Source organism: Prorops nasuta, unplaced genomic scaffold (assembly GCF_024137725.1).
Source record: "Prorops nasuta isolate Cenicafe-Biocafe unplaced genomic scaffold, Cenicafe_Pnas_1.2 PNAS00007, whole genome shotgun sequence".
In the NCBI taxonomy this organism is placed as follows: Eukaryota; Metazoa; Arthropoda; class Insecta; order Hymenoptera; family Bethylidae; genus Prorops; species Prorops nasuta.
This window is the reverse complement of record NW_027116804.1, coordinates 1,864,133-1,936,221: the sequence shown is the minus strand read 5'-3', so window position 1 is coordinate 1,936,221 and position 72,089 is coordinate 1,864,133. Positions and strand designations below refer to the sequence as shown.

The 72,089-nt window shown below is 34.9% G+C and overlaps 1 protein-coding gene, 4 long non-coding RNA genes and 1 pseudogene across 11 annotated transcripts; 2 read left to right on the top strand and 4 right to left on the bottom strand.

Moving 5' to 3' along the window:
• Positions 1 to 18,294: 18,294 nt before the first annotated feature.
• LOC136774831 (uncharacterized) lies at positions 18,295 to 18,678 on the bottom strand. Its single transcript, XM_066729315.1, has 2 exons — positions 18,586 to 18,678; positions 18,295 to 18,528 (listed from the first exon to the last, which is right to left on the bottom strand). The coding sequence occupies exons 1-2, from the start codon at positions 18,676 to 18,678 to the stop codon at positions 18,295 to 18,297; spliced, it is 327 nt and encodes a 108-aa protein (XP_066585412.1).
• Positions 18,679 to 21,288: 2,610 nt separating this feature from the next.
• LOC136774819 (uncharacterized) lies at positions 21,289 to 22,657 on the top strand. Of its 4 annotated transcripts, none has more exons than XR_010822866.1 (4): positions 21,289 to 21,447; positions 21,551 to 21,708; positions 21,775 to 22,204; positions 22,274 to 22,657. It is a non-coding gene; the product is annotated as an uncharacterized lncRNA (long non-coding RNA). The 4 variants fall into 4 exon arrangements; XR_010822869.1 differs by having other exon boundaries at positions 21,303 to 21,410; XR_010822868.1 differs by having other exon boundaries at positions 21,349 to 21,474.
• A 3,961-nt stretch (positions 22,658 to 26,618) lies between these two features.
• LOC136774817 (uncharacterized) lies at positions 26,619 to 27,987 on the bottom strand. 4 transcript variants are annotated; one of them, XR_010822862.1, is made up of 4 exons: positions 27,829 to 27,987; positions 27,568 to 27,725; positions 27,072 to 27,501; positions 26,619 to 27,002 (listed from the first exon to the last, which is right to left on the bottom strand). It is a non-coding gene; the product is annotated as an uncharacterized lncRNA (long non-coding RNA). The 4 variants fall into 4 exon arrangements; XR_010822865.1 differs by having other exon boundaries at positions 27,866 to 27,973; XR_010822864.1 differs by having other exon boundaries at positions 27,802 to 27,927.
• A 225-nt stretch (positions 27,988 to 28,212) lies between these two features.
• Positions 28,213 to 29,225, top strand: LOC136775161 (uncharacterized). The gene is made up of 4 exons (XR_010822908.1): positions 28,213 to 28,272; positions 28,344 to 28,595; positions 28,774 to 28,931; positions 29,044 to 29,225. It is a non-coding gene; the product is annotated as an uncharacterized lncRNA (long non-coding RNA).
• A 4,469-nt stretch (positions 29,226 to 33,694) lies between these two features.
• Positions 33,695 to 34,664, bottom strand: LOC136775174 (uncharacterized). Its single transcript, XR_010822910.1, has 4 exons — positions 34,605 to 34,664; positions 34,281 to 34,532; positions 33,945 to 34,102; positions 33,695 to 33,833 (listed from the first exon to the last, which is right to left on the bottom strand). It is a non-coding gene; the product is annotated as an uncharacterized lncRNA (long non-coding RNA).
• Positions 34,665 to 44,727: 10,063 nt separating this feature from the next.
• Positions 44,728 to 47,203, bottom strand: LOC136774830 (uncharacterized; annotated as a pseudogene).
• Between the last annotated feature and the right edge of the window lie 24,886 nt (positions 47,204 to 72,089).

Genomic DNA, 72,089 nt, shown 5'->3' with positions numbered 1-72,089 from the left:
AAAATTTTTTCCGAGTTTTCGTAGACAGAACGTTTTTTTACCAATAGGTTTTCAAAACATCGGCCGAAACGAATTTTTATTTTTTCAACTTTATCAATTTTTTTCTCGAAATCTATGGACTTTAGAAAAAAATTCATAAGAACAAAAATGTCTTAGAAGCACTCGAGAAACATCCTAAAATTTTTTCAGAATTTTTGGAGACATTTTTGAAAATTCCATTTCACTAGTTTCCCGGAAAATCAAAAATTGTCCCAAAAAATTCTGAAAAAATTTGAGAATGTTCTTCGAGCGATTCTAAGGCATTTTTGTTTTTATGAATTTTTTTCTAAAGACCATAGATTTCGAGAAAAAAGTTGATGAAGATTGAAAAAAAAAAATTCGTTTTTTCCGCCATTTTGTAAAGAAGCGATGGTTCAAGGTCAACAAAAAAATTCCCTGTTAAACTTCAACTCCCATAATCACCTTTGATCATGGTCGCAAGGTGATATCTTCATCGTAACACTTCGAAAAAAAATCCTAAAAATTTTTTTTTTCGAAAATTTAGGTGTTTTTTATGTTTCAATCGAGCATATCTCTTTTCCTGTGAGTTTTATCATGATTGTGGCAACGGATTCTGAAAGAGCATGCAATTTTACATCAGAATATGTGGTTCAAGAATTTTTTCAACGCCAATTACATAGGAAAAAATCACTTTGAAAACGTGCAAGAAATTTTGACATTTTGGACGTTAATAGGTTAATTGCATAAGCGTGTTGCAGACTTTTCTTAAGTGAAAAGTGAAACAGGAAAATTCACGAGCACATTCCTCTCGATAGCTAGATATATAAACAAATGAGAGAATATGAAAAAATCGGGGCTCTAAAGGGGTCATAAATCAAGTAACATTAGTCTAGACTTTTGTTTTGAACAAGTAATGGCACGATCTCAGACGTCCGGTGCTCGAGCATATCCGTTCTAGAAGATATCTGTACATTCTACAATCAGTTCTCCAATCGCTAGAATGGTGCCAATACAGTTTCTTAAAGTCTAGGTAAAAGTTATGTTTTTTTTGCTTTACCTACCCTCCAAAAAAATGAAGTGCACTGACAACTCTTTCCCTTTCTAATACCTAGCCTGCTTGTTAGATGGATCGTATGATATGCTTACCTGAAAAGCTAAAAATGACTAAAAGATAAGTCAGGGAAGCCTATACAAATTCTTAAAACTGTTTTTTATTCAAAGACTAAAGTTTTACTATCAGTTACTCATCCAGTCTCCATGTCTCATCCTCCTCCTCCTCCACCTCTTTTTTCATCCACATCCTCCTCTTGAAGGCTAGCTTCTCTATAGCCGTATCCCGTGGTACCGCGAATGTATAATATTAGTCAAACATCTTTTTTAAATTGAACTAGTTCACCCGTGTGTGTAATTACGTAATATTAAAATACCATTAGCGCGATAGAAGATTAAGGAAGGCAGTCACCTAGCGGTGACTACTGGAACTAGCAATTAACTCAACCTAGTTTATCTGTGTAGCAGAGTCGGAAATAGTTAGGCTACGTAAGGTAACTAACCATCGACTTCGAAGGGTGAAAAAACCTTCCCTCAACTAGGGCCCCGTCGGATAACTTAGGTCCCCGTAGGATAACTAAGCAACGGTACCATAGGGTGAAAAATACCCTCTCCCTAACCAAACTCGATCCCACTATAAGACCTTCCAACTGTTACATAGGGTGAAAAATACCCCCTACCTAACCAAACTCGGTCCCACTATAAGACCTTCCAACTGTGCATAGGGTGAAAAATACCCCCACCCTCCCTAACCAAACTCGATCCCACTATAAGACCCTTTCCTTCCTCAATCCCACCACTACCATACTAAGAGAGTCTTATCCTCACCCATCCCCCTTCCACACCACAAAATAGCTTCCCCCACTCCCTATCATCGGAACCGCATTGCTACTCTACTGAAATATACTCCTTTTAAAATGTTTTATAGGACCTAGGGTCGGGTACCCGATTTAATTTGTCACCTGTATTACAACCATATTTACACGGATACCATCAAAACTTTTTAGTATAGATTCAACCACATTATATTATATCGCACTGTTGCCAACTGCGCAACATAAAAATTCCAAACCTGTCAGGTAAATTGTCGCCGGTCCCTTTTTGAAGTTCGAAACACTTGCTTTATAAACGTTTGGCTGGTACCCGGAATCCCTAATGAGATACTGTTTGCTTTCTACTAGCGGCCGTATTAATCCCAAAGACACTCAACGCTATGCGAAAATTATAATGCTTTATTTATTCTGATTAACAGCATATAAATGAATACAACTCTTTTATTTTAGAATTCTCTTATCTTAATGAACACACGAACTTAACCTCTATTTTCTAATGACTAATCAGTCTCCTTTCTTACTTATAATATACTAAACTGGAAAAAGATTATTATACACTTTGCTAATGTTTTCTTTGGATGGATTTGATATATCTTTGTAATAATGTTTTCTAGAAGTCTCCACTCGTTTCCTATTTCCACGACTTAGTATTTCCTCGATAGGAAGATCATCCAGCCAACTTCGTGATGCTACTGCTTCGCGAATATTCCTTGAAGATACATTAATCTTTGCGTCCTTAAATACTAATCAAATCCAGTTTCTCAGAATTATTGTTGACGCTGGTTTGGTGGTTCAGTTAATGAAATAAACAGTGCTTCCATTTCATTATCTTTTCTCTTTATCTCTGACCTCTTCAGCATTGCTCTTATCATTTTTACTGAATATATGTGGGATTTGAAAGGAGTCTTAAAAATATAATCGTTGTATTATTTTACATATTGGTACTAAGTTCTTTCTGCGTGTTAGTTGACTGTTTTGTTTATTTTCCGTGAATCCGTCGACCGTTGTAATTCTACGAATTATATTGAGCGACGATCCCGCGAGAGCGCATAAGCAAGGCAGTTAGTCCTGGACTATAGAACGACGAATATCTAACCATTTCTAATTTGTATCTTACCTTTAATAATAAAATAACTTTATTATTCGATCCTTGTTTGTTCACCTCCACATTGGGGGCTCGGCCGGGATGAATCAAGACAAAAATTGTGAGTTATATAATTGATCAGTAAAAGTTGTCGTTGGTTGTAAGGTGCTTGCCGTTGTATGTGCAAGAAGAAGAGTATAATTGAATATCTTATCAAGCTAAGCAGTGAGACAAAGTACAAGTTGGTACGAGTCTAAAAGTTGAAAAGAGGTGAGATATTAAAATATTCTCATAATTAAGAAGAATAGAAACAAGAGGAAACAAGCAGGGACAAGTTGAAACTCGGCAGAATTCTTCGGAATCTGAGGCAAAAAGTGGTTCGAGCAAAAGATTAAAAATGGAGGACATAAAAGAGATGAAGATAAAGGAATTGAAAGAAAAATTAAAAATGGCTCGATTGGCAACAACGGGCAAAAAGAGTGAATTACAGGAGAGGTTAATACAACGAATGGAAACAACAGAAGATGAAGTTGATCTGTTCCATTCAATCGTAGAGTCAGATCATGGAGGTAGCAACGAAGGCTTATGCAACCCAGAAAATCAAGAAGATACGTCAGAAGAAGAAGCTGAGGAAACGGAGAACGAAGAACAGCCGGATGAAGAAGACGACGAATCGGATGAGCTAGCGGAGAGAGAAGATCGCGGCGATCGAAGGAAAACACCTGGTCAACAGAGGAAACGCATGAGCAAGTTTACCATACGAGATGTTGAAGAAAGCCTACCGCAATTTTCGGGAGATGATAAATACCCGATCAAGATATAGATTAGAGAATTTGAAGAAATGAGTACGTTATTAGAGTGGGACGACCTACAGAAATTAATTTATGCTAAAAAATTATTAAAGGGATCTGCGAAACAGTTTGCAAAACTTCGAACGAGGAATAACTTCGTGGTATGTATTGAAGAAACGATTGATTAGCGAATTCAAAATCGATGTAAGTAGTGCTACTATTCATGCTCAATTATACAAATGAAAACGGCAAAATAACGAAAGCGCTAGAAGCTATATGTATGCAATGCAAGAAATCGCGGCTCAGGGAGATATAGAGATAGACTCGCTATTAGAATATATTATTAATGGCGTACAAGACGAAGCGAATAAAGTAATTTTGTATAATCCGCGTTCGTTGAAAGAGTTGAAAAAAGCTTTTGATGTAAATGATAAAATGCGAGAAAAAAGTAATAGAAAGAAATCTAAAAATAATAATACGAAAAACAGTTAACTAAATGTAAAAAAAGGAAAAACGGTAAATAAGCCAATACATTGTTTTAACTGCGGTTCTGCGGATCACGAGGTAGTAAACTGTGTACACAAAAACAAAGGACCTAAATGTTTTAGGTATAACGAATTCGGGCATCGAGCAGCGAATTGTAAACAAAGCGTAGAGTCTAAGACCGAACCGAAAAAAATTAACTGTATCAATAGTATAGGTAATAGTATGATCCACTTAGATGTAGATAACATAAAATTATGTGCACTCATAGATACGGGAAGCAATGTAAATCTAATACGAGAAAGTACTTATATGAAAATCGGTCGACTTCAACTTAACGATGCACATCGTATTTTCACAGGGCTAGGTAACGCCGTAACAAAACCTATAAGAATCTGCTCAGTAGATTTTAAAATTAAAAGTCAAATAAGTAGCGCTAGATTCTTTGTTGTACCGAATGACTCGTTGAGCTATGAGATAATTTTGGAGCTGAATTTTTGTGTAAAACAGAAATATGTATAAAGCGAGGTAAAACTACAATATCTCTACTTACGGAAGATGTAGGATTAAGTGATATTGATGAATCAGCTAAAGAAAAGATAGGGAATGATATAAATATAAGTCAGGAGACGGCACATTCAAATTAAATTGCTTAGATAGGAGAATTAATGTTAATTGAGTCTACGACGCCCAAAGTCGACGTATTGAGTAAATACAAAGAAAGAGTCGAGACATTAATCATGAAGTATAAACCGAAGAAGAAAGAAGAAACTAATATTAAAACGAAAATTGTATTGAACAATACGGAACCGGTAGTACAACGGTTGCGAAGACTAGCTCCGAAAGAAAAAGAGATTTTGAAAAAACAAATAGAAGAATGGTTACAGGAAAAGATAATACAGCCAAGTAAAAGCGAATATGTTAGTCCGGTAGTTATAGTTCCGAAAAAGAATGGGACTTATCGTGTCTGTGTTGATTATCGACCGTTGAATAGAAAAGTCGCTAAAGATAGATTCCCAATGCCTATTATCGATAATTGTTTGGACGCCTTGGTTGATACACGAATATTTTCAGTATTAGACTTTAAAAACGGATTTTTTTACGTGCCAATGGAAGAAAAATCAAGGGAATACACAGCATTCATAACACTTTTTGGACAGTATGAATTCCTGAAAAAAACTCCATTTGGTTTATGCAATAGTCTAGCGAGTTTTGTAACATTTATTAACGATGTATTTGGCGAATTAATTCAGAACGGCGTTGTGCTGACGTACATAAATGATCTTATTATTCCTGCGAGAGATGAGGAAGAAGCTTATGTAAAATTGCAAAAAACTCTAGAAGTGGCCGCCAGTAATAATCTAAATATCAATTGGGAAAAATGTTAATTTCTCAAAAGTAAAATAGCATTTTTAGGTCATCAAATAGCAGAAGGGTGCATTTATCCGTCACCAGAGAAAGTTAAGTCTGTATAGTGTTTTCCGGAACCAAGATCAAAGAAAGAAATACAAAGTTTCCTGGGACTGACCGGATACTTTAGAAAATTTATCATGGATTATGCGAAAATAGCACGACCCTTATCTGATGTACTAAAGGCGAATTAAAATTTTATATTCGACAGAAATCAAATGATCGCGTTTAATATGTTAAACGACAAGCTGACATGCGAACCTGTACTACGAATTTATGATCCGACATCAATCACAGAACTGCATACGGATGCGTGCAAAGAAGGGTTTAGAGCTGTTCTACTCCAAAAAAGAACGCACGCGAGAAAGATCTACATGTGGTGCATTACATGAGTAGGAAGACCTCGGATGCAGAGAGTAAATTGCATTCTTATGAATTGGAAGCACTTGTTATCATAAATGCAGTTAAGAAGTTTCGTACTTATCTGTTGGGAATATCCTTCAAGATTATTACCGATTGTGAGGCTTTCCAAAAAAATTACTAAAGAAGGATTTGTCAGTTAAAGTTTCCCGTTGGGCATTGACGCTAGAAGAATTTATACATACGATAGAACACCGTAGAGGTAGTCAATTGAAGCACGCAGACGCATTAAGTAGACGACCAATCATGATTGTTGATACAAAACTAACTGAATTGATTAAAAAGGAACAAGAAAAAGAAGAGCGAATAAGAGTGATTAAGCAACTTCTGGAAAAGGAACCTGACGATAATTATTATCTGAAAAATGGTATTTTGTTCAAGCAGCTGGGAGGATCTGACGCAGTTGTTATTCCAACGAGTATGCAAATAGAATTAATCAAACAAATACATGAAAATGGACACTTCGGAAAGAGAAAAATGTTAGAAGAAATAAGAAAGGATTACTATATTCCCAAGTTGGAAGAAAAGATTACTAATGTCATTGAGTGTTGTATACCATGCATTATGGCTGAAAGAAAGAAAGGTAAAAAAGAAGGCGAATTGAATCCAATACCGAAGAGCGAAACACATTTAACGACATACCATGTGGATCATTTAGGACCCATGGCAGCGACTTGTAAACTGTATAAGTATTTGCTGGTAATAATCGATGATTTTTCGAAATTCGTTTGGATGTATCCAACCAAAACCACTAGTGCTAAGGAGACTATAAATAAGTTGAATGTGCACAGCAAGTTTTTGGAAATCCTGCACGAATGGTAACAGATAGAGGGAGTGCATTTACTGCACATGAATTTAGTGAATGTTGTTCGCAAGAAAATATTGAGCATATCACCATAGTAACTGGAGTTCCACGCGGCAACGGACAAGTTGAACGCATCCATCGAACAATTATACCTATGTTGACTAAGTTAGCAGAAGCCGATGTCACTAAATGGTATAAATTTACATCCAGGGTGCAACGAGCGATTAATAGTACTGTTATGTACATAGAATAAACATACATAACTCATTGCTACAATAAGCATTATATAATTAATATAATTAATATTATTTTCATTTGAAGACATAATAAATAAATCTAAATTTATCATAGTTATACTAAAATACCAATAGCCTCATTGTAAAGGAGAAATACTCCTAATAGCGACAAATTCCTGAGTATAATACGAAGCGCCAGACGCAGCTCGTTCACACTGTCGCCAAGGCTAAGTCCCGACACGTGGCAAATGCACTTCGACGGCAGTCGAATGTTCTAGAACAATGACGCATTTGACCATTGGGACCCGCAAATGTTACCATATAAGGTAATGTTTGACGCTGCACTTTGAGGGTAAGAGCCCCAAACGTGCAGCCCCAAAGATCAGTTCGAGTCAAAAGCTAGAAGGAACAAGTCGAGTCTCCTAGAACCTTCAGTCCTCTTATCTCTTAATTTTATCCAGACAATCCTTTGTCTCTTAAAACTATAATTATCTAGCTCATAGCTCTGGTTATCAACTTGTATAAAGAAGAAACATTGTAAATCAAAAATCAATAAACCTTATTATACAAAAGAATTTCAAGTTTGTCGTGAATCAGCGATTGAACCACAACAAACTGGTGGCAGCGGTGGGATCCGTTGACTGGTGAAGATCAAACCTACATAAATCTTCATCCCAAGGAAAATCAAGAAAATTATATTTCTTCGATCGACCAACCTCTACAAGGACGAACCGACGTGGACAATCATCGATACTCAACGAGACATCCGCCAACTTCGCCTTTCTCAGCAACGGAGCGACAAACCCATAACTTCGAGGTTCACCCCGCATACTACCTCACGACTACAAGAAATCAACGACTGGAAACCAGCAGAACTTGCAGCCAGCCAACCAGTGAAAATGAGCTTTTGGTGAGTACGGTACCAATCATATCAGTAGCAATTTTATTTGTGAATATTGTAACCGCGAGCCCATAGCGTTCGTTGTACTAAATTTCTTCCATGTACCGTAATCCCGATAATTTAGACCGAACTCAATCTGAACCCAGTTTAACTCCCGCGACACATAGTGTACCTCGACCAAATCGTGTTTCAATCTCCCGAGAGATAGACAGTTGCATCTCTCAATTAGGGGATAGAACTTTGCGTACTCTTAGGGAAACCGACGAAGGAACCCCATTTCGAAACGTAAATACGCGAAGACGGAATAGACTAACTATGGCTCACCGTGGCAACGCGAACAACGACGCCCCAGAATTAGATCATAGTTACACCGCGGAACGTCCGCCTATCAGAATAGAAGACGCACCAACAAACACGATTCCTCTTGACGAAAGCGTACCTCCTAGCGCCATAGATGCTGAAATTAGAAGATTACACAACAGCATAAGGCCCCGCGAAATTAGCGCAATTGAAGAAGAAAACGCGAGACTGAGAGACGAACTCTCCAGGCTATGCCAAAATTTTAATAGGTTCCCCGCGAGGACCTCCACGGCAAGAGCGGCACAAAGAACATCGTATGTGACTCCCTGCGAAAGACCTCGATACGTGCCAGATCTAGACGATGAGGAAGAAGAAGAACCTCACCACGGATATGCTTCCCTACATGTAACTCTCGAAAGAATCCCAAAATACAAAGGAGACCCAGACGAGCTAGAACCGTTTGTGAATTCTATAGTTATGGCAAACCAAAATCTACACCTGTTAGATAGAGACGAATTTCTACGGCAGGTTAGATTCACAATACTAAGAGGCAAAGCTTATACTGAAACTAAGCACAAAGTAATCGAAAATATCGAGCAACTAATACGAGAATTAGAAGAAGCATTCAAACCCCGACGGTCTATCGCGACCCTTCAAAATAGTTTAAATCGATGCCGACAAGGAAAAGACGAATCGGTACGATCCTATGCTTCTCGACTAGAAGACATATTATCAGGTTTGAAAGAAAGATGCATCACGCCAGCAAATGACCCGGCTAAAAACGAAGCCATAGAAGAATTGTTAACGCAACAAGCGAAACATCAATTCATAAAAGGATTGAATTTTAAACTCCAAGTTATGGTAGCATCTTGCGAACGTGCAACTCTAAGAGAATCAATTGCTATCGCAATAGATCGTGAATCCTTGACTCGCTCCGACGAAGAGTACAGAACTCAACAGGGCTCGACCCATGGCAGACGCGATAACCAAGGACAACAACGACCCTCCGGACAACGGAATAATTCGCACCTCCATTGCAAACGCTGCGATAGGATAGGACATGTAGCCGAAAAATGCTACGTGCGACTTAGCAACGCAAAACGGACTCAGAGTCACTCATCTTCCGTTAACAAAGTATCCACCTCTTGCAATTATTGCAAAAAACCAGGACACACCGTCCAAGAATGCCACACCTTAAAAGCAAAGCGAGAAAGAGAAGCTCAACAGAATGCAAATAACTCAGAACAGCCAATTAACGAAAATATAAATCGACCAACACCTGTAGGAAATCTAACCGCTAATATGGTATTATATACTCCTATAAAAAATTTGATCGAAGTACAAGCCGCTGAATTCATTCGACCGGCAACCTTACTCTTCGACACTGGAGGCGATGTCTCCATAATTAAAATAAGAGTCCTGCGGAAAGAAACAATAGCTGACAAAACTCCGATTACGCTAATAGGAATAAGTGGAACACCCGTGAAGATACTAGGGTCAGTTTACCTACACATAAAAGTCGGAAAATACACTATAACCCATAAATTTCAAATAGTACCAGACACCTTTTCGCTAATAGCCGACGGACTAATCGGCATGGATTTCTGGAAAAGAAACAGCTTACATTATGAAAAGGATGTGTCCTTGACGATGCTGGGACACACCTGGCCAATGAAACAAGTAGTATCACGTACGGTGTCACTAAAACCGAGATCACAAACATTAGTAGCCGCGTTAACTGATAGTAAACAAGACGGTATTGTATACGGACACCAAATACTACCTGGAGTGTATATAGGTAACTGTGCCACTAGGCCAACCAACTCTACCTGCTGCGTCAGCATTTTGAACATCACGGAGAAAGAACTCGAGATACCCTTGCCTACAGTTGTGTTAGAAGATATTCCGAGTCCACCGACTCAGGGCGACGACCCTTCTGTACCCATAACCGTATACGCTGTAAATAATTGCGCCAGCGATCGACTCGCCCGGCTAAAGTCTCAAATAGAACTAAATCATTTAAATCAGGAAGAATTGCGCACTCTAACAGAACTCTGTGAGGAATACAATGATATATTTCACTTAGAAGGTGACAAACTCCTCACCACTGAAGCGGTAAAACATACCATTACTTTGGTAGAAAATACCAAACCTATCTTTAAAAAACCCTATAGGTTACCTGAAAAGCATAAACAAGAAATTGATAAACAAATTTCTCAGCTAAAAGCTGACGGAATAGTACGGCCGAGCCGAAGCCAGTGGAACGTGCCACTGCTCGTGGTACCCAAGAAACCCGATGCACAAGGGAATATAAAGATGCGCATCGTCGTAGATTTTCGCAAGCTAAATGAAGCTACTATAGGCGATGCCTATCCATTGCCAAACATCACCGAAATATTGGACCAACTAGGCCATTCAAAATATTTCACCACCCTTGACCTAGCCTCTGGATTTCACCAGATAGGCATGGCCGAAGAAGACAAGGAAAAAACAGCCTTCTCCACACCCCTAGGGCACTACGAATACAACCGCATGCCCTTTGGATTGAAAAACGCGCCAGCTACGTTTCAACGCTTAATGAACACCGTATTATCCGGACTCCAAGGGATCCAATGTTTCGTTTACCTTGACGACATAGTAATTCACGCCCCTACTCTAATAGAACACAATAAAAGACTGAAACAAGTGTTCATTCGACTGCGTGAAAATTCTCTAAAGCTGCAACCGGAAAAATGCCGTTTCCTTCGCAAGGAAACTTGCTACCTGGGTCATATAATTACAGACAAAGGCATCTCTCCAGATCCAATTAAAATAGAAGCTGTAAAAAATTTTCCAGCACCCAAGAGCGTAAAGGACGTACAATCTTTTTTAGGCCTAGCAGGCTATTACCGAAGGTTCATTGACCATTTTGCTGACCTGTCGAAACCCATGACGAACCTATTAAAGAAAGGAGTGAAGTTCAACTGGACCTCCCTAGAACAATCATCATTTGAAAATCTAAAGGAAAGATTGACTACTGCACCACTTTTACAGTATCCAGACTTTCATCTTCCTTTCATTCTGACCACGGACGCCTCCAATAAAGCAATAGGAGCCGTGTTATCGCAAGGCGAGGTAGGCAAAGACCTCCCCGTTGCTTACGCCAGCAGAACGCTTAACAAGGCCGAAGTAAATTACAGCACCACGGAAAAAGAATTAGCAGCTATAGTTTGGGCTGTACAAAATTTTCGACCTTGCTTATATGGTACTAGATTTACCATCATCACCGATCATCAACCACTCACTTGGCTTTTCAATGTAGAAAACCCAGGCTCCAGATTGATGCGTTGGAGATTAAAGTTAGCCGAGTACGATTACGAAATTAGATACAAACCAGGTACTCAGAATACAAACGCAGATACGCTAAGTCGTATATACGTGACCACGCGCTCAAGAGCACGGCAAGCCGCCCCAAGGCCAACCGACTCAAACGAAGATGCAACCTCAGCTAACTCCGACGCCGAGGAAGAAACAGCTGATGAGAAATCATCGACCTATACTCCCACAATGATAAATCAAATCCTTTACGAGTATCACGATACTCCCTTCGGAGGACATGAAGGCGTAAATAGAACTCTGCAAAGAATTAAAATTAAACACGTTTGGCCAAATATGAAAAAGGACATTGAAGAATACATAAAAAAATGTGACTAGTGCCAGCGCAATAAAACAGGCAACGTGAAACGTGCACCAAAGCAGATAACAGACACGCCAGTAGAACCCTTCGAAAAGGTCGCCCTAGATATAATAGGACCATACCCTGCGACCAAACAAGGAAACAAGTATGCCTTAACCTTCCAAGACCTTTTTACAAGATACAGCATAGCCTTACCAATTCAAGACCAGTCAGCCTCTACTGTGGCACGACTATTCGTTGAAAGGATCATTTTTTCTTACGGGTTACCCCAAAAGGTTTTAACTGACCAGGGTACTAACTTTCTAAGTAACCTCTTTAAGGACGTCTGTAAGCTATTAAAAATTGACAAAATACAGACCACGGCATACCACCCACAGTCGAATGGTGCGCTAGAAAGGTCGCACCGAACATTGGCGTCGTACTTAAAAAACTTTGTCAACGAAGATTTAGATAACTGGGACGAATGGTTACCCTACGCCATGTTCACCTATAACACTACGCCACACACAGCTACAGGCCGAACGCCTTTTTCATTGCTATTTGGACGTGAGGTTGAATTACCGACCACGCTCAAATATCCGCTGCAACCTACGTATACATTCGAAGATTACTATAACGAGTTTCGCGAAAGAATTCGCTCAACAGGTAACATAATGAAAGACCAATTAATATGGGAAAAGGAAAAATCGAAGATCTATTACGATCACAATACACAAGAATCAAATTACGAAGTAGGAGACCAAGTATTGTTAAAGCGAGAAATGATTCGCGCTGGAAGACCGAAGAAATTGGAACCCCTATACGACGGTCCCTATACCATAACCGCAAAACTAAGCGAGTTAAATTATGAGTTACCAGTGGGTAAAAAGAAAATCGTAACCCACGTCAATAGGCTAAAGCCGTATCACGTGTAGTTACCGACTCAACCACCCACACATACCATCCTCTCTCACCTCCTTTTCCCATCACCCTAATCAATTTCCTACTACAATTTACTCTTATAATTACTATTAAAATTAAATCAATTCTATATGCTACTACCACTAGAATTATCTAACCATAATAATAATTTTTATGAATAATCAACCCTAAAATACTTTTTATTATAATTACAAATCTAAACTTAATTCCTTCAAGCAAAAAAAAAAAATTTTTGTTTTTCCATTTCATATTATTATTATTATTTTTTTTTTCTTCACTTCCCTCTCACCTCCGTTCTTATTTTTAATCTACTTATGTTTAAATTATGCCAATAAGGGAAGGTACTAAAACTAGAAATAAAAATAAATACATTTAAAATGAACTTAAAGTTTATTCAAAAGAACATTTTTTTTCTCCTCTCTCCTCCTCTCACAATTAGGAATACAAATTTAAAAAAGAAAAAAATTAAGATACAAAAATATGAAATTAAATTAATCCATGATATTGGAGGACGTCCCTCTCCTCCAACGGCGGACCCCTCCATCCTTCCACCTGCTGGTTGGGGTACCCCCAACCACGGTAGGGCTCCACCCCGGTGTATTGGAGCCACCTTATCCCGTACAAGTCAAAAACGATCCAGAAGCAGTCCTCCAGGCTGTCATAATCCCACTCCTGATGCATCTGGATGCGGTCCGATTTCCGGCACATCCTCCGGAACTGCACCGCACCCACGTTGAAAATTATGACTAAATAAAAAAAAAAGAGAAAAGGAATAGAAACAACGAACTCAAAATTATATAGAAACAAAAACTAAAACAAAAAAAAAAGGGGTAGAGAATTATATAAAGACACTCACCGTTGTTCAGCCTTAGGAAAAGGCGACGCCCCTGGCCGTCAATCTCCCCTCGGTCATACATATCCTTCCGCTTATAAACTTGTACAGCCATTGTCACTATGGGTTTCCAGAACTTTGAAAATCGAAATGAAATTCCCCGTACGGAAACCACTAATATATAGTCCATTCCCCACTACGCGCAAATTCACGGAAAAACGCTGACCCAATGTCTACGAACTAAACGCACCTTCGCGACCGACTAAAATAACTCCCAGTAAAAATAAAACTTGTTAAAAATGTTCACATTAAAACTCCACAATTAACCAAACTTACCCTTTATTATAGGTGCATGCTGACCCTTATGGTCATAACGATCCACAGAAGCTCCCAGCAAGTCCAAAACATTCCCATCAAAGGTCAACCGGGACTATTCTATGAAAAATTCGGCACGGTCAATTTTTATAAAGAAAAATGGAAATTAGTGATAATCACCGACATAGTAGAATATCGCCAAAGACTCGCGCAACTAGACAAATTCCTATATAATCAAACCCTTTGCTACAAACAAGAAGGAAGAAAAATCTGTAAACACCCCGTCCTTGATACCGTCTACAAGCTAGAGACAGCCGAAAAGAACCTAGATGAAATAGATGAAATAACATTACACCAAGAGAGAAACAAACGAGGACTAGCAAACGGAGTAGGATCAATCGGAAAAATTTTATTCGGAATAATGGACAGTAACGACGAAGAAGAAATAAATAAACATCTACAAAGCATAGATCAAACAGTAGAGACCAACAAAATAGCACTCCTGAAACAAATACAAATTATCGACCAAACTATAGAAACTTATAATAACACGATACAAAAAATAGATGCGAACGAAAAAATGCTGATGAAAACAGTACGTGATCTAGAAGCCCAAGCGGACGAGCGGGAAGCTCTATATAACATTAATCTTACATCCGAAGAATTAATGATAGACACGGAACACTTACTAAATTTCGTAATACAGGCGAGCCAAGGAGTAATAAATCCGAAAATTATACGATATACAAAAATTCTCGAATACCTTAAGGATGCGATCCCTCACATCCCTCCTGGCACGCAATTCCCTTTTCCATTAGAAACACTAAATATACATTTAATTTCAAAACTAATGAAACCCACAATTTATTCCAAAACCAACAAACTAATTGTAGTATTTCATATACCTCTAATAACGCCCAAAGAATTCGATCTTTTGCAAATATATCCAATTCCAATCCCTATTCAGAATTCTACAACACTACATTCCATAATAGATTTAAAACAGGAATACATAGCAATAGACAGCATTGCTGAACATTATACAGAGTATACCGAAGACGAACTACAAAAATGTTATACGATAAAAGATAATTATTTCTGTCCGACGGATAAACCATCCAACAAAATAAAAGCAGTTAATCCATGCGAAATTGCATTATACTTAAAATACATAGATATAAATACGTGCGAGCATAAACTTATACATTTAGTGCAACCGATGCTAATTCCCATGAAAAACCAAGCCTCATGGATATACTCCACACCGCGATTAGAAATTGTAGAAGTAATCTGCAAACAAAAACCTACCTATAATATAGAATTAATGGGCTCCGGAGTAATTAATTTATATAAAAATTGTATCCTAACAACTACTGATTTTGTTGTGGAACCCGTACAAACCTCCAAGCCCAACAAACATAAACACTATATCCCGCACTATAATTTCTCTTTGAGAGCCATAGATCCTGAAAACTACGTAGCAGCAATCAACACAACCAAAATTCCCAGGCTGCATAACATCCTGAACAAGGTCAACGACCTCAACACGCTCAGCATCCAGCTAAAACAGCTGAAAAAGGATGTACAAAACGAAGACCTAGGACAACACCACACCTGTCAACATATGGCCATCTCATATTCTACTACAACGTTAATCATCATAGGATTAACCATCTACATAATCTGGCGATATCTTCACAGAAGACCAAAACCTAAGCCAAGACTCAGGTCAATACAGGCATTGCCATCCAATGCCATCGTAAGAGACGACGCCGCCGCCCCAGCAACGGACGACGCTGCCCCGACGCACATGATTATCGTCACACCTGAGCAAGCAGCAAAACTTCAATACGACCCCGATTATTAGCCACCCACCCTCTTTTTCCAGGGGGGGGGAGGGGTGTTATGTACATAGAATAAACATACATAACTCATTGCTACAATAAGCATTATATAATTAATATAATTAATATTATTTTCATTTGAAGACATAATTAATAAATCTAAATTTATCATAGTTATACTAAAATACCAATAGCCTCATTATAAAGGAGAAATACTCCTAATAGCGACAAATTCCTGAGTGTAATACGAAGCGCCAGACGCAGCTCGTTCACACTGTCGCCAAGGCTAAGTCCCGACACGTGGCAAATGCACTTCGACGGCAGTCGAATGTTCTAGAACAATGACGCATTTGACCATTGGGACCCGCAAATGTTACCATATAAGGTAATTTTTGACGCTGCACTTTGAGGGTAAGAGCCCCAAACGTGCAGCCCCAACGATCAGTTCGAGTCAAAAGCTAGAAGGAACAAGTCGAGTCTCCTAGGACCTTCAGTCCTCTTATCTCTTAATTTTATCCAGACAATCCTTTGTCTCTTAAAACTATAATTATCTAGCTCATAGCTCTGGTTATCAACTTGTATAAAGAAGAAACATTGTAAATCAAAAATCAATAAACCTTATTATACAAAAGAATTTCAAGTTTGTCGTGAATCAGCGATTGAACCACAACAGTACGTTCCAAAGAAGTATTGGAATGAGTCCTTTTGAAGTTTTGACAGGTACCAAGTTGAAGCAACGAGAAGACCTGAAAATTAAGGAGATATTGGAACAAGAGAACTTGGAAGTATATTGTACCGATCGAGACGAATTAAGACGGTAGGCTAATGGAAATATTATAAAAATTCAAGAAGAAAATAGGCGTACATATAATAAAAGTTGCAAACCAGCTACAATTTATCAGGAAGGCAATTTAGTCTTTATAAAACGTACTCAGTTCGGGCCAGGATTAAAAATCAAGAATAAGTTTTTAGGCCCTTATAAAGTTACTCAGTCAAGCGAAATAATCGCTATGAAGTTTTAAAAATTGACGATAACACTGAAGGAACGAGGATGACTTCTACTGCTGCTGATTACATGAAACCCTATAGAATTTCTTTAGGGACCGAAGAATGAGCAGAAATGTCCGAATGTGGGATTTGAAAGGTGTCTTAATAATATAATCGTTGTATTACTTTACATTTTGGTACTAAGTACTTTCTGCGCGTTAGTTGACTGTTTTGTTTATTTTCCGTGAATCCGTCGACCGTTGTAATTCTACGAATTATATTGAGCGACGATCCCGCGAGAGCGCATAAGCGAGGCAGTTAGTCCTGGATTATAGAACGACGAACATCTAACCATTTCTAATTTGTCTCTTACCTTTAATAATAAAATAATTTTATTATTTGATCCTTGTTTGTTCACCTCTACATATATACATAAGTACTTATTTTTTGTTAACCTCCACCCAGACTGTCTGAATGTAGTCGGTCAGTTTTCAACCCAAATTCTGGCCAAAGAATAATTTCTTCTCCTGAATATAAGAGAAATCTTTTGGATATCTTTAAAAGGGTTAAATCATGTACTGTTCTTCCTGAGATAAGGAGCAAAAGAGCCGCTGTTCTCCTTGACAACTCGAAAAGTGAGAGGTTATCTGTTCCTTTCTTCAACCATTCTAAAAATATTTTAGTGTCCCAAATTTCTGGTTTAGAACTCCTTGGTTTCACCATTCCTATTGCTTTTAAGAGTCATGCTGTTATAAAACATATGGATTTGAAAACACCTTCTTTGTCTGAAACATATGTTAATATTGCTGATTTATGTAATAAAATCATATTGAACGCTAGTTTTTCATTCAAAAAAAGGAAGGCTAAAAATATGGCTAACTGGTGGTCTTCCGGTTCCTTCGGATTAATTGCATTTTCGCTGCACCACTTGGTCCATCTTTCAATTGGAGCCTTATAAGTTGTTAGTATTGATTCACTCCAGCTGCTTAGCAGTTGTTTCTCTTCTATCGACCAATTCCTCGTTATCTCCTCCCATGTCCAATTTTCCATACTTAGAGAACTAGCCTCTGCATCTGTTGGGGTGGACTGCTTGTCAACAGGCCTATCAATGCTTCCTTTAGGTTGGGAACCACCTATGGGGGTTCCTTCGTTTTGCTCGCTAGGTCCAACTTCCAAAATGTTTGTTCCCACTTTGACGCTACTATTAGAAACTCTCCCTTGCAATAATTCAAGTGTTCCAGTATTCTTGGAAATAAGTTGGGTGGGGGAAATACCCACGCTAGTCTGACGCTCCATAATTGACTGAACGCATCTGTAAATTCGCTGTATTGATCGTTGTAGTCCAGAGATACATACCTTTCTACTACGGCTGATCTTGTTGCAAAAAGGTCTATCTCGGGAGTTCTTCATTTTTGGACAATTTGTTCTGTCGCTTTTGGCAAAAGATGCCATTCGGGAGAAGCTTTTCTTCTGGGCAAGCTGTCCGCGATGCCGTTGTAACTCCCTGGTAGATAAACAGCTGACAGCTCTATTCCCAAATCGTCTAATAGCTTTAGCAGTTTGTAGGTTAGGTTTACTAGTTCCAAGGATTTCGTTCCCCTTTTTTTCTGGACATATGCGATTAATGTTCTGTTGTCCGTCTGTAATGGGATATGTGAGTTTTTAACTAGTTTTGCTGTCTTCTGTAGTGTTACTACCACTACAGACATCTCTTTTTTGTTTAAATACCATTGTAACTGCTCTTTGAACGATTTTCCTGCAATTTCCTTTCCATCCAATTGTGCTCCCATCCGTAATCTCAGGCGTCCGTCGTCAGAAAATGTTTTACTGGAGCCTTGCGTAGAAGAGATGCTAGTAGCTGGTCTCTCTCAACGAAATCAATTCTTGTCGTGCTTCCCTGGTTAACTCTAGTTTCTGCCTGACTCTCCTCTCTCGAAAAAGTGTTAGAAGCCTCTGCAACTGAAGACAAAGAAGTCTCCCTTTCGGCAAAACCAAACTCGCAAAGTTTAATTGGCCCAGTAGCTTCTGTATCTCTTGTAGTGAAACTTTATTTCTCTGTAGTAATCGTAAGGTCAAATTTCTTATTTTCTTTACTTTTAGTCCCGGAAGACCCATCCAATTGTATTTGGTGTTCCAGGTCAGCCCTAGAAACTCGGTACGGCGACAATTTGCAGAACGGTCTAGTAATTTTTGTGCCAAGAGGTTGGCAACAAAAATAATATCACGAAAAATTCATAGATTGGAAACTAGAAGCTGAAGGAGCCATATTGTTTTAAGTATGTGTTAGTAATATGTGTAAATGAAGTGGGTTATGAGAGTGAACATAAATTTTTGGAGTAAAATGATTAATTGCAAATCACAACAATTATAGATAAACAAAAATGGATCAGATAAGTTATTTTATTTTACAGTTTATGTATCTATTATTATATAAAATGTAAGATTTAGGGTAAATTTCTTTGTTAAAAGATTTATCAATTTTATAGGTACTCTAGTTGAGGATCACATAAAATAATTTTTCAGCTTAAAGGAACGATATATAAGCCTATAAAATTAAATTCTGTATTAATTTTTTAGGTAGGTAGACAGATATTATCCTTTTAGTGCTCCTTCTGAATGTATATCATTATTGCATGATAATTTGCTTTTTTTTTCTTATTTTCAGATAATTGGGCATTGCAAAAAAGAATTTGATGCTTGATGAAACAATATAGTGTCCTGAATAGAAAGAACAAGAATAAAATAATTAAATATATGAAAGTATTAAGAGGTCTAGTTGAAAAAAATTAGGACATTTTTTATATAAAAGTCCTAATTTTATATTAAAAAGGTTATTTTAAACAACACATTCTGTCTACTATGAAGCGGTGCACTCAGTACTTACAAAGAGTATGGATATTTTTTATGACGAGTAATCAATTGAACATCCTAAGTATTTATAGGTATTGTTTTTGTGTATAAAGTTTACGCCTTTACAATTTTTGTGTTTAACACATACTATATTTTGCAATACTTTTATTATAATTTCTTTATCAAAATAGACATGTGTTTCGTCAATCTTCTCTGAATTATATATGGGCCATGCAAGTTTTCAATTGATGAAAGGACATTACTTCATATATATGAAATTAAAGCCAGTCTACGAAAAGGAGTAAATAAAACAGTGTTAAAAGGTAAAGCTTACGCATGCCCCATTTTTCAAACCAAAAGTTATATAACATTCAAACTATATTAATAGGTATACAGATTCTAAAAAGCAACTGTACAGTGTGCTTCAACAGATTTATGGATTTGTAAGTATATACTAAAAATACCAAACCAATTTCTTTATTTCATTATTTTTGATTTGTTTTTACTATTTTCAGCTCAGTGATGTGCCAGAATATGAAAGCAAAACATGAAATATAGAAAGGCGATGGGATAAAAAGAAGTAATTTAGTTGCTAGAGGAATAATGAGTTTTTATTATAAATGATAATGACATATCAAAGCAAAAACACGTTTTTGGAAGCAAATATGATTCACTGCAAATCAATGGCAACTATCTTTATAAGTGATAGTACCAAAAACACATTAGATAAGTTATTTTCTATTACTCTATTAATGTGTCAATTATTAGTAAGATTGTTAAAATGCAGAACGAATGTCTTTGTTCAAAATACTCCTATATTTCACAGATTATCTGAAGAAGTTGAATTTATGCAATTTCAGAAGTTTAAAATAAATCATAACATACACTTTACAAAAGTGAAGCAACGAATCGAATAGAAATAGAAGGCATGAAATAAAATGGAGAATAATTTATGCTTAACATAAAATTAAAATAATTATTATCCTTAGTGAAACTAGATTTTGGAGAAATACTGAGGGGTAATAAGTAGTAATAAGTATTTTAAAGTGTTTGAAGAAATACTGTTTATTCATTTGAAATGTTAATTTATAGGTATTGCTATTCATTTTGGATAAAGTGGTTCATAAATAAAACTGAATAACAGGAATGTATGAGTATAAACAATATAAAATAAATGCAACTGATGTGGCTTCAAAAGTTGCATGTAGAAGGAAAACAGAATATTGAAAATACAATTAGTTATAAAATTATGTGAGATAGCAAAATATACGGTAAAAGAATACTAAAATATGCTTCCACAGTAATATATATTTTTTATATTGTATCACTTTAGAAACTTATTTATTTATTTTTCTTCTATTGTTTTTTTACGAAATGGCAAGAAGTTTCTGAATGAGGTAATTAAAGTTTATAAAACTAATTTTTTTATTTTTAGAACTCTCTTTCATTTGCTCTTGGTTTATTATATTATATACAGGGTTTTATCCTAACAGAGAAGCATAGGAGATTCGTGTTAGTTGACTATAGAGCCGTGGAGCATGGAATCCGAGAGCCCTCATTGGTCAATTCCGTGTAGTGCCAACATAAAATAGGTCGTTGCCAACAGATTTTGTCTCTAATGCTTCTCGTAAGTGGAAATAGCAGAAATGTCAAAAAAGTGAGGTTACTAAAGGTAAAAGTAAATATTAATGAAGGGATAATAATAAAGGGTATGTGACAGTAAAAATAAATATGATGTAAAGTCAACTTTAATGTTCAATGTATTAAATAATATTGATTAAGTGTTTTTTAATGTTCAGTTATCTGTTGTAGTGAAATTAAGAGGCTTCGCTTTAGATATGAATGGAGCGAGGAACCTGAAGAAGATGATTAAAGTAAAGTTTCAAGCGATGGAACTAAGAATTTTGAAGGATATGATATTGTTACGAGACCTCAATTCCTGAACAATTTTTCATTGGTGGTAGAAAACAGTAAGTTGAACCACATAATTTAATTTGTTATATTTTGTAAGTCATAATATAATAAAATGATTGCAGGTAGACTGTAGATTATAATTCCAAGTTTTGCTAATTGCGGCAAAGGTTTTTTGATAAATGTGCAGAAGGAAGAGTGATTTCGATTGCAGCTGCAACGATGCATTACAATAGTTGCAGGGATGTATACAATTTCTATTATCACAATTAATAGTATTTATTATGTAGTTTGTTTCAACCATTAAAGAGAGGCATATTGTATTTAAAGCTACGTAAACTAATTAAGATTATAATTTTGTACATTTACTAAAACACATATTCTTTTACAGAGCCATAGCTGGAAGGTACATGAGCTTTTTATCAAGATTCTATGGATTCAGCGGCTTATGATGATTCAGTATAAGAGGTTTATACTCTGGATGTGGGATGCAACAATTTTCATGTTTGGAATACATCAATTCCTGGCTGCAGTAAACTTTGTATTGGCAATTGTGTAAGTATAATAAATATTTTGAAAAATAATTAAATATAATATTACAAAATCTCTCACTTCTCTTTACAGTTATTTTTGAGTTTTCCCTGACTTGATGAAGCACACAGGATGAAGCTAAAGAAGCTATGGTACAAGCTAGGACAGAGCAATAACATTTGTACATACAATTTCTCAATAGACGTTCCATGAAGAAGCTCTGATTTTTAGATCTGTAGGATTATTTGCCAGTATAAACTTCTACCATAATTGATTATAATTTTCATATTACATTGTACACAAGCTTACAAGATGAAATTAATTAATGTAGTTGCTCACTATCTAACTAAGATAAATGTACTTAAGAATTATAATACTATTACTGAATCAATGATTTGTCATCTGTAATTTTGATTCATCAATTTAATTTGTAAAAGATATGTTTGTAACTATATAAATAAATAATAATTTCATGAATTTAATTAAAACATTCTTTATATTATAATAGCTGTAAAACAACCGATTCATTCATAGAGGGGGGGGGGGGGGAGTTCTCTCAAACAAAAATCCTACAATTAATTATAATAATGGGTTTTTATTTTTAAATCTTACAAAATACACACGGATATTCACTCAGAATACAATAATTACTCTATGTTTTAATTACTCATATTCATACAAGTAAATTAAGCGCATATTCTTCGTCCACGCAAAATCTCATTCCTCTCATGATTTCCATTTGCGATTTATTTCCATTTGCTCTTTTCCAAAAGTTACAGACACTCTATTGACTCACATTCAAATCAAATGATACATTTTTTTTTTTTTTTTTTTTTTTACGCTGGAGGGAATCCGTTGAGGACTGAGTGCAGGAGTCTTCTCTTTCCTGCTGTGCCGTCTTCGCTAGCATGTTTTCAGTCTATAAAACGAAGACTTGATCTAAGCAGAAAGAGACATACCTGCTAAACCACTCCAGCGGCATGCAAGCTCTACACAGCCATGTCGTATCACGATATTACCATGTAGGGCCGCGCCGGTCGCTATGAATCGCGCCTTCCTTTCTCAATTCTTATTCTAATCTCGATCAAAAATTTGCAATTAAAGATATTGCTCGAAGAGGCCTCCAGCAACTGCATAACAAAGCTCTATTCGCTTTTCAAAACAGTGTAATACATTCTGCAGTTCTGTGGGTGTAATACTCTCGCACAACGCAATGATGTTCTCCTTTAGCTGCTCTACGGTCTCCATCTCCATATTGTACAGCTGGTTTTTTATGATTCCCCATATTCCAAAATCTAGAGGTGCTAGATCAGGGGATCTAGGAGGCCATTCAATTGGACCATTTTTCCCAATCCATCTCCCAGGATATTTCTGGTTCAAATATTGGGTAACAACTCTAGCTGTGTGGGGTGGAGCTCCGTCTTGCTGGAATGTTATCAATTCCGCCTAAAATGTAAAATGAAGTAGCAGAATATTATTAGAAGCTTCATTCCTTAAAATAATGCGTATTTTAAGAATTTATAAAGAAAATTACATTGGTGGCCACGCTTTGGACTCTTACGTTAACTTCATCTGTTAGCATCTGCAAATACTTATTGGCGTTTAAGTTACCCTCGATGAATATCGGGCCGATTATTTTATCCCCTAAAATGCCCAGCCAAACATTAAGTTTCTGCTGGTATTGCGTATGGGATTCGATATATTCATGAGGGTTTTCTTTTGACCAGACTCTCGTATTTTGAATGTTTGGGGCGTGGACCAACACAAACGTGGATTCGTCCGAGAATAAGATATTCTTCGTAAAATTGCAGTCAAAGTCCGTTTTCTCCATTATAATTTTACAGAAAGTATGTCTCCTTTCGTAATCGGCCTCTTTCAATTCCTGGCATCGAAAAATTTTGTACGCACGAAACTTTTCTTTTTTAAGAGTCTTATGAACCGAAAAAATAGAGACTCCGGTTTCCCTACTGATGCTAGAGAGTGATTGACGGGGATTATTGGTGACCGAATCTTCTATACGGTTTTTAACACTATCAGACAATGCTCTTGCTGGTCGTTTATGCTTTACGTGGGTACGATCCAAGCAACCGGTCTCCTCAAATTTCTTAATCAATTTTATAACCATACTGCTGTTTGGTGCCGGACGGTTTGGAAATTCCCTCTGGAATAAATCTTTAATATCCCTTGAGGATCTACCACCGTAATACCACTTGACTATTTGTATTTTTTCATTTACATTCATTTTACACAACTGAAAGTTCCAATAATTTATTAATTTTATACAGAGATATAAAGAAATTCATTCATTTTTAGCTTGAACATATTGTAATCTTAATAGTGTAATACTTACATAGCAATTTTCCTAATTTTATTAATAACTATTTGACAACAATTTGGTATAACCACGAAAATGATCGAAGATAAACAAATGAAAAAACGTGTGTGTTCTGTGTGTTTGTGTGCTTGGTGCAGGATTCGTTTTTTCATTTGTTTATCTTCGATCATTTTCGTGGTTATACCGAATTGTTGTCAAATAGTTATTAATAAAATTAGGAAAATTGCTATGTAAGTATTACACTATTAAGATTACAATATGTTCAAGCTAAAAATGAATGAATTTCTTTATATCTCTGTATAAAATTAATAAATTATTGGAACTTTCAGTTGTGTAAAATGAATGTAAATGAAAAAATACAAATAGTCAAGTGGTATTACGGTGGTAGATCCTCAAGGGATATTAAAGATTTATTCCAGAGGGAATTTCCAAACCGTCCGGCACCAAACAGCAGTATGGTTATAAAATTGATTAAGAAATTTGAGGAGACCGGTTGCTTGGATCGTACCCACGTAAAGCATAAACGACCAGCAAGAGCATTGTCTGATAGTGTTAAAAACCGTATAGAAGATTCGGTCACCAATAATCCCCGTCAATCACTCTCTAGCATCAGTAGGGAAACCGGAGTCTCTATTTTTTCGGTTCATAAGACTCTTAAAAAAGAAAAGTTTCGTGCGTACAAAATTTTTCGATGCCAGGAATTGAAAGAGGCCGATTACGAAAGGAGACATACTTTCTGTAAAATTATAATGGAGAAAACGGACTTTGACTGCAATTTTACGAAGAATATCTTATTCTCGGACGAATCCACGTTTGTGTTGGTCCACGCCCCAAACATTCAAAATACGAGAGTCTGGTCAAAAGAAAACCCTCATGAATATATCGAATCCCATACGCAATACCAGCAGAAACTTAATGTTTGGCTGGGCATTTTAGGGGATAAAATAATCGGCCCGATATTCATCGAGGGTAACTTAAACGCCAATAAGTATTTGCAGATGCTAACAGATGAAGTTAACGTAAGAGTCCAAAGCGTGGCCACCAATGTAATTTTCTTTATAAATTCTTAAAATACGCATTATTTTAAGGAATGAAGCTTCTAATAATATTCTGCTACTTCATTTTACATTTTAGGCGGAATTGATAACATTCCAGCAAGACGGAGCTCCACCCCACACAGCTAGAGTTGTTACCCAATATTTGAACCAGAAATATCCTGGGAGATGGATTGGGAAAAATGGTCCAATTGAATGGCCTCCTAGATCCCCTGATCTAGCACCTCTAGATTTTGGAATATGGGGAATCATAAAAAACCAGCTGTACAATATGGAGATGGAGACCGTAGAGCAGCTAAAGGAGAACATCATTGCGTTGTGCGAGAGTATTACACCCACAGAACTGCAGAATGTATTACACTGTTTTGAAAAGCGAATAGAGCTTTGTTATGCAGTTGCTGGAGGCCTCTTCGAGCAATATCTTTAATTGCAAATTTTTGATCGAGATTAGAATAAGAATTGAGAAAGGAAGGCGCGATTCATAGCGACCGGCGCGGCCCTACATGGTAATATCGTGATACGACATGGCTGTGTAGAGCTTGCATGCCGCTGGAGTGGTTTAGCAGGTATGTCTCTTTCTGCTTAGATCAAGTCTTCGTTTTATAGACTGAAAACATGCTAGCGAAGACGGCACAGCAGGAAAGAGAAGACTCCTGCACTCAGTCCTCAACGGATTCCCTCCAGCGTAAAAAAAAAAAAAAAAAAAAAAAATGTATCATTTGATTTGAATGTGAGTCAATAGAGTGTCTGTAACTTTTGGAAAAGAGCAAATGGAAATAAATCGCAAATGGAAATCATGAGAGGAATGAGATTTTGCGTGGACGAAGAATATGCGCTTAATTTACTTGTATGAATATGAGTAATTAAAACATAGAGTAATTATTGTATTCTGAGTGAATATCCGTGTGTATTTTGTAAGATTTAAAAATAAAAACCCATTATTATAATTAATTGTAGGATTTTTGTTTGAGAGAACTCCCCCCCCCCCCCTCTATGAATGAATCGGTTGTTTTACAGCTATTATAATATAAAGAATGTTTTAATTAAATTCATGAAATTATTATTTATTTATATAGTTACAAACATATCTTTTACAAATTAAATTGATGAATCAAAATTACAGATGACAAATCATTGATTCAGTAATAGTATTATAATTCTTAAGTACATTTATCTTAGTTAGATAGTGAGCAACTACATTAATTAATTTCATCTTGTAAGCTTGTGTACAATGTAATATGAAAATTATAATCAATTATGGTAGAAGTTTATACTGGCAAATAATCCTACAGATCTAAAAATCAGAGCTTCTTCATGGAACGTCTATTGAGAAATTGTATGTACAAATGTTATTGCTCTGTCCTAGCTTGTACCATAGCTTCTTTAGCTTCATCCTGTGTGCTTCATCAAGTCAGGGAAAACTCAAAAATAACTGTAAAGAGAAGTGAGAGATTTTGTAATATTATATTTAATTATTTTTCAAAATATTTATTATACTTACACAATTGCCAATACAAAGTTTACTGCAGCCAGGAATTGATGTATTCCAAACATGAAAATTGTTGCATCCCACATCCAGAGTATAAACCTCTTATACTGAATCATCATAAGCCGCTGAATCCATAGAATCTTGATAAAAAGCTCATGTACCTTCCAGCTATGGCTCTGTAAAAGAATATGTGTTTTAGTAAATGTACAAAATTATAATCTTAATTAGTTTACGTAGCTTTAAATACAATATGCCTCTCTTTAATGGTTGAAACAAACTACATAATAAATACTATTAATTGTGATAATAGAAATTGTATACATCCCTGCAACTATTGTAATGCATCGTTGCAGCTGCAATCGAAATCACTCTTCCTTCTGCACATTTATCAAAAAACCTTTGCCGCAATTAGCAAAACTTGGAATTATAATCTACAGTCTACCTGCAATCATTTTATTATATTATGACTTACAAAATATAACAAATTAAATTATGTGGTTCAACTTACTGTTTTCTACCACCAATGAAAAATTGTTCAGGAATTGAGGTCTCGTAACAATATCATATCCTTCAAAATTCTTAGTTCCATCGCTTGAAACTTTACTTTAATCATCTTCTTCAGGTTCCTCGCTCCATTCATATCTAAAGCGAAGCCTCTTAATTTCACTACAACAGATAACTGAACATTAAAAAACACTTAATCAATATTATTTAATACATTGAACATTAAAGTTGACTTTACATCATATTTATTTTTACTGTCACATACCCTTTATTATTATCCCTTCATTAATATTTACTTTTACCTTTAGTAACCTCACTTTTTTGACATTTCTGCTATTTCCACTTACGAGAAGCATTAGAGACAAAATCTGTTGGCAACGACCTATTTTATGTTGGCACTACACGGAATTGACCAATGAGGGCTCTCGGATTCCATGCTCCACGGCTCTATAGTCAACTAACACGAATCTCCTATGCTTCTCTGTTAGGATAAAACCCTGTATAAGTACAGAGGGTAGGTGACATTTTCGCCTACAACTTTTCTTTTAATGAGTATCGACTCTATGTATTCGTAACTTATGACATGGCGCTAGTGTTAAATAATAAGGTTGGCAAAACTTAAAAGAAAGTACGGCTCATTTATGAAAATATTTTGAAAATGTCGTTTTGACAGCAAGAGGTTATATGCGCCAGATATTTCGGCAATTAAGTGAGTTTTTATTGTATAGATTTAATTAATTAAATAATAGGTAAGATTAAGTACTTTGTATTATTTTTCAGATTAAAGTAAGGAAGATAATTAAATTGATGTCATTGGAAGATATAAATACTTGGCAAACATTTAAGTAATCAGATGAGTATATTAATTACATTACCTGAATTAAATAATTAATAAAAGATTAAATACTTTGTGTGTTATCGTTTTTCAGATTAAAACAAGGAATACTTCAGAAAAGATGCCAATAATTATGATGCAAGGACTTTCTCATTAATAAATTGAGTACTATTAAATTAATGTTCTCAAAACAAAAGGTAATTTAACAGATATTACATAAAGTAGCCATGTAAATGGTTGACATATACTGTATTATACCGAATAATCAGTATTTTCATATAATAATACTACGGTAAGGTGTAGGTGTATATTTATAGCATTCTAGCCTTTACGTAGTAATATTGAATGCATATAATGATTGTATGTATTTTTCAGTTAATACTAACGTCTGTCAAGAATCTTCTTTGTTATTCAAGATTAAATTACTAAGCCAATAATGGAAAATTTAAGATATTTCTTTAAAGTTAGAAATTTTATGTTGGAAGAAAATAGGAAATAGCAGGTATAAGCAGTATAAGGCACTTAGTTATTACGTAAGTTATTTTTAATATATCTACATACAATAAAATATGAAAACAAGCAAAAATAACATGTTATTTAATAATTGCATTGCTTAAACACTAAAGTTCTTTTGTTTTTTTCTAGATAAAAGGCATTTTCTTTGACAGTGTTCTTCCTCACAATTATCACACCATACGATCCCAGAGTGAAACCCTTTAGTTAGTGAAAGGAACAGCCAAAACTTAAATTATAACAAAGTGTGCAGATGTGACTAGTAACGTTTAAATTATTTTAATTTTAAAGTTAAAAACAGTTTTTAAAGACTGAAATATTATTCAGTAATATATATAATAACAGTCATAAATCTAATAAAAACTATATGATTGAACAATATAGATAACGTGCAGTATAAACATACATATATATATAATAAGATATAAAATGGCATAGCATATGGATAATGAAATATTTATACGTATCTTCAATGTTAAAAGGAAACACAAAATTCACAAAGGATTAAAATTGATTGAAAACAAAGAATTTTGTTTATTCAATATTATTCTTCGTGGATCAAGAAATGGCAACAACCCTGAAAAAAAATGTTAATATTAATAATTTTATCAGATTAAGAGTTATTTTGAAAATTGTATATGGCATGTTATTTTTATTGATGATAATATTAATATACCATTTCTTTCCAAATATTATACTACTAATGCACAAAATGTAAATAATTTATTACTGCTCTTATTTAATGATGTAATTATTTAATTTCAATTAACACAAAACTGTAATCTCGGGACTAATACCGCATGACAACTAGGTGACTTATTATGTATGATTATTCGTTTACTATATGATAAGTGATTCATAGAATGTATGGTATGGAACAAAATAAGTTTATAAACACCTTAGGATCTTACGAATGATAGTCATACATAATATGCCACCTGTCGTACGCGATATTAGTCTCTAGTTTACAGTCTTGTGAAATGGACATTAAATAATTCATCATAATTATTTACGGTATAGCTACTGTTACAAACAGTTATTGTTTGAAAGGTACGTACGAAATTTGAATGTGTCTATACACCGCCGGTAAATCAATAAAATCATGTTTAAAAATCATGATTTTGACGCGTCCTTCCTTATAGAGCATATGAACGAATTCTGATGTTCCTACTATTAAAGCAAAAATAATACGTAAAATGTTTAGAATGATTTATTGTACAATTATTCGACTAAATAAGCTGTTTAAACTCTTAATTACTTTTCTATTTATACATAACAGAAAATTAAAATTCGTCCGTTAAAGTATATACTTGATGTTCAAATCATGAATATCACGGTTAAAAAACAATATAAGATATGCGAATATTGTAAAAACTTTAAAATTTTTGCAACTGTACTCATTTCAGTAAGTTTTACTATAATTAATCAGATATAATTTCTCAAGAATTTGCATAACTTATTCCAGAACTATTTATATAGGTGTCTAATTTTCTTTACATTCGGATTTAGCATTTATAAGAATAAATATAATAACTTTAATTACAAAGATGAGTCGAAGAAATTGTTTATATAAGACTAAAATTTATAAAGATGGACAAATGTACAATATAAAAAAAACATACAAAAGGAAAAATGGCACATCGACTACGTATGTATTAATAAGAATAAGTATAATGTTAATATATGGTATCAAAAATGTCTCCAATGATATGCATAGTGTGCTTGATAATTTTATATGGTTTTTTTTATATAGTTATCTAAAATGTAAAAATGATGAATGTCCAGGCACTGCCAAATTTATTGATAACGAAGAAAATTTCCTACAACTTAGAATACACAACCATCCTGTTGATAAAAATAAACATACAGAGGCAAATTTTAGGAAGGAAGTCAAACAGTATGTTCGAAATATCCCATGTACTGCAAAAGATGCTTATGATGAAATATCATTGAAGTAAAGTTCTATAATTATTTTAAATACATCTAGGCTCTTCAATATATATACTTATGAAAATACTTGAATATTTCATGAGCGATATACATTTTAAAAGAAAATCTTCTAAGCAAATGATTAACGTAGATTCATTTTGCAAAACGATAATCATATTTCACTCTTATGCTGCGATAGATGTCAATAAGTGATAGTCATTTTATATTTTTTAATTGGAATTATCTATATACGTGTATAATCAATTTCTTCCACGAGTTACGAAGATTTGAATTTGAAAATATACGTAGATGAGCATCTGTATGCGTATATGTGTGCGTGTAGCGATTCGCACGATACTTTAGCTAAATTGATGATCAAAATACATACATGTAATTTTAAATGGTAATCCCTCGTAAATACGTTGGTGAGATTTTAAATTAGAGCAAGCGGGATTTGGAAAATTCTTGAAAAAGCTTCAATAAGTGTATATATATATTATAAAATAGAAAGTTCCATTTAAGAAAAATAAAGTTGCATTCACTTCACCTTTATTACTCCACTTTCAGCCAATTAATTATTAAATAGATCTTCGTAAATCTTGAAACTATTATTTGAAAGATTTTTTTATTAAAATGCATTCGTTCATGAGATATTTGCACAATATGTATTAAATACTATAGCACACTATAAGGGTAATGAAAAATATAATTTACAGAAACTGTAAAGGTGCAAAAACATTATGTTTTAAAAAATTTAGCAGAACTATAAGAAGTTGGAGGAAGGATAATAGTATAAAAATCCCTGTTTTAATTGAAGATTTTGAAAGAATATTGTCACCAAAGAATGGGAAAAATATTTAAATTTCCAAATAGGCAAAGAGAAACATAAGCTAGAAATAATGGAATATGTAGAAGGAGATATAAAATTTATTATATTATACGATAAAAAGATAATAAATTCTTTAAAAAACTGTCAGATATTTTCTGCAGATGGGACTTTCGACACTACTCCTAGATTAAAAAATATATACCAAATAATCACAATAATGACCAATTATGGAGATAAGGTAAAATAGAGTCTAAGTTGGCTTAGAAATATATTATATTTCAAATTTATATGAATATACAGTTGAAACTATAATTTAAAATTGATAAAATCTAGGCTATTCCAATAATTTGGGCATTGGTTAATAATAAAACAGGGCGCTTATATGATAAATTATTTCAATTTATAAAAATAAAAATTCTTCATAAAGCTAAGCCCAAGATTTGGATTACAGATTACGAAAGAGCATTCCAAAATTCGATAAAAAGAAATTTTTCTACAAGTGAATTAACGGGATGTTATTTTCATTTCGTTTACGTAAGTGGTGCATCTAATTAATAGAACCTCTATGTTAATATATAATGTTGGGATTGTAAAAAGTATCCAAAAAGAAACTTTGTAATTTATTATTTCTCGTAAAATTTTATTTTAATAACATAATGGATAAGCTCTATTACAAAAAAATAAATTCACTTTAATTGACTTCAACTAAGATTTGATGTTGTTTTGCATGAACCTCTCTCTCTCTCTCTCTCTCTCTCTCTTTGATATGTTTGAGATTCACCTAATTTTCAGAATGTTAGAAAAAAAGCGAAGCAGTTAAAACTTTTAAACAATACGAAAATATTAACTGATAGCATGAAATGCAAAATATGGACGTTTTTGAGAAAGTTATATAATATTCCTCTCTTGCCGCCAGATCTAATGAATAAAGGTTTTCAACTAATATCACTAGACATATCAAAAAATAAAAATTTAAAAAAACATCTTTTACCATTGCTTAAATATTTGAAAAACTTTTGGATGCAAAAGATTGATAGAAACACTCTTTCTGTGTTTAAAAAATACGTCAGATGTAATAATAAACAGGAAAGATACCACAGGTGGTTTAAACAAACATTAGGGCAACATCCCCATGTTTATAAATTTATTAGTATGTATGAAAGTCACTACGATTAATTGATGTAGTGGATTTGTTCAAATAACACTAAATTAGGTATTATCTATATAAAATCTAATAACTTGTCTTTTTGTAGTTCGATTAATAAGAATAATAAAATTATATAAAATTCAGCACATGAATAAGAAATATAAAAATGAAAGAACTAATATTTATAATACCTGGCTTAATAGAAAATGGAAAGTTTTTGATAACCTGGACGAAAGCCAAGAAACACAAACTATTAATAACTTTTTAAATGAATCAATGTTTAAAAATAAAAGTTTTATGTTGAAATTTAAGAAATTATGTAAGAATTCAGGTATATGTTTACACCTTACAAACGTAATACAATCTTATACACTTTTTAACTTATTGGTAAATAATAATTACATCATTAAATAAGAGCAGTAATAAATTATTTACATTTTGTGCATTAATAGTATAATATTTGGAAAGAAATGGTATATTAATATTATCATCAATAAAAATAACATGCCATATACAATTTTCAAAATAACTCTTAATCTGATAAAATTATTAATATTACCATTTTTTTTCAGGGTTGTTGCCATTTCTTGATCCACAAAGAATAATATTGAATAAACAAAATTCTTTGTTTTCAATCAATTTTAATCCTTTGTGAATTTTGTGTTTCCTTTTAACATTGAAGATACGTATAAATATTTCATTATCCATATGCTATGCCATTTTATATCTTATTATATATATATGTATGTTTATACTGCACGTTATCTATATTGTTCAATCATATAGTTTTTATTAGATTTATGACTGTTATTATATATATTACTGAATAATATTTCAGTCTTTAAAAACTGTTTTTAACTTTAAAATTAAAATAATTTAAACGTTACTAGTCACATCTGCACACTTTGTTATAATTTAAGTTTTGGCTGTTCCTTTCACTAACTAAAGGGTTTCACTCTGGGATCGTATGGTGTGATAATTGTGAGGAAGAACACTGTCAAAGAAAATGCCTTTTATCTAGAAAAAACCAAAGAACTTTAGTGTTTAAGAAATGCAATTATTAAATAACATGTTATTTTTGCTTGTTTTCATATTTTATTGTATGTAGATATATTAAAAATAACTTACGTAATAACTAAGTGCCTTATACTGCTTATACCTGCTATTTCCTATTTTCTTCCAACATAAAATTTCTAACTTTAAAGAAATATCTTAAATTTTCCATTATTGGCTTAGTAATTTAATCTTGAATAACAAAGAAGATTCTTGACAGACGTTAGTATTAACTGAAAAATACATACAATCATTATATGCATTCAATATTACTATGTAAAGGCTAGAATGCTATAAATATATACCTACACCTTACCGTAGTATTATTATATGAAAATACTGATTACTCAGTATAATACAGTATATGTCAACCATTTACATGGCTACTTTATGTAATATCTGTTAAATTACCTTTTGTTTTGAGAACATTAATTTAATAGTACTCAATTTATTAATGAGAAAGTCCTTGCATCATAATTATTGGCATCTTTTCTGAAGTATTCCTTGTTTTAATCTGAAAAACGATAACACACAAAGTATTTAATCTTTTATTAATTATTTAATTCAGGTAATGTAATTAATATACTCATCTGATTACTTAAATGTTTGCCAAGTATTTATATCTTCCAATGACATCAATTTAATTATCTTCCTTACTTTAATCTGAAAAATAATACAAAGTACTTAATCTTACCTATTATTTAATTAATTAAATCTAAACAATAAAAAACTCACTTAATTGCCGAAATATCTGGCGCATATAACCTCTTGCTGTCAAAACGACATTTTCAAAATATTTTCATAAATGAGCCGTACTTTCTTTTAAGTTTTGCCAACCTTATTATTTAACACTAGCGCCATGTCATAAGTTACGAATACATAGAGTCGATACTCATTAAAAGAAAAGTTGTAGGCGAAAATGTCACCTACCGTACAGAGTATGTCACCAAAGCCGCACCAGAGATGAAACAAAAATTCATTTATCTTCATACATATTATAAGAGACATTTATTTGTTATACATGATGTTTTTGAAGCTCCTTTGTATATTTGCAATCAAAAAGGGCTTATAACAAAAATTAAAAATTTGTATAGGTACAAAAATAAATGAATTTTAAAGTTTTCCCTGTGGTGCGTTTTCAGTGATTCACCCTGTATATACGTATATTATTCATGACTGTATTTATTAGAACTTAAGTGAGTAATTTGCTTTAAAAAAAGTTAGCTGTGCAAATGAATTGTCTAACTGTATCAAAACAAGTTTCTGAAAAAAGTCACATTAGGAATTAAACGTTTGATTATCAGATAGAATTGTATTTTCTTATAATTAAAATTTTTGCTTTAAAAGGGTGTTAATTAAAAAAAGAGTTTGAAACTATTACAACTGAAAATGTGCAAAATATTCATGTGCATTATTAATTTATTTCATAATTATGAAATAATAATTACATTTACATATAATATAGTAAAAAAGTAAAATTACAAGACAGAAAAATCAACCTTTGAAAAATAAAAGGAAAACAATATTCAGATATTAATTTAAATAAACCGCGGTTATTATACAGGGTGTACTATACTTAAAACAAAACCAGATGTAATGTTTATCTTCCAATTGTAAGAGTTATCATTTTATTCAGTAAACCTCTTTGAAATTCTTCTTTATTTACATTTTAGAGCTATTATCTGAAAAAAATTAATATTTGTTATATTTACAGAGGTAAATAAATACACGGTTTGTTTACATTCATTCTGTGCATCATTTGAATTGGTACACCGTGTATTATCAATGTTCACACACACACACACAAAGTAGTATATAACTATTATTTTTCACCTCTGCTCTTCTCTATAAACATACATACATTGGTTACATATTCATTTGAAATTTTTTATTAATCTATTTAATAATTATAAAAAGATGGATCATTTGAAGAAAAAGATATGTGAAAGAAAAATATGATTATTTAATGAATATCGATATCACATAACCAAGACGAAAAATGGAAGAAGGTAAAGTTTTATCATTCTTCACAACAAAATCAAAGTTTATAAGTATATTAAATAAATATTTATTTTTCACCTTAAGATATCTAAGCTGCATAAAATATGCACAACTAGGTTGCAAAGCTCACGGTATATATTATAATCATGAGTTTAAAAGTTCAAAAGAACCACATAATCATGAGCCAGAAAGAGAGAAAAATAAAAAATTATTATATTATAAAAATATGTTAACAATAGCAAAAACAAGAGGAACAAAACCGAAAGATATATACAATGCAGCAATAATGAAGTAATAATATATGTTATTTGTATAACTGGTATTTATGTCGTAGAGTTAAGTTTTATAATTAATATTCCTTTTTTTTATATTTAACAGTCAGCCAGAAATTCAAAATATTATTAGTTTTCCCTCCAGTCGACGAACGATTCAACGATACGTGAAACAATCACAAAATATACATAATATTAAACTAAAAAATAAGACATTGAAGGAACTAGCAGAGAGTTTAATTAAAAATAAGGCAATATTACAGTATACGAATAATAATAAAAATTATGAAATAAGCGTTAAAATTATTGAAAAATTAAATAATTATAGTCTGATTTTTTATGATAAAAATTTCATAAATAATATAAATGGTGATATCTTGTTCGTTGATGGAACGTTTAAATGCGTTCCTCAACTAGAAGATAAAAACCTACAGTTAATAACTGTGTTGCTAAAGGTTGATAATGATTCTGATAAAGTTCGTACATAATTTACTTATATATATATGCACTATGACATTATTTCTTATTTATATATATATATATAAATTTTTAATATTTTTACAGGCTTTACCATGTATTTGGGTACTCATGAATAACAAACTACAGGAAAATTATATAGAAATTTTTAAGCTTATCAAATCCACGTTCCCAAATTTGAAGCCAAAAGTGGCAATGACTGATTTTGAGATAGGTTTCAGGAATGCCTTGAAAACAGTATTTCCATATATAATAACTACACATTGTTTCTTCCATTTTGCTCAGGTTCGCAATGTTTTAAGTAATATTTCAATTTTATAGTTCCTTCACCACACAATTAACACTGTCATTATATATTTGGAATGTATTTATAATTTTATAATTTTAATTATATTTAAATTCTTATGTTTTATAGGCTTTAATGAAAAAAGCGCAAGCATTAAATATAGTTAATCGACAAAAAAATAAGTCAACTTATCCAGAGTATTATATTGTTTTAAAAAAATTAATATATTTAGCTTTATTACCAGCTAATCAAATAGTTAATGTTTTCAATTTATTAAGAGCTGAGGTTAATAGAGAGTTTGGGGTTTTTTTTAATTTATATTTTCAATATATAGAAAAATTTTGGTTGAAGAAGATAGGACCAGAAAATTTTTCAGTCTATAAATTAAAAAATAGGACTAACAACAAATGCGAAAATTACCATAGCAAATTAAGCAAAAATTTAGGAAAATCTCCTCATCCTACCCTCTTCCTAAGTATACATTCATTTCTTAAGGTTTTTGATAATATTTAATAATACAAGAAATTTGCATGCTTATATATACTTACTATAGGCGGAATCAATGAACAGTACTGAAGCTGAATAGTATATATATATATCTTAACTAAGTTCAATGGCTTAGCTCACTTTAACTTCTGATACAATGTTCAACTTGAAATTCGATGTAAATAGTTGCTAAGTTGAAATTCGAATTTAGTTTTATTTGTAGATTCCAGGCTATAACTCGATGACTTCTTGCATGTACTTATGTATATAGTTTCAGGCCTTCTTGCTATTAAGTAGAATATGCATTGAGGGGATTATATTTCCTTTAAATAATATCGCGTTCCTTTTTTTACACTTTGCAGACCAATTGAAATTATTACTAAAAGAAAATAGAATCATCACAGATTCTATACAAAATAAAACATATAAAAGCAGGGAGACGAACAAAAAAACAAAAGTAAGAGACGAAGAAATTATAAAATTTTATAAAGAATTAGAAAATATTTTAGAGGATACTAATAAAATTCCTAAAGAAAAATATATTCTTCAAATATTTGAAAAAATGAATGAAATAATATATTTGAAGGAGATTGAAGAAAATAAAGTAAGACAAGCTATATTAAATATAAATGACACAAATATTGTCAATATAGAAGCAATTGAAAAAGCAAATCATACAATACCGTATATTACAATAAATACAGATAGTGCAACAGATACTTTAAACCAACTAATTTCACTAAAAAACAGATATTTAAACTATAGTAATGAATTAACATTTCTAGTCATCAATAATAATCAATAAAATATAATTGTGCATCCAAAAACGTATTTACTAAAGAGATTAAAAATTGTTTATGTATAAAATAAAAAGTTAAATTATACAATATTTTAATTGAAAATCTATTTTAGTTTATTGATCCATTCCTCAAACTGTATCTTTCAATATTTTATTTATGTGTTTTTGTGCGACTACTGCTTCATTATAACACCATTGTCATCTCTTTCTGTGTCCAATTATATTACAATTTAAAGAAAGGGGAGTGGCCACACCACTATTTCCTTATTTCCTTAGCAACATTCTAATAGTCAGATTTCTTCTTTTCCATGTTAGAACTGGAATAATTTTTAATTATACTCAGACAATCTGTGAAATATAGGAGTATTTTGAACAAAGACATTCGTTCTGCATTTTAACAATCTTACTAATAATTGACACATTAATAGAGTAATAGAAAATAACTTATCTAATGTGTTTTTGGTACTATCACTTATAAAGATAGTTGCCATTGATTTGCAGTGAATCATATTTGCTTCCAAAAACGTGTTTTTGCTTTGATATGTCATTATCATTTATAATAAAAACTCATTATTCCTCTAGCAACTAAATTACTTCTTTTTATCCCATCGCCTTTCTATATTTCATGTTTTGCTTTCATATTCTGGCACATCACTGAGCTGAAAATAGTAAAAACAAATCAAAAATAATGAAATAAAGAAATTGGTTTGGTATTTTTAGTATATACTTACAAATCCATAAATCTGTTGAAGCACACTGTACAGTTGCTTTTTAGAATCTGTATACCTATTAATATAGTTTGAATGTTATATAACTTTTGGTTTGAAAAATGGGGCATGCGTAAGCTTTACCTTTTAACACTGTTTTATTTACTCCTTTTCGTAGACTGGCTTTAATTTCATATATATGAAGTAATGTCCTTTCATCAATTGAAAACTTGCATGGCCCATATATAATTCAGAGAAGATTGACGAAACACATGTCTATTTTGATAAAGAAATTATAATAAAAGTATTGCAAAATATAGTATGTGTTAAACACAAAAATTGTAAAGGCGTAAACTTTATACACAAAAACAATACCTATAAATACTTAGGATGTTCAATTGATTACTCGTCATAAAAAATATCCATACTCTTTGTAAGTACTGAGTGCACCGCTTCATAGTAGACAGAATGTGTTGTTTAAAATAACCTTTTTAATATAAAATTAGGACTTTTATATAAAAAATGTCCTAATTTTTTTCAACTAGACCTCTTAATACTTTCATATATTTAATTATTTTATTCTTGTTCTTTCTATTCAGGACACTATATTGTCTCATCAAGCATCAAATTCTTTTTTGCAATGCCCAATTATCTGAAAATAAGAAAAAAAAAGCAAATTATCATGCAATAATGATATACATTCAGAAGGAGCACTAAAAGGATAATATCTGTCTACCTACCTAAAAAATTAATACAGAATTTAATTTTATAGGCTTATATATCGTTCCTTTAAGCTGAAAAATTATTTTATGTGATCCTCAACTAGAGTACCTATAAAATTGATAAATCTTTTAACACAGAAATTTACCCTAAATCTTACATTTTATATAATAATAGATACATAAACTGTAAAATAAAATAACTTATCTGATCCATTTTTGTTTATCTATAATTGTTGTGATTTGCAATTAATCATTTTACTCCAAAAATTTATGTTCACTCTCATAACCCACTTCATTTACACATATTACTAACACATACTTAAAACAATATGGCTCCTTCAGCTTCTAGTTTCCAATCTATGAATTTTTCGTGATATTATTTTTGTTGCCAACCTCTTGGCACAAAAATTACTAGACCGTTCTGCAAATTGTCGCCGTACCAGAAACTCTATTTCCTGTGTTGGAACCAGGATACATTTTTTTAAGTTCAACTGCCATCCTAGGGATTTCAGAATTCTGACTGTATCCCTTATCTGATTGATTAATCTGGTTCTTTGTTGAAAGACCAGAAGAAAATTGTCGAGATAAACGATTAGTCGGATGCCCCTTGCACCTAGGATCTCTGCAATCCAATTCGTGATTACCGCAAAGTACGAGGGGCTGAGGAGAGACCAAAGGGTAAGCTTGTCAATTGCTACAGCTTGTTCTCGTACACTTTTCGTAGTAGCGGACGATGGCTTTTTGCTATTGGTAGATGGTGTAACAAGGCAAATGATAATGCCTTGTTACATAGTTCTCGCCTAATTCAAATGCGAGTCGGGATTTGAAATTGCCGCGCATGGTCCAACTTGTTCTGGAACGCGGGTGATGGCACTGTGCCTTATCGACCAGTCGCTACGCTCGTCTGGGCGATCGTAGAGTTAGGCGGACACACCACAATCACCTATCATCGAAGCAAGACGTCCTTTTTGGGGAAAGAAGAAAGCTGTGCTCTGGGGAAAAGTATCCATGTAAGTGGAACCCGGATTGAGTTTGATACTACATGAAGGAAGGAAGGATCGTAGGAGGAGATCTCTATATATGAGAAGATATAACCTGGCTACAGTCCCTAATTTTCCATCCTAACCTACAACTTGATAATGCTGTGTATGCCATACCTATGTATTGCCTGATAGTTTCATTACATGAAGGTAAGCGTTGAGGACTCAAGAGAGGACTTAACGTCTGGCTATCAAGTAACACGGTAGTGTTACGCGGCAAGTAATTTAAAGAGCCGCGCGATACTACCTACTTTTACGCCAAGTTTGGATTCACGATTTTTCCGATGGATATATTTTCCGATCGGTTCATTTAATGAAAATTTTGATGAAACTTTTGTTATATAATGTTTATATAAGCTTTCGAATGAGATCGCAAACGTTTAATTCGGTTCACGCAATGCTGAGATCTCACGATTACGTTCCACTAATAGCTCAAATCATTTCATATAGCGTTTCTTCTCTTCCCGACCAAGATTTTGGTGTCTCCATCGGACCTCTCACTCTTACACGTTTAAGCGTTATCTTCTGTCCTTTACTTTTGCTCTTTCGAATGTGTTGGTGCTATAGGTGTTAAACTGATTCCAATATGGCCGCACGCAGGCGCGACGTATATGTAGTATCCATCGAAGTGTTCGTTTTGTTAGTATGATTCGCACGTGAGTTTTCCACGCGAATTCATAGTTAAAATTTGGATGCATCAATTATATGGCAGTGATCCAGAAATCAATTAGATAAGTATTGTTTGTTAGAACAAATATTTAAATATTTGAGCAATGGTACTTTGTGGTTTCTTTGTTTTATAGGTTACAGGAAATAGAGTGACAAATAGAAAACCATGCGTTTATAAACGCTCATCACATTCCAATTAATAAAGTAATTGGTAACAAAATGATGCCAAAACAAGGAAAATAGTTGTGGTATAATCTATAACCCTTAATACGCAGATTATTTAGGTTCGTTTCAATGCATCTGAAAGAACAAATTAAAAGTTAAATAATATTTTTTAATATCTGATTTTTATTTACTCAGTTTTAATATTAAATGTATTTATCAATATTATTATTATAGTATGTTTTCAAAATTACAGATTGTGTTAGCAAAATGCAGAAAGCAGATGAACGAATGGCAGATCGAACAGATTACATATATAAAGGTATGCAGAAACAAGAATTAAACATGCATTGATCTTTTGTGACTAATTTTAATGAGGTTAGAAGTTGTATTAATAAATATATCTTCTTTCATCATTTAAATTTGCCATAACTTGGTTTGTACGTATGTTTAAAAATTGAATCTAGATATTTTTATATATTTATATACGCAGTTACATACCAGCATATACTTTAAGCTTACTCAGGTTATTTAGATCAGATATAATGGATTACGATGGACAAATTAGAAGGTAAATAACTTTTAACAATTAATATTTAGATTTAATTCAGTCTTAGTCTTTCTGTTATATATGTTAGTGAATATTATTATTGTTTCCTAAATAGCAGATTGTTTTGGAAATATGCAGGAAATAGCTGGAATAATCGAAGATCGATGAGAATGATATATATATATATATATATAAATGTCCATCGTTATAAGTCAGTAATATTGTATAGCCGAATGGTCAAGGCTATTAGGTAACGTTAACCACACATCGACTCTATCGTCATCAACACCAATAAAGTTCGGTTACCGGCGTTCTAACGTATGGTAGAAGGTCATGATAGATCTACAACGTCCTTCTCCTAAAAGTTCGGGTATCAACCGCGACTTAGTCTTCTTCAATTTAAGACGAATCTATGGTTGAACCGTGATCTTTATCAATATTGGCGGAAATGTAGCATGATCTGATTCCGTCAAACAGTCATAGTCAAGGCCGCGAATTGGGGGTATCCGTCGGAAATTTTCACCGACCTACGCGAACCGAATTCTCGCTTTCTCCGTTATAGGACTCCGAACGATTAACCCGTCTCTGCTCAACTTCACCCGGCCCTGCTCGGCTCTGCTCTGCTCGATCAAGCTCGACTTTGTTCACCCACCTTGGAAACGACCTTCACCTCCAAGTTGATAAGCCAAAGTTTAGCGGGAGTTTCAGCTCCAGAATCCTTACTAAACGAGAATTCGGCAGCGCGTGCGTGTCCGTGATCCTTTTCCTTGTCGAATTCCGAAATATAGGGCGTTTAAGAGCGAGAAGGGGCGGAAAAATCCTGTATTGACTTGCTGAAAATCAAATCAGGCCAAATCAGTCGTCACTAGATGAAAACCACTTAAAACTGCAGAAATCCTGAGTTACAGGAGGAAGATGTTAAGTTACGAAATAGGTGAGTAAATTTTGTGTTTAATTATCACAATTATTTAATTGATTTCCGATTATCGTGTATGATTTCGCAAGGTATCGTTTTCCCGACATTTTGAAGTTCGTCATCTGTGAAAATTGCGGTACCGAATCATAGAAATTCTGATAGAGTGACCAGGGGCTCTCTATAAGAATTCGTGGAAAGTTAGAGTTTCGTTACATTAATTTGTTGATACAGTTTTTTTACAGTTCAGTTTTCCATTGAAGAAGAATCCCGGAGGTGAATTCTCCGAAGCAGGAGCTACTCCGTTCAGTTCTCTTAACGGGAATATAGTTTTCCGTTTTCGTTAAAGCTCGCAGGAGAAGCACCTACCTTGAGAAGGGCCTAATTTTGTTTAATATGAGTTAAGAAATTAGTTTGTTAGCCTTTGAGAAACTCCTACGAATAGACGCAATCCCGATAAAGTTTTCCTAATTTTATATAGATATTGGAGATCAACATCTTGAGTATGACACCTATCGATTAAATATAATGTATATTATAAAGAGAAAAATATACGAGATCTATATTATGGATCATTTATAAAAATGAAAGTGCTTAAATATGTAACCTAAATTGCCGAAATCCTATTTTACGCTTTTCAGGAATACATCCACTCTCCGCTTCCACAAGCTAATCTCTATAAAACTGAACTTGTTGACGTTTTGCCGTTACGATTTACAGTATTTTGCAATCTTTCGGTATATTTGGTTCCACGGGGAATCCGGTGCCCAACCTTTCATTTTCGTTTAATATCGCTACAGGTTTACGCTGCAATTAGTGAAGGGTAGCAAAAACTTTGCAGTGTCACAATAATTAGTACTAATATTAGTAAATGAATAAATATAAATTAGTAGTATTTATGAAGTTATAATTGAATTAGTTATTAACTTTTATTTTAGGATAAATTATTTTCAGGAACATCAAATGCCAAAAATTATAATATTATTGCAAAATACTTAAGAATGCTATAGAAAAAAAAGATTTTTAATTTTGAAATAGTTAATAGAAAGAAAATCTTACCATAAATAGCCTTGACGAATCGTGAATTGTGAAGGGGTGCCTTATCTTTATTACCAGACCAAGTAAAATGTTGTGCAGCATCCTGTTTTAAACTTTCCTTTAGGCACAAATTAATAGATTCCCTTATATTAAAGCCACCTAAGTATTTAAAGTAATTAACCTGGAAATGATTGCAATAAATTATTTTAATGTCAAAAAGAAGATAGAACAATTTATCTACTCTTACAATATTTGAGTAATCATCATCATTTAATTCATTGATGGCTTCCATTTCTGCAATTGAAGATATTGGGAAACAATCGGGCTTCTCGGGCAGACTTTTTGCTGAGTGCATATATTTCTCTATCCTCTCTAAACGGGTTTCCATTCTCCTTCGAAATGAAAAGAAAATTAAAACTTGTTATTATATTGTTCGCACATGATAATACCCATAGTAACACGTACTATAAACGATTTTCGGTTGACTGGAGGCATTCGATAGATCTGTACAAACTTTAAATTAATAAAATACTCATACATAATGTGAATAGATGACTAAAATTTACCTAATACTTAATTGTTCTGCAGACCTTGCATCACCTGAGGGTTGGGGCTGATTTCGCTGATATTCTAATGAACTGTAATTATTATCGATTAGTACTTGATGCATCGGTTGCGCACGAAAGGTACTGTATGAATTGGCCCTTGGAAAGGAATGATGGGGGCTTGGTACGCTTTAGAAATCTTTAGGCAACGAAGAGGAAATTTGTGTTTGTGATGTGTTAATGCGATCATTTAAAACTGTTTGACGATATCCTATATCTGAAAATGGTTCATTGCCTCTTCTACATTCAGTATCGTATATATTATTATCATAAATTATGGTATTTTGTGATACAGTCACATAATCTGACTCATATAAAGTCATCCTCGCTTTTTGCATTTCACTTCTGATATCGTTTATATCGATTTGTACAGTACCACTAGCTTTCGATTTCTTAGTTGGGGCGGGTGCCTCGTCAGATGAGGTAGTCTGAAATCTTATTGGTCTGACAATGGTTCGTTTAGTTCTATCCATGTTTGCTATATGATAAAATTTAACGTATAATATTAATAAACAAGGAAAACATACGAATAGAATTATTCATGATAATTTAACACTAATTATTTTTCACAGTGTAAGATTACGAAAACCACGTATATTAAAGGTTCGTTGTTATCACTGCTTTCGTCGCTGCTGCTATTTTCGTATGTAGAATTTAAGAAGAGAGGCATCCTATAACATTTTGCATCAACTGTTTCTAATTTAATACGAATGACGTCCTGGCTTAAACTCGAACATTTGTATACTTGAAGTTCAGAAAAAGAAACGCCTACATCGTAGAAATCTTCAGTTTTTTGAAATTTTTTAACTAAAAGAAAATATGAATCATTTTCGAGAATAATCTCATCAACAATGCAAATTGATCCTTCATTTAAAAGGCAACAATCATTACGCGTTTCTGTAGAAATTAAGAAATTTTTAAACGAAATAGTAGAGTATGCAGGATAATTATTGGAACCATCATATTTCACCAAAATTGGAGAAGAGTTAGAAACGATAGATTCATTAAATATTAAATTATTTTCAATTTCTTGCATTCTGTTCACAAATTGTTGAAGAGGAAGGTGCGGTTTACGACTATATTTCCGAAAAGTAGTCATGTTATTCTCGTATGGGAAAGCGGAAAATGTATCTAAGCTACCCAGAGTTCTTACATCATCAGTAATGTGGAGAATACCGTGTACGTTATAAGTAATTAAATCTAAACCATATATGTTTTTACATTGCTGAACGAATTTTTCTAAGCTAAGTTGCGCAAACATAAGATGCAAATTGGAAGGAGCAGGAGATACTAATACTCTGATAGCAGCATGGAGTAGCAAGAAGTGTTTATAAATCGAATTGTCAAGTAAACGGTATGTTACACAAGTGGACCCGTATAAAGGAGGATTTGTCGAAACTCTGTAGCTTTGTACTTTGTGAAAGCATCGGTAGGCCTAGGACGTCGTACAAACTCAATAGGGCAATATTTTTTTAAAATTATTAATCTATTCGAAATAATATCTACAGATGTGTGTGATAATTTGGTATTTTGAGAGTATTTTTCTAATATCCATGCCATTAAAATTTTTTTCATGACCCCTATACAGACCAGATGCATGTATTCAAATGGAACATGCGAAACCAAACCAATTGGAATTAAGGATAAAGGACTGATACCCTCTTTATGATGAATTTTGTCGACGCGATTGTAGTAATCAGTATCAGTTCTTAATGTAGAAGTAGTTATAGGAAAAACATTACGACCTTTCACTCGCTTCTCTACTACGTTACATTTCGAACACGGCTTAGACGACGAATGACTGCGATGATTCAAAATAAAAGCACGAGCTGGTGCATCGGCCACAAACGACCTGAGACGAATTGGCACTTTATTGCCATTGAAAGTTATTCCATCATTAGACATAATACGCCTAATATTTGAGACAAAGTGTTCAAAAAATTTGTATGGGTCATGTGGTTTCTCACCTCCTTTATAAATACCAACAATATTTGGCGTAGTGTTTTTAATATTTGCAATTCTAATTTGAATAGGCCATAATTTAATTTCTCCATTTTGGTCGAAGTTGCAACCGTCTGTGTTGAAATCTAAATCTAAAGTATTCATAAATATTGCTGAAGGATTAAATCTTTAAATAGCTAATAATTTTTTCTTCTATGTCAAAGTGAATATATTGGCCAGGTGTGACCGAAAAAACCTTTACGCGATCTCGTGGTGTTTGAAGAATAGTTCTGGCGTCCTTTGGTAAATTCGAAAAGCAAGAATGAGTTCGTAATAAACACAAAATGCTATTTATTTGTGTATGGTTTAAATTATTTTTGACAAAACAGGATGCTAGACGTTCTGTGAAAGCAAATGAAGACGATACTTCTGTCACAATTAATTTATCAGCACTTTTGAAAGAACGTTCAGAAAGAGAGGAACACATAGACATAACATCATCCTCCTGTATACTATGCGGAAAATTATGACGAAGAGGGTTGTCTTTTGCAGTTTTAGCAGTACTTGATGGAGAAGGAATTGAAACATTGCAACAAACAGATAACTGTGTACTGGTTGCGGGATTTGACGTAGGTATATTAGACCTTAACTCATTTATTACCCTTCTTCTTTGGCTCGCAGATAAAGAATTTAAACGTTTTCTAGAAAATGAACGCTTCATGCTACTTTATTCTTTATGTCATATTGTTTGTAATTTAATTAATGCAGCAAAACCTTCCAATTCCCTCAGAGCGTGCAAGTATGATTTTATATTGGTCCGACTAAATTGGTAATAAAAAATATAGCAACTTTCATTAATAGTTCAGTACTCCTAGATTATAATTTAAAGGGTAAAAGTAATGTGTAAATTATGTAACAAAATTTCTTCTTACAATGTACGATTCTAATACTTTTCTGGATAAAGAGAATACAGACTTAAAATATAATGTTACGAAATGAAATTGGTTTAATTAATTTTTAAAATTAGCGATTTTTTCAATGTGGAAAAGTGCTAAGTGAAGGGTAGTAGTACACGGTGTTAAGAAAATAATAGGAGAAGAATTATAGCTTGTGATTGAGAGAAAGATGGAGAGAAAGACAGAACCTGTTTGGATTGTACAGAACGTTCGCAATGGTACGTGTGACATTTAACATTTACATTTTATAAGAGAAAGATGAAATACAGAAAACTCAAAACATTGCAAAAGTGCTGTAACAATAGTATAGTATTGAAAATCAGAGTCAGTCAGCACCAATCGAAATACCTAGTAATAGTATTTGCTAACAGTAGTATTACCAAATAAAATATTACGATATCATATAGACCTTACCTATTCAATATTAAAATTGGATTGAAAATGCCTTTCTATTGTTACGTAAAGTTTAAAATATTTAAATGTTTTCCAATTGATTCGTTTAACATGTAAAATATCTCATGATATATTTACACATAATACAATTTACGTGACGTCTTGCCTAAGATTGAATGACCTAAAAATGCAGGCAAGCAAAAGAAAACATTTGAAGTAAGTATTTAATTTAATTGCAATTGTTAATATTAATTTAGAAAGGGTTAATTTCATAATTTATTATATAAAAAGAGAAAAATTACTTTTTACGATATTACTGTGAAAATTTGAAATTTCCAAAGTAAATAGCCTAGTTTCTTTTCTACATATGTACTGCCTGATTTTTCTCTATCATTTGTGAAGCCGCAAATCATGTGACTAATTTTAAGTAGGTTTGGGTGGTTAAATATAGTCCGTATTATCCCAGAAATGATTTATAATTTAATGAAAAATTTCTATAAAATGGTTTTAACTTTACACAAAAAAATACGCAAAAATAGCTAAAAATTAAAAGATTTTACTTCATAATGACTTTGAACTTTATTTGTGTTGTTCCATATAAAATACTTAATTATTAACAGAATTTTAATCATTTCAATGTTAAAGCATCTCCCACTAGCACTATCTGCATGTATGAGCGTACCTGCTTCAGTTTAGTCTGATAAAAAATAACTTTTCAATCTCATTTTTATATACTTTCCAACTTTCATGTTTTTACTAACAGTGTTGAAAGAATTTGAGAAAAACATTTTTAAATATTTAATAGGTTACTAATAAGGTTCTACAGATATTAAATCAAACTATAAAAGTTCAACGAAAACATTAATATTTACTTAGTTATATAAGAATAATTAGTATCGTCAAAATCATTCATTTCAGATCCTTCATAAATTTTATGTTGCCCTGTATATAATATGATCAATATTGAATCTATTTATAGAAGAGAGAGAGTTTTATTACTTATTTTAGAGCATCTGTAACAGTTACTACAAATGTTTTTATTACTGTTAATAAATTAATTTCCTGAAATACTTTTCGAAAGTCTGATATTTATATAGAAACATGAAAATATAAAAAAGTTAGTAACCTATCGTTCACCTATTTTAATAGTCTGTAATAAAATATATAAAATGAATAATAGATTTTTATAAAAAATACTGCAAATGATAGATCAATATACATACTCTTTAAAATATGACAATATATTTCGTACCTTCAAAATTTCATAGTCATAATTTTAAACAATATTTATAATTTGGTAGTAACTTTTGTATAGTTATCATGTTTTGGGGAGAAACTTTATAATTTGGATATATTGTATAAAAATACTGAAAATCTAGTGCAATAGAAAATTTGAGAGAAAACAAAGCAAGAAGATATATTCATTAGGGTGTTTTCCACCAAAATTGTAAGGTAAAAGTTTACCACTTGCAGGATTGCCCAATATTCAAAAATGTTTATGCTGATTGGCTATTTAACGACAAGTTGATAATCCTACATGGTTAACTTTTACATTACAGACTCTGGTAGGACTCAGCACTTAATGTAATATAATAAATTATAACATTCTTGAAAGAAACAATGTCTATTAATTCTCTAATATTATTGTACCTTCTGGTTATACAATATACAATGAAAGCATATATGTAATATATAATCCAATATGACTAAAGCAGGGAAATAACGAAAAATTACAATATAAATAATCTTATACCTTTTCAAGTATCGAATCTTGTATCAAATCCTTTAGATTCAATAATTTTAAATATTTTCAGTAATGCGGCAATTTCTGTATATAGTTGAAGTCTTTGTATACTTTTAAGCTAGATAACTATTTACCAATTGCAAGTATCCTTTTTATTTCTGTAGTCTCAGTAAAATAATCATCAGTTATTCAAAACTCTTTTCCTTTATGCTCAATATAATACATTAGGCTAACAATTATCAAGTATCTTGTATTAAACTTGAGAATGCTAATGCTATTGCAACAAAGCTTTGTACCTGAAGAAAAATAAAGGTTTAAATTATTTTCCAATTGCACGCTTTACAGACAATAACATTTTATTAAAGAAACAAGATCTCCTAATGCAATCGCTTAACTCTACAGCCTTTATTTACAATATAGAGCGAAGGCATTAAGATAAGAGTGAACTAAATTCTAAAATATTAAGAGGGCAGACCACTATAGAAATTAAGGAAAAATATTAAAATAGTTCAATTTTATTAGATAAATAATTAATCTTAACTTATTTTCAGATATAAACCATTCATACGCAGCAGTTTTAAATATATTTTTACTATTGTGTAACTTTATTTTGTATTGTTAATGTACCCATTGTAATGAGTTCACAAATTAAATCCATTAGTCTATGTAACGAATCTCATATACGGTTTTATATTAATTTAGTTCGGGGTTCGTGCTACTTTTACAAAGGATTGTGATAAGCTAATAATTATTTTTCTTATATAATGAAAAATATTATTTGAATTACATACTTTGACTAAAATGCAGGATAGTAATACCGAGCGAGAATTATGATATAGACCCGCACTTCATTGTATAATTGAGCATTTCAAACACGAGGAGGTAATGAGCAATAATTAAACAGCATAATAGCAATTATTAATGGCGTAGAAATAAAAATGGGGGACTGCGCACGCAACCGAAGGCTATTGGTCATTTACAGTTCGTTCTAAAATATGTCACACACGCTGATGCAATATGCTGATCTGATATGCGGCTCATTACAGAACTAGATAAGTTGAAATTAAGCGATCAATGCGCTATCTAGTACCAGTCTTGGGAAACTTAAAAAAGTTGTAATGAACAGAAACCTGTTCTATCTTTGGTAGCATTTACAAACAAACTCTGCTATATTTTAGCTACAATCCAGGCACAACAAATAGGTAAATATTTGTTGACAATTTGTTGTAAAAATTTGCTACGTTTTTGGCGACAATTACTGTAAAAATCTGTCAACTGAATCTGGTGTAGTAATGTAGGAAATTTGCAAGCAGAATTAGACAATGCATGTTCTGTTACCAAATTGACAACATATTGCTAACATGATTTACAACAATTTTTTGTATGCGCAGAATTGGCTATCTGAGTGGCGCCAAAATTACATAAAGGTATCGTTTCCTGGTTTCATGAAGATTTACTGGTGTAAACGAAATTGAGAGAACATTTTAAGTTAAAGCAGTAATGACTAATTTAATAAGAGCCATAATGAATCTTATATCGCCAATGAACGCCTTTGAAGCGAGTCAGTTGATTCATGAATTTTTTTGATAATAATTTATTTTCCAATGATTATACAAAAGGCGAAGACTTCTTTTTATTTCAACGTTCATCGAAATCTATTTCACATGAAAGGCGTGAATTATGTTGTGTTATACTTCAATCTTTGTTTACTTTTGGAAAAAAAGTCTTCTTCCTCCAATAATGGTATTACGTCAGTCAAAAGTATCGGCCAAAAACTAGGAAAAGGAAAAGTACAGCTTAGTAGTCGTATTAGATATAAAAATTATATATTGAAACCAATAATTAATGTTTTACTGTTTAGGTTTTTAATTAGAAACCAAAGGGGCCACTAATAAGCTCGCTGCATCCTTGAACTGTCCTTTTTCGTACTTTTGATGAAATTGTCACAATATTTAACTGGAATTAAATGAGTCAAATAAATCCATACAAAATATACTACATTTGCGTCATTTTTGTTCTCAACTAAGTACAATATTCACCAACCTAAAAATGTGAGTCTTTTAACAGCCAGCATACGGGATTTCCTAAATTTTTGAGTAAATCAGAACATTCCATTTTGCTATTATCATATTATCAGCATACGTCTTATGAATTGATCAGCAATATGAGTAATGAATCCAGTATCTTGCACTTTCTATGTCTACGTAAGAGCATTTCCAAATTGTCCTTGATTAATGCACTTTAAACCTTGGATCCTGCAAATATTAGTAATTAATACATATCTTTGAAATATCTAATTACTGTCATTATGAAAAATCAAATCAAACTACTTACCAATATTATTCATGTTATCCTTGAGAATATCTATTACTTTAAATATTCTAGATTCGCTTCCCATCGGCAGTGCCTGCACAAGAATCTCTAACCTTGCTTTGCCTTGCTTTTAACAATGCATCGGATAAGTAGAACCACGTTGCCATGAGTGATGGCTCATTAATGTACTGCCATACTCTAGTAGAAGGGATTCGTATATTGCTTTATTAAACTTAATTTGATTCTCATCCTGCGTATATAGCTTACCAATATTATAAAGTTCATCAAATGTGCTGAGAATCACCCATTCTTATTCATGTTTTGTAGTGAGTACGCTTATAGCATTGTTGAACCTGGACGATCAGATCCATCGTGCTGCTCCACCAAAGCACAAACTACTTATAAATCACCTTGTAAAAGCACTGCCCAAAACTGTCCAACAATGTTATTAGGTCAGTCAAAGAATTGGTCAAAACCTAGGAAAAGGAAAAGTACAGCTTTGTAGTCGTATTAGATATAAAAATTATATATTGAAACCAATAATGAATATTTTACTATTTAGTTCTTCAATTAGAAACCAAAAGGGCCACCAATAAGCTCGCTACATCCTTGAACCTGTCAAAAGTCTCGTGTACTAACCATTTGGCAAAAATCTGATTCTACAAAAAACGACGTTCACGGGGTTTACGATCACTGCTGCCAACCCAAATTTCCGCGTTCAGATTTTGGTCCGCCATGTTGTACATGAGGCTTGCCTGAATTGCTTGGTTACAACGGCCCTTATGCTATTAGATAGAAAAAGAAGAAAATTCTTACTATACCATTTTATCCCGAGATGATATACTTTTGACAAAAGTAAGACGATCAACCGCTACACTCGAGTATATGCAATTTACCAGATTCTCCTTATTCTCCCCACCAAGACTCCTATACGTCATCGTGACGTCATCTGACGTCACCGTAACGTTTTACGCTTTGGTGAGAACTAGAGACCTGAAACTGTCCACCTAGTTACAAATCTAGTAGGCCTTTCTTCACGAGCAGATTCGATGAATATCAGGTACAACGGCAGGTGACAGATGAGATTGAGATGAGGCGTGGGCGAGGATGAGAATACGATTTGGTTCGCGACTGCTTATTCGTCCGTATGAAACGGCTTATTTCGCAGCTAACCAGCATATCTGCTGGCCGTTCCGCTATCCACCACCCGGGGACGCGCCTGGTAGCGTGGTAAACCGCCCCAGTGCTAGGATTCTGTAACTTCCCAGCGATGATTCTCGGTATCGCTAACTACCGATAGTTGTCGCTTGCAGTAACGAAAAGAGCGATTCTGTAACTTCCGTCTATATGGATTCAGTAACTAGCTACCGACAACTTTCGGTAATAAAATCGAGTTACCGAGAGATATGGCTAAGAGCGATTCTGTAACACAAAGTTTTCGATAATTGTCGTTAAAAATGGCGGTCGCTACCGAATTCTTTTGTTAACTTATCGACGACCGTGATAGGCGTTGGTAGAAGTTTACTGAGAAAGTAAATATAATAAATGTCACAAATATTTCTTAAATTAATATTTAGAAATCACAAAAAAGTACTTACAATAAATTTTCTTTATAAATTAAGGCTTACAGTAAAAATCGTAGAAAATAAAATTTAATATTTTTCCAATTTTTATATTTAAAAATAACTATATATATATGCAGAGGTTTTCTCTAAAAGATAGAATTAATTTTATTATTTAACTATAGCACAAAGGCACTAACTGTACATTATCTAACTCAAAACAATGTTAAAACATTAATTTTTAATACTTATTTTAATTAAAATATACTTACGTTTTAATACTTCTTTTAAATAAGATATGATAATTTTGCTATAGTAAGAATTGTTATAGTAAGAATTGCTATAGTAAAAATTGATATAGTCAAGTAACACAAAAATTCCTATTTCGGTTGGTATTAAATACACCAATATTACCAACTTCCCTAGAACTTTAACGAATTTTATCGTTATCGTACAAATATGAGTTGCACCGACTATTGTCGTAAAGCTAAAGTTACAGAATCGCTCATACGTTAGCGCAAGCGATAACTGTCGGTAGTTAGCGATACCGACAGCTGTCGTTAAGGGGATTGACCCACTTGAGGCCAGAAACACTCACAATATAATAGTTGATGTGGTATATATTATTTATTACGAGCATTGTGAGTTTTTGGTGGAATGCGTGCAAGGAAAAGCAAAGGTTTATTAAAGTTATTCGTCGGATAAATTTTATATTAGTACCGTTGAACCTCTAGCGATATTTATCTCGGTCGCTGTTAAGTATTAACGATATTATTAGTTTTCCTTTCAATAAACAACCCTGTGAAATATCAATTCTAAGCTAAATGATTCGATTTAGTACAATTTATATTAACTTCAATTGTTCGTAACTTTGTCGCTTAACTAAGATTAAACTGAGAGTTTTCTTAAAAAGGAAAGGTACGTTTATTCGGTAGGATTCGGTAGGTTACCGATAGTACCGACATTACAAGCGACAATCATCGCTGACTCTGAGTTACAGAATCGCACTTAGCGATTTCTGTCGGTAACTGGACTTAACGATACCGAAAGTTGTCGCTAAGAGTTACAGAATCCCACTACTGGTCGCAGGTCTACACGCGGATGGAGCGGGGGCATATGGTGGCACAATGGCCGGCGGGCCCGGTGGCGCGGAGGCGCGGGGGCTCGTGGCGGCGCTGGTGGCGCGGTGGACGTGCGTAGGGGGCGCTTGGGCACTGGAGCGGGTGGTGGCGCGGGGTCCTTCCGCTTCGCGACCAAGCGGGCCACAATGCTGGCGCGGCTGACCGGGCAGTAGTGTGGCTAGGAGGATTCTGGGACTGGGTGGCGAGGCGGTCGGGGTTCCGCGGGGTTAGGGGAAGTAGGGGAATTGCCCCACTCCTCGGCTGAGACCGATGGGTGAGGGGGTCGGGGTATCGCGGGGTGAGGGGAAGTAGGGGAATTGCCCCCACCCCTCGGCGGAACTCCGGTTGTGCGCATTGTTTTGTATGCCCGCGTGTATCCCCCCTGACGTTAAACTCCTTTGGTGGGGGGTACACATGTGACCTCCCCCCTCTTACGTTAAGCCGTAGACGCATTAGAGAAAGAGAGAAAGAGAGAAAGAACATTCGTAGAGAGCGATGCAGTGATCGCTCCCCCCTTATTTACGTTAGTTAGTATCTTTGACGATCGTAATATTTATATTGTATATTTTCTACCTCTGTCGCTATATCCATCGTCGGAGATACTTACCATCCGCTCTGTAATAAGAGCGGAGCCTATACGTGACCTTACCTATAACGGGTCCAATAGAAATCTGCAGGGTTTATGTCATGCTTTGTAAATTTTTTTTCTTTTGTTCCTCTGTGACTGATTCTTTGCAATATTTCTAGAATGGGGTAAAGTGGATTGGTGGAGAGGTAATGTAATTGAAAAAAAAAAACATAAATTTAAGGGAAAAAGCCTTTCGGCATAAAAAACCCTCTTTATTGAAATACATATATGAAATATTTTTAATTAAAATTTATTGAAGAATTAAAAAGGTTTTATTTGCAATGCTTTTTTCAGAAGTTTTTCTTACATTCTCTCGCATGATGTTTATATTTTTTGCAAATAGTACACCGTTCTGGAAGTGGAAAATTGATGTGTAGGTGGCCATAATTTTTACAATTAGTATACCAATAATGTGGTGTGAGATCTATCTGAGGCTCCATTTGCGTAGCCTCTGTTCTTGCGGCAATAGACTCCGTTTGTGTGGCCATATTTTTCACCTGGGACATATTTGAAAACATTTTGTTATTTTTTTATATTGTATTAACTATTTTACAAAGGAAGTATACTTACAAAAATCACATCTTCTTCTTCCTTTTCCTCCCTCTCCTCTTCTTCCACCGTATCGTCTTCTTCCTCCCTCTCCTCTAAATCAATGGCTGGTAAAAAATAAAAGAAAGAAATTAATTTTTTTCTTTACTCTTTGTTTTGAATAAAAAACAGTTTGTCAAATAGTGGGATTGTTAACATTTTTCAAAAATATGTGTCGTAAAATTCTTTAATGATTCTATTTATTGACATTTTGTTTTCGTTATTCCTCGTTTTGAATAAAAAACAGTTTGTCAAATAGTGGTATTGTTAACAGTTTTCAAAAATATGTGTCGTAAAATTCTTTTATGATTCTACAGGGTTTTTCTCTAAAAGCGAAACATAGGATTATATTATTTAACTGTAGCAATGAAGCACTTACTATACATTATTATAATTAATAAAAGCGTAGATAGTTACAATTTAATGGTTATTTTAGTTTAATTGCTTTTATTATTCATTAGAAATGTCATTTTACTCAATTAATCTTGGTTACTACGTCTAATATTTAAATTAAATGGAATACAGTAATTTGACTATAGTAAAATTTACTATAGTCAAATAACACGAAATCTCCTATGTTCCGCTGTTAGAGAAAAACCCTGTATTTATTGACATTAAAATTATCTCATGTATTATGACGTAAACAATTTCTATGGATGGGTGGGTTTTTTCTTTAAAAGAAATAAAAATAAGTACTTACAGTTCAAGTCCATATTATGATGAACCATCGCTTCATATTCTTGATAATAACGATTGTGAGAATCGTTAATTTTTTTGATGTAATCCTGCATCGATTCTGATGGATTTACATCCTCCTCCTCTACTAGATTTATCATAACAAAACACCGTTCACTTTCCATTTTTTTTTAAATATACTACGTTACAATCTATACCGCACTGATGAAAGTTCGACGACTGAATGAAGCCTCTGGAGAAATCTTGTCGAGAGAAAGTCTTTGTCGTTCATTTGTTAAATATAAAGTTACATTTGATAACACTTAGGAGTACATTCTTTCTTAATCAAAAAGGATACACTATACCCTCTGAATAATCCCCGTATAGATATTTTTTCCTATTGTATTATACTGTTATAAACCTATAGGTCAATCACAATGGAAATGCATCGCAAGAAAGAAAAGAAAATTACCCCTTCCAAACATTGAAATTAAATACGCTTAACATACGATAATATCGTTTGCAAAGAAGTCAAGGGAACAGCAGAAGAAGAAAAAGCTTCAGTCTGTAAAACTTATTCTGCAAAGCAGTTACAGTTTGTGTCAGACGTATTCTGCATAGCAGTTACAGTAGTGTCAGGCGTATTGAGAGAAAGGAATAAGTGTGTTAGAAGAAATCTTTTTCGTTTTTTTACATAAAGGTAAGGAAACATTTTTTTTTTCATTTGATTAGTGCATGCATTGTTTAAAATGATTTTTTAACGGTAATAAGACTAATCATTTTTTATAGAGAGATCAATAATTTAAAAATGAATTTTACAAAAGTTAATACTCTGGGAAATGTAATACCTAAAAAATTTGTTAAGTTGCATACTTTAAAGGAGGACGAAAATTATGAAATTTTAGAAGTTGAAAAAATTAAAACTAATATGGTATTAAAATAATTGTAAAATTAACAACTGACGAATGGCTATTCTTGCCAGGAAGAATGGCCAAACTGGCAGATGACCCGGAGGAATTAAAGCAGCTGCAAATTGCTGCGCTAGGAAATAATTTAATAATGATATATAAAGGTGGTAAATACCACAATGTAGAATTTAAGAATAAAATTAAAAATTGTTTCTTTGTTTGTTTAAAAATTGATTGTTTAATAGAATTATAATGTACTTTAGAAATAAAAAATAAAACTTAATTGCTGCTTATATTTATTAATATGTAATATTTATTTATTTATTCCCCACGTCGAATCTACAATATCGTAATGTAGAATTTAGGAATAAAATATTAAGGAATTAAGAACTTTCAAAAGAGTTTCTTATTTATAAAAATTTTTTACAACTTATATTTCTAACAATATTCGTAAGAGGATTATATTGTACAATTTTATCGTGTATGATTAAACAATAGGCTGTAGTATTATCCGGAATGATTTCCATACACTCGATCTCCAGTTTGACGTCGACCGTGCCGGTTTTTATGGACTCGTTCTGATGCGAGCAGTCGATGACGAAGAGCGGCCCGTACGTCAAAAAGTCCGTATAGTCGAGCATGGGTCTCGCGAGTTTCTCACCAGCGTAATAGGAGGTGAAAAATTGTACATACATGTCGTAGAGGACGGAATAGCGGGATTTCGTGAAATCAGTGTCGAGACGATCGTACGGATAAGATTCGGAATTCAGATAGAGTTTGACATCGAGTACTTTGCAATGACTGAATTTGAGCACATCCTCGTGCTGATTACTCTTTTTGTTCGTTCTGAACGCCAGAATGACGTATCGAGGCTTCTCGAATTGCGTGGACGCCTTCACGGACCACGTGTGTCGCTGCGACTTGGGCAGAAGGGGATACTCGTAAAGTTCCCAGGCGCGAAAAGCGAGTGACAGACTCTTGTCCTGCTCGACGATACTGAGAAATTGGAGTTTCGTAATTTCGTTCAGGGTCACATGGGGTATTCTCCATTGCACTCGTAGCAGCTTGATCGACGAATTGGTGATTTTCACCGATGAGTAAATGACGTTTGTATCGTCGCGGGCGCGAATGAGAACGAGCTCGTGACGCGCGTTAAAGACGACTCTCCGATAATCCTCGCAGAATCCCAGCAGCATTTTCAGGGGCACGCAAAAGCTGAAATTCTTAACAGCCTCCTTGAGCCGGTCTTTGGCCGTAGCGACGAACCATCCGGAATGACGTATACTAGCGCTCTCCTCGGTGCTCAGGGAAACGAGATTCTTCAGAGTGCTGGTAATACCGACGTTTCTGCATCGGTCGATCTCGATACCGTTCAATTCATAACGAATCTCGTCGAAGAGAAAAGCCGCGGAATTGCAGTCGAGCGTAACTAAATCCTCGTTGTTGGCGCTCGCGTCACGCGTGCCCTCCACCAGATGGCCCTCGACGTAGAGATAACTCTCGCATGGCAGGAGTATCAAATCTTGCTGCTGTATGGGAATGCGAATTTCGTCGCTGTTCGCCAACGAGGGGTTCGCATACGGATTGTAGGCATGCATCTCCATTTTGGTGATGCGATTATCGTAGGTCAGCGGTGCGGTGACGTTCAAGGGATCTGCCATTGTTCCACTATGTACTTTCGCCCAATCTCTTCACGGTGAATCCCAATGATTGTAAAAATTCTATATTTCTTCTCGTTAGCAAGAAGCTCCTCTTGTCGCGATTCCTGCTTTCACTCCGATTAACCGGTGTATTCGATTCCCGCAGGACGAACGACTAGCGAACGTTTCATCCAGTTTCACCGCTTTATAATCCTCGTTACTTTTGTAAATTAACATTTTTCTTAATGTGCAATCTTATGGTAATTTCTTCACGTCCAAAATCGACGAGACGATCGTCCTGATCGAGGATACGTAACGTGAGACGGTCGATTACTCTGACGAGGACCGGTAAATAAATGACGGTTTTCGGTACCTCCGAGATTTTATAACTCGGTGGTACGCTGGGAAAGAACTCGTGAATAATGTGTCGTGGTCTACCGTTGGTGTACGCACCACCCGCAATGTTGCACTCGATGCGTAGAATATTTGATTTCACAATGTTCACGGTTTCGTCGGATTCAGCCTGGGCGTTCGGTTCGATAACGCGATTCGACGAGATGCCCAGTAGTGAGCGAATGTTATTCGGTTTTCCAAAGTCAATCGAATATTTACGCAATATTTCACTCTTCAGTGTATTATTGTTCGCTCGTAGAAGAATAACGCTGTTAATGTCGTCTTTAATTTCGTGTCTCGCAGAAATTTGATACTGCAAATACTCATTTATCGCACTCAATTCGTAACAGCCTCTGGGTATCGTCAGTACCTTATCGTAATCGTAGTAAAACTTATTATTCGTCTCGTCCACATTGGCTATCGACTTGTACAGTTTCGGCCATTAATCTTGCGCCGGGCAAGGGGCAGTAGGAGTCAGAGGGAAGAGGGGTAATCTAGGGAATAACCATGAGCTGTCAAATTTACGGCTAACCTGCTCATCAGAATTGTAAACAATTAATAAAGATTGCAAAAATAAATTATGGAGTGAAACGAAAACTGTTAATAAATAATAGAACGAGAAAAAATATCAGATGAGTATTAATAAGTAGTGAAATTAAAATTAATTATAAGTTTTCTCGACAATATACTTTGTGGTTATTTGTTGTTTGCTGGCAAAATTACTTTTACGAGAAGCGAAACTTATGAGATATAAATATATATCTTCTCTTGGACCACAAAGCATCAATTTAGGAAGCAGTCGTATGTGAGCACAGAATTGTCTTCTCAACTTTTAACCACATCATGTTAATGGAAGTGACAGCGGTTACTATTACATCTGAATAAAAAAAAATGTTATTTATTCTATTGCAGACAGATAAAGATTCAAGGTAATCTAATTTAAATGTTGTAAAAAATAAAGTACGCTTATTAAAATAATGATTTTTGTATTGATTATGTTAACTTATAAAATTTATATATATCTATATGGTTATATATGCACATAAACTTGAATATTTTTTTTGTTCTTTTTATATTTTAGGTGCATGAGGAAATGCTGTTAAGCATATCCTGCCGTTTGCAGGTCAGGATTATGTGGAAAGACCCCCTTAAAGGTCAAGACTCCCCTGAGGGGGGTAGTTTTTTGATTGTCTTGAAAAAGACAATCTCAACTAAGCCGTCACCCTCAGGGATACCCACTAAAACCCCCTGCACCTTACCAGAAACTCTGAAGTAGCTGACCATTCCATATGTTGACCACTTCTTAATAGCGAAGAGCATAGCCATTTGATGAAATCACCTCGTTTAAGCGGCATGGTACAGATTCCACAAGATTTTTACAAATACTTGGTTCCTCTCTCAGCTCTTCCCATATTCTCTGAACATGACGTCTTAATGCCTCCTTGGATCTGTCCTCTTCTGGTCTCCACCGTTTAACCATAATTCCCCATATGTTCTCAATTATGTTGAGATCGGGTGATTTCGCAGGCCAGTTTATTTTATCAACTTCTGGATGATTTCTGAACCATTCTTTTGTCAGATTTGAGGTGTGGACGCTTGAGTTGTCCTGTATAAATTTAATAATTGGCACCTCTTCCGCAGGATATATTCTTCTGACACTGGGAATCATGACAGTTTCTAGAAGGTCAGTATAAATCACTGAATTCATTTTGGTACTTATTTCAACCAATTCACCAATTCCAGCTTTTGAGATCCAGCCTCAATATGCAATGCTAATCCTGCTGCTTCTGTTAGTTGGCAATACATACTGGTTATTGCATCTAGTTTTGTCGGGGCGCCAGACATGAAGTCTTCCATCTTCACATGATTGGAACACTTTTTCATCGCTCCATATCACATCATTCCAAAATTCTTCGTCTTTGCCAAAATACTGCAAAGCAAAACCAACCCTTTGCTGTCTGTGGTGGTCTGACAATTTGATCTTATGAGCTGGACAATGGCAATGTAAACCAGCTTCGTGTAGTCTCCTGCATACTGTTCATTGAGATATATTGCAATTTACTTGATGCAATATGTTAGTTGAAAGCTGAAAAGAATTTTTATCCATGATATTAACAATCTTTATAATTTCATCTTTTGTTGTTAATCTAGGCCTTTTATTGTTCTTCCATTTATCAGGTAATCCAGCATACCCCTCTTCGCTGTACTTCTTAATCTTTCGATTAACTGCAGATTTGTGCAATAAAACAAGTGACAAATTGGCTGTCATTTGTTTTTTTGTTTTGAGTTTGTCACTTGTTTTATTGCACAAAGCTTTAAAAATTTTACTCAACATTTCTGTGAAAAGGGAAATTGCCAAAATGTCACATAATAGTGATTCATTCATTAAAAAAGGGGAAGCAATTGGCTTATGGAAGGGTGGTGAAAGTTCTGAAAACATTGCTGAACAGTTACAAGTGAATAAATCTACAGTTAATCGATGGATTAAGAAGTACAGCGAAGAAGGGTATGCTGGATTATCTGACAAAAGGAAGAACAATAAAAGGCCTAGATTAACTACAGAAGATGAAAATAGGCAGATAGTTAATGTCATGGATAAAGATCCTTTTCAGCCTTCGACCAATATATTACACCAAATAAATTCCAACATATCTCAACGCACAGTACGCAGGAAATTACATTAAGCTGGTGTACACTGCTATCGTCCAGCTTATAAGATAAAGATATCAGACCACCACAGACAGCAAAGGGTTGGTTTTGCTTTGCAGTATTTTGGCAAAGACGAAGAATTTTGGAATGATGTGATATGGAGCGATGAAAAAGTGTTCCAATCATGTGAAGATGGAAGACTTCATGTCTGGCGTCCCGACAAAACTAGATGCAATAACCAGTATGTATTACCAACTAACAGAAGCAGCAGGATTAGCATTGCATATTGGGGCTGGATCTCAAAAGCTGGAATTGGTGAATTGGTTGAAATAAGTACCAAAATGAATTCAGTGATTTATACTGACCTTCTAGAAACTGTCATGATTCCCAGTGTCAGAAGAATATATCCTGCGGAAGAGGTGCCAATTATTAAATTTATACAGGACAACTCAAGCGTCCACACCTCAAATCTGACAAAAGAATGGTTCAGAAATCATCCAGAAGTTGATAAAATAAACTGGCCTGCGAAATCACCCGATCTCAACATAATTGAGAACATATGGGGAATTATGGTTAAACGGTGGAGACCAGAAGAGGACAGATCCAAGGAGGCATTAAGACGTCATGTTCAGAGAATATGGGAAGAGCTGAGAGAGGAACCAAGTATTTGTAAAAATCTTGTGGAATCTGTACCATGCCGCTTAAACGAGGTGATTTCATCAAATGGCTATGCTCTTCGCTATTAAGAAGTGGTCAACATATGGAATGGTCATCTACTTCAGAGTTTCTGGTAAGGTGCAGGGGGTTTTAGTGGGTATCCCTGAGGGTGACGGCTTAGTTGAGATTGTCTTTTTCAAGACAATCAAAAAACTACCCCCCTCAGGGGAGTCTTGACCTTTAAGGGAGTCTTTCCACATAATCCTGACCTGCAAAAGGCAGGATATGCGTAACAGCATTTCCTCATGCACCTAAAATATAAAAAGAACAAAAAAAATATTCAAGCCTATGTGCATATATAACCATATATATATATAAATTTTATAAGTTAACATAATCAATACAAAAATCATTATTTTAATAAGCGTACTTTATTTTTTACAACATTTAAATTAGATTACCTTGAATCTTTATCTGTCTGCAATAGAATAAATAACATTTTTTTTTATTCAGCTGCAATAGTAACCGCTGTCACTTCCATTAATATGATGTGGTTAAAAGTTGAGAAGACAATTCTGTGCTCACATACGACTGCTTTCTAAATTGATGCTTCGTGGTCCAAGAGAAGATATATATTTATATCTCATATGTTTCGCTTCTCGTAAAAGTAATTTCGCCTGCATACAACAAATAACCACAAAGTATATTGTCGAAAAAACTTATAATTAATTTTAATCTCACTACTTATTAATACTCATCTGATATTTTTTCTCGTTCTATTATTTATTAACAGTTTTCGTTTCACTCCATAATTTATTTTTGCAATCTTTATTATTTGTTTACATTTCTGATGAGCAGGTTAGCCGTAAATTTGACAGCTCATGTTTATTCCCTAGATTACCCCTCTTCCCTCTGACTCCTACTACCCCTTGTCCGGCGCAAGATTAATGGCCGAAACTGTACGTTTGCTTGTCCACGAGACCGATCTCGTAGCGATCGTCTTACAGATTGATCGGGGGAAAGAAATCTGAATTTAATACTGATTTACGATCCGATAATTTCACGGTGAAAGACATTTTGTTTTCAAAGTATCTGTTCTCGCAGGAATTTCACGCATAACTGACCGCAATTGCTTTTATCGTACGATTGATATCGATCATGATTGTAGTAGATTGTAACGTTAGGACCAAAGTAACGTACACATTCTTTTGGCGGTTTCAAATTTCCAATGGAATCGAGATATACGACGATGTCGTTACGCTTGACGTAGGCTACCCAGTGGGTACCAGGGCCGCATTCATCGTCGAGTTTCACGATCGCGCTCTCGTTGCTCCGCGGCCCGTCGAGCGTCAGAGGTGTGCGCATAAAGACTCCATGGAAATGTGGTATGCGTCGGCAGATGCGTGCCAATTATATGTTACTAATAGCACCAGAATCCGGAAGAGCTTCTTTTTTGCGACGAAATTTCCCCTCATTCATTTTCCTCTCGCTCCTCGTCTCCGACCGTTTTTTTTTATATCTCTACGATTCCCCTCTCCAACGATTCGCTTGTACGGTTTCAGATAAAGACCTCGACCTCTCTCGTGCTCGCCGACGCTTACATCGCGCGATTGTGACGTTGCATATCCTGCAACCGTTCTCTCTCAGCTTTGGCCCGGTTTATAGCCCTCGCTATACCCGATGCTCCACCTGCCAGTGCTTCGACTGCACCTAGCAGTGGGAGTATAGGTATTATACCGCCCCGATTCCTCGGCACTCGAATTCTTCTCTTCCTCGTAGTAGTAGTAGTACCAATTTTTTTCTGGTTGTTCTTTTTTTTAGCCGCTACTGCTTCTTCATCTCGACAATATAATTATTATTATCTAATCCCAAGCCAAGTTTACGCTTAGCATTCAACGATGCCCATACGGCTGTGGCGACCGCGCGTTCACCCAAGGTCGCGTCTCTTGCGGTAATACGTTCACGCGCTCTCCTCGCTAGCACTTTATCGGCCTGATGACGCTTCGGTAGATCCTCGTTGTGCCAATATGCTAAGTCGTGATCGAGGCAGGCCTCGTCCAGCGGATTTATACCACGATCGCCGGCCTCCAATTTTTCGCGGAGTCGAGTACCGGTCCCGCAATAATTGTAACCGGGCACGTGCAGCTCAAATGGCAATTTTTTAAAGACTTTATTGAAGAACGATCCAAACATTTAGAGCAACTGCTTCTCTCTCTCCTCTTGCTGACAAACGTAACAGTCTTTCATCCGTCTCGGTGGTCCGTCGTGGTGAGTGGTATTAGGTAGATTGTAGTGTTGCAAGCAATATTGATATTGCTGCACATTCGAGACCGCGCGAATGTGCCGAGGTAATCTTTCCCACACACTCGCGATACTATCTGGAAAGTACTCGAGCAATACGATCTTCGGTATGTGTTCGAGCTGATGATTCGTCAAGTTCTGCAGGGAATTGACGACGACTAGCATGAACGCCATCATAATGGCAACTGACTGAATAGTTCCTTAATTCGCGAAATATAAATGAACGATACAGCTGTTCCCGAAGGTTAATAGCGAGGATGCATTTCGTGAAGCACGTGCCTACTATTCGCGTGACAAATTTGGCTGCTCACAATGCTACCACGCAAATAAAAAAACGTCACGGATCGCTATTACCATCTACGATACGCTGCATAGTTTGCGGTCCGTCGAATTGCGGTAAGACACACGTGCTGCTGAGCCTCATAGAGAGTCCGCACGGTGTGAGATTCGAAAACCTGTACGTCTACTCGAAGTCGCTGCAGCAACCGAAGTATCGATATCTGGAACAGCTTCTGCAGGACACGGAGGAAATTGGTTACTTTTAATTTTCAAACAATTGCGAGATTGTGAACGTCGCGGATGCAAAGCCGAATTCCATTTTCATATTCGACGATGTGGCCAACGACAAGCAGGACAATATAAGGGACTACTTTTGCATGGGTAGACATTCCAACATCGATTGCTTCTATCTCTGTCAAACTTATGCGAAAATCCCAAAGCATCTGATACGAGATAACGCAAACTTGCTTATAATATTTAAGCAGGATGGAACTAATCTGAAGCATATTTTCAACGATCACGTCAACAGTGATATGTCGTATGAGAAATTTCTCACATTGTGTTCGAACTGTTGGAGTCGCGATTACGGTTTCTTAGTAATAGACAAGGATAGCTCTCTGAAGAACGGTCGATATCGCAAAGGTTTCAACGAGTACGCCACGATTGAGTGAACGGCCTTGAGGGTCAGTTTTGATCGACGAACAGGTCGGTCGGATCTGTTAAGAAACTGCGTCAGTTGATAATTGAGTGCCAGTTTGAACAGGTCGGTTGGATCTGTTAAAAACCGTGTCAGTTAGATTGGTTTATAACTGTTTTAAAAAAAAAAAAACCCTCCAAAACAGCATCGCGATGGATGAAAAATCGCTTCTGAAAAGGATCGCCAAGACGAGCGAGGTCATTCGCGACAAGCATCGTGCCTTGAAATCGGAGAAGGCGATAATGGAGAGCAGTTTGAACGAGACATTCAAGCCGATAGTCGATCCATTGAAGAAACTCGATTCGCAAACGGAGGATAGTGATAACATAAATAATAATAATTATTCTTTTTTCAAATACAACTATAAATTGAGGAGGGGAGCCTACTTCACATCGACACCGCATCGAGTTGCTAAAAGAGCGAAGAATCTTAGTAGTAGTGATGAAACTATTACGAATCCATCGGATTTCATGACCGACGAGTCTTCTATAACCGATCAATCTTCGCCCGATTCAAAAAAAAGTTTGCTAGATAAATTAAATATTGATGAAAACGAGGAACCACGCTTGTTACAATATGCCTTTCAAAATAATCGAATACATCCGATCCCTGGCAAGTATATTAAATTACTTCTGACCGATAGGGAAAACTTGATTGATCGTGCTTTTGGACCTCGTTATAAAAATGAACAACTGACGCTTGGTAGATGTAAATTTGATATTAGTCATGAAGGAGATATTATTCTCGATAAGACGCTATACACCGGTACAGTAGGTACTTATGAACTAGTTTTCATGAGAGAACCCAATCGAGCTATTATAAAACCCGAAGATTTGGAACAATACAAGAGTATTCTCAATCAATCTAAGGCGCATAAACTATTAAACGATACTTTAAAACAAACCAAGGGTAATAAAGGTGTAAAATATCCAGAAATTATGAAACCATTGCTATTGGGAAAACCAATGTTACCGCCTGATCGGTTACCATCAACATCAGGCGCAAGAAAATCGTCAACGTCTGACGCACCAGCAAGAAAATCCTCAACGTCTGAAGCGTCAACTTCAGGCGTCAGTAAAGCGTCAACATCATAAAAAAAAAGGGGTAAAGGTCTTATGCGTGTCACCGAGGGACCAATCAATTACGTACATTGGAACGATCCGAATGAATTGATCGAACGTTTGAGACTTTTGATCGCATCGGTGGCTGCCGGTAATACGAGTCATCACAACGAGATACAGTCGATAATCGAGGAGTTGCGCGACGAGGATCTTATCGTATAAAGAAAGTTGCACGTTACATTCTTACCTCAGTGTAATATCAACGTCTTTCGGTAGCACGAGGTAAAAAAAAATTAAATGTCTGATGATTGTTGTGAAATTTGCATTTGCTTAACATACATCGTAGACGGTATACTCTCGGCATTACGAGCCATCAAAAAGAGGAATAATAATAATAACGAGGAACAAGAGACTGAATTTTGAAAAAAAAAAGTGACAGTAGTGCATTTATTTCGAAATGTCGATAAATAAATTTGGAATTGGACTGGATGGTGAGAGTAGGAAACACTTTCACGAACCAAATTTAGAATATTTTCTGCTTAAATTTAAACAATATTTGACAATGACATTGAATAAACTTAATGAACAATTTGAGAAAAAGATGAACCAAATTTTGGAAACAATTTGTGAAAAATTGGATGAAAAAGTGAGTAAGCAAGGTCTGATACGTGAAACACTTAGCAATAATTATAAATTCTAAGAATCTGTCCATTTTTGAAAAAAAAATGAGCAAAGAAACGATACAGTTGATGGAGGAGCTCCATGCACCGGCGAGGATAAATTTTCCACGCAGAAGAGTCATCGTGCGCGGCTTCGACGATCTCTGGCAGGCCGATCTTGTTGATATGCGCAATTACATCGATGCGGGTCACCAGACATTCTCACTGTAATCGATACCCTCTCGAAATACGCTTGGTCGGTGGCATTAAAGACCAAGAGCAGCAGAGAAGTGACGACGGCAATGACGGGAATCCTAAAGACCGGCAGATGTCCGAAAAATTTACAGACCGACAACGGCAAGGAGTTTTACAACAGTGACTTTCAAGCGTTGATGAAGAAACGCGGAATAAATCACTACTCGACTTACAGCGTGATGAAAGCGTCGATAGTCGAGAGCAGGAATCGTACGTTGAAGACGGAAATGTGGAAACGATTTACGCTGAACGGCAATTACAAGTGGCGCTCTATGCTGCAAGAGTTTGTGGATGCGTACAATGCGCGAAAGCATCGTACCACGGGAATGCGTCCCGTGGATGTGAAACCCGAGCATGCAGATAAGCTACTCAAGACAGTATACAGTCACATCAAGGTCGCAGGTCGTGCCAAGTTCAAAGTCGGCGATATCGTACGAATTAGTAAATACAAGCAGATGTTCGCCAAAGGCTACACGCCAAATTGGACGACCGAAATATTCGAGGTGGCGAAAGTGCAGAGGACCAATCCCGTTACGTATCTCCTCAAGGATTCCAGGGGTACGGAACTGTTCGGTGGATTTTACGAATATGAGCTTTCGAAAACTATCAATCCCGACGTGTATCTGGTGGAGAGAGTATTGCGCAGAAAGGGCGATAAAGTGTTCGTTAAGTGGCTGGGATTCGACAGGACGCACAATTCATGGATAAATAAGAACAATGTTTTATAAGAACAATATCTTAAAGGAACTTTTATTAAGATGTATCATGACAAAAAATATATGTATTCTTAAAATAAATAAATAAATAAATTATTCTTTTAGACTATAATGTCCCCAGGGTAGAGTCGCCGCGGTGCCGGGTGTAACGAAACGCTTGTCGTCGTACGGACTGAGGGCTACCTTTCTCTGACTGATCGAGAAAACTTGGTGCAGCTTCGATCGAATCAAATTTTGATTGCGAGTCTGTACGGTGAAATTATCCAAACAATCCTTGTAGTCGTCAAATGTTATATTTCTATCGATAACGTAACCTTTGACACCCTTGGCTTTTTTAACAATTCTCGTGCAGTCCTGCACCTTGAAAGTATACATTTTTGCCCTCAGTCCTACGAACTCGGTCATGATACGACCATTGCTCTCGTCCTTCATCAGACCAGGTATCTTTTTGTTGACGCGTGGCAAGTCATACTGATTATCGACAGGATTATCGCTGGTGTCGAATCGCGCGAGATCGCGTTTCATGTACGAGTAAACGTCGTCGCACTCGACACTGTATATCAGACTGTCCGTGTCGGTATACATCGCTCTATATTTACTGCCGAATGTAGGAAGCATATAGTCATAGTGGAATTCATACAAACAAATTTTTGAAATATCTAAAACACTCATTCCCACGTAAATGTGTTTATCAAATTTCGCGGACAATTTCGACAATTGAATCGCGACCAAATTCTCGTTGAAAATCGCAAGACTGTGAAAATTCGGTTTGGAAATCAGTTTTTCCGCCCCGTATCTTCCCTCCCACTTGTTTGCGAGCCTCACGTCAACTCTATTCCTCACGTTCTTCATTGTTTTACCGAAAACCGCGTTGTTCATCAACTTGAAGAGATTCCTCTCAAATTCGTTAGTGGACGCGGTGCGCAAACGCGTGTTCAGCTCGATGTAATCGCGTAGCCAGGTGGACTGCTGAAACTTTAAACCGCGATGTATACGCTTCAGTACGAGTCCATTACGCATACATTGTTGCAGTGCGCGATAATGTATTACGTAACGCGTCTTATCGCTTAAAGTGGTCAGCAGCTTCTCCTGGCTCGCGCCCGGCGGTTTCTCGCGCACCATGCAGAACGGTAGGTCCGAGTGTTTGTCGTGAAGCTCGCGCGGATACTCCAAATCGACCTCCAAAATATAACCCTCGGGATGATCCGTGGGTATAGCGGAGACATCGAGATTGGCAGCGTCCTCCATCCATTGGAATCCATGGGTGGGCAGCGGCTGACACATTGCCCACCCATAAAGATTGTTTACGTCGTAATACATGAGATATTTAGACGGTTCCGCCGGATCGTAGTCCCGCATGTACCGATTGTTGGCCCTCTCGTAACGATGGGACCACTGACTCAAACCACCGCGTATACCGCGCTCCACGAACAGCAACATATCCACGTCCGTGAAAAGCTCCAGCCTGATTCCCGTATGCTTCAACATCGCGTCCCAGGTGAAGCCCGGTAGCGTATAATAATGGGCTGGATCCAACTCATAATTTAGCATGCAACTATCGCGAAAACTGTCGAAAACGTCGGTCAACAATAGGACATCGGTCTTCAAGTACAGATCACTGTACTCCCCAAGTGTGCGCATCTGTAATTTGGTCCATACCTCTACGGCATGATTGTATGCTTCCTCGTTGATATCGCTGTTGGTCAGTCTGTTGCGAAACGACTGGCGCGGTGGTAAAGCCGTCTCTTCCAATTGAGCCGCACTATCTATATATTCGTAAGGAAAAATACCTTTCCTCGTCAGCAAGTTGAACTGCTCGACGCTCAAGTCCGAAAATTGTGACCTCAAATTTGTCAGCTGAGATTCCGCCAAGTACGAGCTCAATTTGTCCAGCCTGGAGGCCATAAATTTGAACGAATCGATAAATCTCAGCCGTATATTATAATTTCGCAAATATTTGGTGAATGAAATGTATTTTTCCTTAAGTACAGGCAGCAGATATACCGATCCCTCGTACAAATTAGCGATCGTCTCGAGAATAAAATGCGAATCATAGCCGGAAAAATTTTGGAAAATAACTGGAATCACATGCGAATCTTTAAAATTTAAATTACAATTATTGTGAGCCGGTCCTCTGTATCTGCCGGTCAGATGATCGTGATCGCGAATTCGAAGTTGATTCGGAAGAAACGGCTTTTTGCATATATGACAATTGGGGTCATTATAATGACGCGATCGTTCGATAAGACTAAGATTACGCATGGGTACGATAGTGCCCAGTTTCTCGCTCGCGATACGCGCAATGACCTGGAACTCGCGTACGAACCATTCGATGCAGTCGACACCCCGATGAGCATCGTTTCTCGTGAGTGACGCATTGCGAGCACTTTTCAAATAATAGCCTACACTTATAGGTTCATGTTTCTGATAAATACTACTACTGTTCGATTGTTCAACTTTTGATAATATGCACTCGAGATCCGCGTATACGACGAATGGCACTCGCTCCCTATTTTTCATGTTCTTGAAGGAAACCCAGCGATCCTCGGACTCTGTCGGTAGCATCAATCGGAGATTATCGTTGAGCTGCGCGCAATCCTGCTCATGCGACTCCAGCTTCTCCACTGTGCAAAAGTAGTGGGGACATCTAAAAATAAATTATATGCAGTTATATTTGTATCATTATTATTATTAATACATACCGATCGCATATATAATGTGCAATTATGCTCTTGGTGAATTGACTTCGCACCAATCTCGACAGATTCCTTATGCACATGAAATGGGCAACTCCCTGTTCATCGTTGACGAGAAGAAGATTAGCATGTCTCGATCTCTTCTTCTTCGTCACCTGAAGAGGTACGATTTTTGTGTCGATATCATTCTCCAAGGTAAAGATGTTGACCGACACGACATTGTCCGTCTCGAATTTCGGGATCTGTTTTAGCGTAGTCGGAAAGGTTATGCGACCGACGTCTAAAACCGTCCGAAATTGTGGATAAGAGGACGTACGATTTGGATTAGCCGTAGGTTTTGCCGGATAGAGTGATGCCGTCACAGACCACGCGAAACATGCATTATCACTAGTTTCCAAATTTATCAGAACTTTCCTACTTGCGATAGCAGGTGGCAGAGTAATTCTATAACCCGCGTGCAACGGGTTAAAACGATTAATGTTAACCAGTAAATAATGGATTTTTTGTAAAGCCCATCCACTATCACTCTCTTAAAATTCACTTAATTTTTTCATAACAACGTCTAAAATATTTTTCCTATACCAATCACTAAAATTATCAGTTTTACACAATGTTGCGTTAGTCGTACTAATGTTTTTTTCATCACTATTGTCCTTGGAGA

What these genes read in the sequence shown, in the direction of transcription:
- LOC136774831 (XM_066729315.1), bottom strand. Translation starts at nt 18,678, where the DNA reads ATGGGAGCACAATTGGATGGAAAGGAAATTGCAGGAAAATCGTTCAAA. An exon ending in AAAAAGAGATGTCTGTAGTG is followed by an intron (nt 18,529 to 18,585) that starts GTAGTAACACTA and finishes ATCCCATTACAG; the next exon opens with ACGGACAACAGAACATTAAT.